General features: G+C 39.1%; 2 protein-coding genes across 5 annotated transcripts; both read left to right on the forward strand.

The window, feature by feature from the left end:
• Positions 1-6789: 6789 nt before the first annotated feature.
• crybg1b (crystallin beta-gamma domain containing 1b) lies at positions 6790-27312 on the forward strand. Of its 4 annotated transcripts, none has more exons than XM_051107795.1 (21): positions 6790-10737; positions 11008-11967; positions 12121-12276; positions 12534-12572; positions 12749-12867; positions 12957-13104; positions 13216-13355; positions 15764-15890; positions 15971-16006; positions 16090-16238; positions 16362-16488; positions 17733-17878; positions 20411-20537; positions 20820-20849; positions 21128-21240; positions 21338-21470; positions 21577-21716; positions 23143-23266; positions 23405-23563; positions 24562-24724; positions 26015-27312. In XM_051107795.1, the coding sequence occupies exons 1-21, from the start codon at positions 6940-6942 to the stop codon at positions 26101-26103; spliced, it is 7023 nt and encodes a 2340-aa protein (XP_050963752.1). In that variant the 5' UTR covers positions 6790-6939; the 3' UTR covers positions 26104-27312. The 4 variants fall into 4 exon arrangements, with proteins under 4 accessions (XP_050963752.1, XP_050963751.1, XP_050963753.1 ...); XM_051107794.1 differs by having other exon boundaries at positions 6790-10467; positions 10738-11967; XM_051107796.1 differs by having other exon boundaries at positions 6790-10467.
• Positions 27313-44733: 17421 nt separating this feature from the next.
• Positions 44734-58593, forward strand: sobpb (sine oculis binding protein homolog (Drosophila) b). The gene is made up of 7 exons (XM_051107393.1): positions 44734-45345; positions 48691-48817; positions 48885-49103; positions 49185-49336; positions 51213-51311; positions 52024-53378; positions 56335-58593. Exons 1-6 carry the CDS (start codon positions 45253-45255, stop codon positions 53368-53370), a joined length of 2037 nt encoding a protein of 678 aa, XP_050963350.1. The 5' UTR covers positions 44734-45252; the 3' UTR covers positions 53371-53378; positions 56335-58593.
• The last annotated feature ends 232 nt before the right edge of the window (positions 58594-58825 follow it).

Below are 58825 nucleotides of genomic sequence, written 5' to 3' on the forward strand. Positions count from 1 at the left end.
ATGAGCATGCATCATAATGAAACAGCATTCAAGAAAGAGCTCGAGTTAAATTGATGTATATTTAATAAGCGTAAACTGAACCACAGCGGATGTGTGCTGAAATGACAGCAGCTCTGAGCATTATTGTTGTTGTGGTCTGTATGTAAATAAGCCTTTTGGGATCTTAGAAACGCGTCTGAAGGGGTTTGTGAATGTCCTCTTGTTCTTTGTGTTGGACTGGGTTCATCTGATCCTCTGAAACTCAATCCAGCGCTGCCTCGCTCCTCACCGCCTCCGTCTCTGCGCGCGTCCCGGAGCTCACTAATAATTGAAGCGCTCTTTAATGATCCCGACTTTCATTGTGACGCTCGTCTGATCGCTTCTATCGATCCAGAGCTTCATTGAGCCGCAGGCCTGGATAATCTTACGAATCTCGCTGGCGGGACGAAAGACGCGCTTCTCTGGGTGTTTCGCTCTCCAACGACCCGGACCGTGAGTTTGTCTCCGTTAAGATTCTGATGAATTTCAGCGTAAGGGCTGTATGAGATTCTACAGAATGACATTTGAGAACACCTTACGAATTCTTTAGAATCTTTTGCCTTTTCTTTGTTATGCATGTTTTTTTTTTTCTTCGTGTTTAATTGCTCCCAGTCCTGCGACTGCACTGAAAATCACTTTGCATCTTTTAAAGTTCTCTCAGGCTCAGACTTACGGACTGTAAAGTTTATTCGACAAAGAGTTTCAAACTTTAAATACTGGCTTTGGGTGCCATTTTTTTTTTTAAAATAATGTATAACCCTTAATTAATAATGTACTCCTTCAAAAAAAAAGTGTGGTCTTAAAGGGATAGTTTACAATAAACATGAAACTTTTATCGTTTACTCACAAACCTGTATGAGTTTCTCTCTTCTGACACTCTGATAATATGATACTCTGAAGAATGTTGGTAACCAAACAGTTGATGGTAGCTATTGACTGCCATAGTTTTTTTTTCCTACTATGGAAGTCAATGGCTGCCGTCAACTGTTTAGCAGAATTTTCATTTTTGGGGAAACTATCCCTTTAATCTTCAATTACAGTTTTAGTACCAGTTTAGCATGGTTATATTTATTAACAACTATGAGGCTGAGGCTGAATAATGGCAGATCTGAGATTATTAGCAAGTGTATTTGTGTTGTATTTCTGAATGCAATTTTCATTACAAACTATACAATAACCGTAATATGAGTGAAAAGTTGAATTGAAAAATGACTGAAGTTGAGAATGTTTTCGGGTTTGGTTTGTCTGTCTTTTGCTTTAATGACAGCAGCACTTGTATAATCTGAGTCACTCATTTACATGCATCTGTAGTCAGTGACCTAGAAATAATGCGGAATATTAGACATTTATCGTCCATTTTGCATCATAATCTTCCTTTGTTTACATTTTTCAAGATGTGTAGCTTGCTCAAATATTTCAAGTTCAGTGCAATGAACCAGTGATGGGAGAAAAGAACATTTTCAAAGCTTTGAATCAAGTGAACCAATTGCTTCTCAAAACGATTCACTGTTTCAAAGTAACAAAAACCGCATTAAAAACAGCTTTCGTGAACCAATTATTGAAAGGATAATATATTAAATGCAACTAACAATCAAATAACATTAAATATTAAGTGTCTGCATGTGTACTTTTATTAATTTTATAAATAAATGTATAAAACTGATCTGAGATCAGGTAAAAACCAGGTCAAATGGTTTTTGAAACCAGCATTTTTTTTAAACAGTTGTGACTTAACGAAGCCTCGTTTGCTGAAATCATGTTTGATACGTGCTCCAAATCGCTTATTCGAAACAAATGATTCACAAAGATTTCGAAGCTTCATGAATCAGTGTTTCAAAAGCGTCAGTCACTACAGTCAGTGTTGGGTGAGTTACTCTAAAAAGAGTAATTGTTTACTAGCTACTAATTACATCTTCAACAGTGTAATCAGGTTACTGTACTAATTACTTGCTCTAAAAAGTCCTGCATCACTTATTACTCATTTCTTTCTAAATCCAATATCAACCATGACCAGTTAATACAAGGATAAACATTTGCGCTTTTAATTCTTTCACATAAATAATATTAAGTTCATAAATTATTCTTGGACCAACTAAAGTAAAAACGTTCCTTATTTAAAACAAAAAGTACCTTAAATAATCATTATTATAATATCAAGAGCAATAATGATTTAGCTTCATTCAAGTTTTTTTTTTTTTTTTTTCAATTTTATGCAATTTTGAGTAAATACATGAGAAACAATAAACAGTCTATGTACAAAAAAAACATAAATGCTGTGTCAGATGCAGCTTCTGTTCTACATTTGCAGTGTAACAATTGCTTTTGTTAATGTAACAGTCTATATTATTGTGACTGATAAAAAAAGAAAACCTGTTTAAATTTAACGTATTGACATAAAAACAACACAGTTGCATAAAAACTGCTTTTACAAAGGTAAAAATGCTGCTGGAAGTTATTTCCAAATTCTGCCCTTTAATTTCTGCCCCAGTGTGTTACAGATCAAAGTCTGATGTGTTTGTAGGCTGAGAGTCCACAGGAGCGCAGCCCAGGGGTGTTGAGTCGCATCGGGAGCTGGCTGTCGTGGGGTTGGGGCAGCCCGGCGTCGAGCGGAGATGATCCCACCTCCCAAACGCAGCCAGAGGAGGCGTCTGACGAGGACCACGGAGAAACCGGACAACCTGCTGGAGCAGATGAGACAGACACTAGTCCTGCACTAGGTGAGAGCGATCCAGCAGAGACAAGCCCTTCCCTCACCTGGAATGCCAAACATCTGACACTCGGCCGCGGAGGGGGGGACGGGACGGGCGGGAGGCCGAAAGGTCACGTGAAGCGCCAGGTCGAGCGCACCAGAGAAACCTGCAGAAAAAACAGACGCAGTCGGTCATTTGAGAGGAGAAAGGCACCTGAACTCTTTGACCAAATGGGCCGGAGGAGATCTGGGAGAAGGAGGCGGAGCTCTCACGGAGATGGGGGCGGGGCTCCAGCTACATCCCCGACCAATCCACAACCTGAAAGCCCTGCAACAACCAGTTTGACGAGCGGCCCGCGGACGGCATGGGCTGACTCAGCGTTTGAGGAGGCGGCAAACAGCCTTCCAGAAGCCTCAGGAGCACAAGCGCCAGACTCAGGTAGCTGTGAGGATGTCGTCCGAGCGGAATGGGTGGAAGCACGCCTGAGCGAAGACACTGATTCGCCGAGCTCGCCGGAATCGCTCTTCCATGCGGCGCTGGTTTATTCAGAAATGGATGAAGAACGGGTGGTGAGACTGACGGAGAGCGCCGAATCCAAACGCAGGAGCATCAAAGTGTCTCACAGCGAGGTGGTCTTCGCTAAAAAGGTGTTTGTCGGCTCAGAGGACCAAAATGAAGATCAGAATGTGACTTTTAAAGACGCTACGGACACCAAACGGCCGAGATCTGATGATAGAGCGAGGTAAATTGACCTGTTTGACCTGTTTATGGCTGTGCTTACAGGAATAACAAACAAGATTCTTGAATTTGATTTGATGTGTGAGCCTTTAAAAGCAAAAGTCTCTGTTTGAGCTTGAATGTGCTTCGTCTAAACGTGGGAAATCTCTGTTAAAGATTATCAGGACAAAACATCATGCGTCACGTTGTGAAATATGCTCTCTCACTAGGTCATTATCAGGTAGTTGTCATTCCCCTTGGCTGTAAAGTCATACATTAAAAAACCTGTTGGTTAATGCTTCTGACCTGGTTCCAGGAGCTCAATGCATTGAAAAGAGACATTTTCATAACAATTAAGTGTTTACATAGTTAAGTGCCAGTTTTTATAGATGTCAGCCTTGTGTTTTTCTACTGTAAAATGCGGCTCTTAAAGGAAAAGTTCAACTAAAAATAAGCTTTCTGTTCCATTCAGTAAAAGTGATCAGTGATATTTAATGCAGGTCTTAAAAAGTCTCAGCTTGCCTGAATCGAGGCCTTAAAAGTTCTTAAAACAAAGCGGAAAGTCTTCAATTCATAAAGCCAAGGCCAAAAATGTTGCACGCAGTGCAAATGTTAGTATTTTTGTCTTGTTAGATATTTGTACTGTAAAACTTCTTTAAACTAAGATGCATTTACTTGAGATGCAAAGTTTAGAAATTAGGTCTTGTTTCTGAGAAACTGAAGTAAATGAGTTTATGCTTAAAAAAAGAAAAAATATCAGTCAGTGGGAATGAGCACTTGTTTTCCCTTTGAATTAAGTTGATTTTTCTGAGCTTGTGTGCAGACATTTGTCCTTTATCATAAATTCACCCTATTTTGATTCAAAAAAACAAATGAATTAATAAATAAACAAGACTTTGTGTCATTTTTGCACCTAACTTGATTTAAAAATGTAGAAATTTGCACTCAAAAACAAGATGAAAATACAAAAATAACTTTTTTTCTGCAGTGTGATCAGTAGGTACAGTAAGAGTGTTTCCATATACTAGTTGAGCTAATTTTGTGTGTAATATTAATTAAAAAGAAATAGAGACCTGTTGGAAGTTGTATCGTCAAACTTTGTGTTGCTAATACAACTCATTATGTTTTCTCAAGACATAGAGAGAAGTCTTAAAGAGAAGACAGAAGTCTTAAATTTTCTTTCATAAAATGTGCAGAAACCCTGTAATGTCAAGCTCCAAAAAGAACAAGAAAAAGCATAACTATGTGTCTTGCACTCTATTCCTGTCGTATGATATTTCTGGGTAAGGAAACAGGTTAAAATCGTGCCATTTGCGATAATCTATGTTATTTACTTCGCTTTCCCCTCTGTCGCAGCTCTCAAATCTCATCCCCACACAGAGACATATTACTTAAGAAGATTGCGCAAGAGTCATAACTTTTATGGTGCTTTTTTATGCTTTTCTTGCTTTTTGGAGCTTAACGGTCATCTCTCATTCACTCCATTTACTCTCAGAGTAGGGGAAAGAGCAGCAAGGGCAAGTCATGAGGGTGAATTATCTTGTAAATTGTTGTGCAGCTTTTGAAATGCTTACAGCGTGTGTTAGTCACCTTTTGTAAAAATGCAAGTGAAGAAGGGAAAATCAGGTTCTTAATTGATTTGTGGCTTGCTTCAAGCTGAAAAAAGTACAGAAGAAAAGAAACCAAGAAGAGTTGGCGAGAGAGATATGAGGAAAGAAACACAAATGAGTCAACAGCTAATGAAGGGAGTGGGTGCTAATTTGAAGTGTGAACTTGATATTTAAAACGGTTATTTATTGCTTTATTGCTGTTGACCTTTATTTGCTGTTTTACAGATTTCCAGAGGACAGAGTGGATGGCACCGGTGTAAAGTCCAAGGGCCGAATCGCAGACAAGATCAGTCTGTTTGAGAGAGGAGGCGCCAGCGCAGTTAGCAGCTCCACAAACCTGCGTCGCCTGGATATTTCTCCAGCTCGACCTGTGGCCAGTCGTCTCAAAGATCTCACGGAATCTGCTGGAACACGGTCCAGTTCTGCACCTCCATCGGTTAAAGAGAGGGCGCTGAATTTCAGGAGGGGAGAAGAGAAGTTGCCCTTGCCGTCTGGTCATACGTTGAACGAAGGACTACCAAAAACAGCTGAAATATCTTCTTCTGGACGTTTTGAAAAAACTACAGCACAGACAGATACGAGCGGAGAGCCAAAGGCTAGATCCAAACCTCATTTAAACATAGATCAGACAGACTCCAAATCCCACAATGCAACACAAAGCACACCTGCATTGTCAGAGAGCACAAGTGACTCAAACATTGGGAATAAAGAGGCGGATTCTCTCCCGCTGGTTTCATCACCTACTGACGAGACCCCGCAGGTGAAATCTCCAAACCGGACAGGCTCACGATCTAAAAAACGCAAAGGCAAAGATCCGCTCAGCCCCACCAAACAAGAAATGGGTCAGGAGGTCACGGACAAGAAGGACAGACCTCTTGTAGATGTTGTACAGACCACAGAGCAGTATTTGAAAAGCACTTCTGATAAAGAAAGGCCCATCTCTGATGGGGTGGTCGTAAGCAAAAAACCTAAAGTCCCTCCAAAGTTGGAGAAAGCAGCAGAAATTATGCAAACCACAAAGAAAAAATTAGATTCAAATAAGTCTCCACAAACGGAAATGAAAAGCAAGGAGAGAGAGAATAGCAAGTCTTTTGAAACACAGACAGTGGCCGCTGCTTCTGATACGCATCCTCCTACATCCAGAAAGATCAGCTCCCAAACTGAGCACAGCTCAATTCAAGAGAAGATAGAACGGACAGACATCGACTTCAGAACGGAAGAGAAACAGAAACACAGCAACAAAAAGCAGCCTGTTCAAGAGCGCTCCGAAGGAGAGCAGGGAGAGGGGCAGAGGAACAGAGACGTGATTGTAAACACATTGTTTGGAGAGTCAGGGAAACCAGATCCATCTGTGACAAAAGAAGAGAAACCACCGTCCCTAGAGGCCGTGAAGGAGGCCAACTCTAAAGACTCCTTTGAGACAGCCAAGAGCAGGAAAGATGCCATCCGAAACAGAGCAAGCGAGACGGATACGCTGGTCTTACCTGAGAAAGACACTACTCCGTTTGTGCCTAAAGTGGAAAACACCCCTGAAAATGACCCAAAATCGGCACAAAGACCATCAAAGTCAAACCAAAAGAGTCCAGGAAAAGACTGTTTGACTGAGATTACCAATCGGAAACAGAAAAACGACCATGTTACAGAAACAACTGAGGCACGCAAACATAATAATGAAGTCAATGCATCAAAGCCAACCGAACAGAAAGTAGGAGGAATTTCAACAAAGAAAAAACAAGGTAAATCAAAGGACATCTCAGTTGTGCGACAGGAAGACACAACAATTATGGCAACCAGTGATGGTAAAGAAACTCAGACTACAGAGAAAAACTCTTTCACTAAAGAAAATGCCCCTTCTACAAGTAGGACACCAGCAATAGCAGACCCTGCACTTGTCAAAGACCAAAATGAACCAAATGGATGCCATAATTTCACCTCAGATTCCACCTACAGAGGGAGGTGGTGTCAAAAAAGATGCGCCGCCCCCACAGAGCCAGCCAGAGAATGGAGAAGAACAGAAAACACAGATAGTATCTTGTAAAAGTGATTTACAACAGCCCAGCATTGATACTAAAAAGGAAGTCACCAGCACAGAAATGACATCCATAGTAAATGGTGATATACAGTCTGTAGAGACAGAAGATCAGTTTTATGATTGTCTCACAGAATCTGGAGAAAATACCTTGCCTGAAATACCATCCAATAATGAAAGTCTATCTCTGAGCTCAGTGAAAGAGAAGCCCACTTCCTTGTCATCCAAAGCCACTGAAGCGTCCACCGAGCAGGTCAGTGAAAATTTTACCGCTAAACCAGCTTCAACAGATGATACGGCCTTCGGTTTACCAGCCTCAAGTGATGTCAAGAACACAGCTCTGTCAAACTCAGCTAATAAAAAAACAGCTAATGAAAAGACACCTGAAAAACCAACAGCTATTGAAAAGACCACATCTCCACAAGCCTCAAGCATTGAGGAAACCTCCACTTTGCCTGCTTCTACTAATGAAAAGACTACACCTCTACCAGAAACAACCACTGAGATAATCTCTGCAACTCCACAAGACTCAAATGATGAAAAAACTACATCTCCATTAGACTCAACCAATGAGATGACCACACCTCCACCAGTGTCAACTAATGAAAAGAACACAACTCCATCAGAGTCAGCTAACAAAAGGACGACTACGGAAAAGACCACTCTTCCACCAGCCTCACCCAGTGTAATAACCACTCATGAAAAACCAACAAATATTGAAATGAACACAACTCCACGAGCCTCAACCAATGAGACAACGTCCACTTTGCCTGCTTCAACTAAAGAAAAGACAACTCTACCAGCCTCAACCACTGAGACAATCCCTGTTTCATTAGGGTCTAATGATGACAACAACAAACCTCCACCAGCTTCAACAAATGAAAAGACCACAACTCCACAAGCCTCAAACAATGAGACAACGTCCACTTCGCCTGCTTCAACTAAAGGAAAGACAACTAAAGGAAAGGAAAGGAAAGGACGTGACATGAGGCCAACTCTACCAGCCTCAACCCCTGAGACAATCTCTGCTTCACTAGGCTCCAGAGATGACAGCAACAAACCTCCACCAGCCTCAACTGATGAAGAAACTACATCTCCATTAGACTCAACAAATGAAAAGACCACAACTCTACAAGCCTCAAACAATGAGACAACGTCCACTTTGCCTGCTTCAACTAAAGGAAAGGAAAGGAAAGGACGTGACCTTAGGCCAGCTCTACCGGCCTCAACCACTGAGACAATCTCTGCTTCACTAGGGTCCAGAGATGACAAAAACAAAACTCCACCAGCCTCAACTGATGACGAAACTACATCTCCATTAGACTCAACAAATGAAAAGACCACAACTCTACCAGCCTCAACCACTGAGACAATCTCTGCTTCACTAGGCCCCAGAGATGACCAAAACAAATCTCCACCAACCTCAACTAATGAAAAGAACACAACTCCACCAGAGTCAGCTAATACAAGGACAGCTATCGAAAGAACCACAACTCCACTAGCCTCAACCAATGAGACAACCCCCATTTTGCCTGCTTCAACTAAAGAAAAGACTACACCTCTACCAGCCTCAACCACTGAGACAGTCTCTGCTTCACTAGGCTCCAGAGATGACAAAAACAAACCTCCACCAGCTTCAACTAATGAGGTAATCTGCAGTTTACCAGTCTCAACTAATGCAAAGACAACACCTCCTTCAGACTCAGCTGATAAAAAGACAACTGAGCAAAAGGATGCGTATCTGCTGGCATCAACTGATGAAAATATTGCACATTCACCAGCCTCAACTAATGAGACAATCTCTGCATTGCTTGGCCCAGCTAGTGAAAAGACCACACCTTCAACAGCATCAGCCAATGAAAAGGCCATGCCTCTACCAGCATTAACCATTGAGACAACCTCCACTGAGTCTAACTCTACTTCATTAGGCTCAGGTGATGACAAGACCACACCTCCATCAGTCGTAACTAATAAAATTCCACCAGCTTCTACTGATGAAAAGACTACATCTTCATTAGACTCAGCTAGTCGAAAGACAAAGAATGAAGTGATTATTCCTCCACCAGCCCCGAACAATGAGAAAACTAATGAAACGACTACAACTCCATCAGCTTCAACTAAAGAAAAGACCACACCTGCAAAATCCCCAGCTAAAGAAAATGCTGCACCTCCACTATCTTCAACCAGTCCACTAGTCTCCAATGATATCACTAGTAAAAATGAGAGGACCACACCTCTACCAGTGCCATCCTCCATTCCCATAACCTCTAGCAATGGAGAGAGTATAACTCCACTTTCTTCATCCAAAGAAAAGACTCTATCACCACAGGACTATGAGAGTGGGAAGACCACTTCTTCACCAGAACCAATTAATAAAAAACCATTAGTTTCTGAAGTGTCAGCAAAAGCAAAGATTGCTGCTAGTAAATCAACGGATCCATCCACAAGAAAAAAGGAATTCATCCTCAAACCCCTTAATCTTCCACAGATCCCCATTGCACCCGGCAGCTCCTTCCAGAGTAGGGACTCTCCATCTAGCTGGCTTGATGTGGATCACCAACGTCCTAAAAAGAAGAAGCTGTTAATTCCAGAACCTAACCTCAGCTCCTCTGTGAGTGAGACCAACCTCCTGAACGTGTCGGGAGAATTTGACCCAGATGACTTTATAACAAATGTGAAAAGGCTGGCAATGCCGTTCAATCTTCCCCAACGCAAACACAACAAACATCGCTTGCAAGCACCTCCGTTTGCCATGCCTGCCATCAAAGAAGACCGCTTTGAGAAACCCTTCGATCCAGAGGAATTCCAGTATGGCTTGAGGCGAAGGAGGGAATTCATTTTTGATCTGGCTCCAAATGCAATCTCCAAGAGTCAAGACACGGAAGTTAAGGAGGTGGACATCAAACCTAAGAGAGAGAGCATCCTCACAAGGTCCTTGATCTTCCAGAGAGCAAGGAAGGAATCTGAAAAGGAAGAAAAAGAGGAGGGATCGGATGAAAATACAACAGAACCACCGAAGGCAAAGTCTCGTTTGGAGAGGTGCTCTATTGTCAGCATGCTACGCAGCCCCAGCAAAGGGAGACGAATGGAGTTTTTAAGCCCCACCGAGAGTCCTTCAGATGGACCGTTATCACCCAGTGACGGTTCTGGGTCAACAGCACCTGCACTATCCCAACTAGCGCCAACTACAAAACCTCCCAAACTGATCTCGGTAGAGGAAACCCTAGCCAAGAATGACAGCCATAGTGCCCAGTCTGGTTCTCAGGTTATTCTGAAACCTAGCAGGGACATTGGGCCTGCCATGACACCTGACCTCAAAACAACTTCAAAAGACACCACAATCGCTATGTTTACAGACACTAACACTCCTTTTCTTCCCAGTGGTACCCAGACTAGTTCCCAGGTTGTACTGAAACCTACGAAAGATGATGAACCTACCCTGGTGCCTGACTTGAAAACAACTTCATTAGACCCTTCAGTCACCATGTTGACAGACAAAAATGCTGCTCTAAAACCTACTTATACCCAGTCTAGTTCACAAAATGTTTTAAAACTCATAAAGGATGATGGACCTGCCATGACACCTGATCTCAGAGCAACTTCAAGAGACCCAACAGTCACTTTGTTAACAGACACTAACGCTCCTCTAGATGGTTCCCAGACTAGTTCCAAGGTTGTACCAAAACCTACGAAAGATGATGAACCTACCCTGGTGCCTGACTTGAAAACAACTTCATTAGACCCTTCAGTCACCATGTTGACAGACAAAAATGCTGCTCTAAAACCTACTTATACCCAGTCTAGTTCACAAAATGTTTTAAAACCCATAAAGGATGATGGACCTGCCATGACACCTGATCTCAGAGCAACTTCAAGAGACCCAACAGTCACTTTGTTAACAGAAACTAACGCTCCTCTAGATGGTTCCCAGACTAGTTCCAAGGTTGTACCAAAACCTACGAAAGATGATGAACCTACCCAGGCACCTGACTTGAAAGCAACTTCAGCAGACCCTTCGGTCACCTTGCTAACAGACACTAATACTTCTTCACCTAGTTCTGGTTCCCAGGTTGTTTTAAAACCTATCAAGGATGATGGACCTCCCATGACGCCTGATCTCAAAGCAACTTCAATGGACACCACAGTCACTTTGTTAACAGACACTAACGCTCCCTCTCCTCCAAATGGTTCCCGGACTAGTTCCAAGGTTGTACCGAAACCTACGAAAGATGATAGACTTTCCCAGGCACCTGACTTAAAAGCAACTTCAGCAGATCCTCCAGTCACCGTGTTAACAGACACTAATGCTCCTCCACCAGCTAGTTCTGGTTCCCAGAATGTTCTAAAACCCATTGAGACTGGGACAACTGATCTCAAAGCAAATTCAAGAGACCCCACAGTCACTCTTTTAACAGACACTAACACTCCTTCTCCTGCCAATGGTTCCCAGACTTTCCAGGTTGTACTAAAAGATGATGGACCTACACTGACACCTGTCTTGAAAACAACTTCATTAGACCCTCCAGTCACCATGCTAACAGACAGTGCTCCTCCACCGCCAAGTTCTGGTTCCCAGAATGTTGTAAAACCCATCAAGGATGATGGACCTGCCATCACACCTGATCCCAAAACAAATTCAAGAGACCCCACAGTCACTATGTTTACAGACACTAAACCACCGCCACTTCTCAACGATACCCAGACTGATTCTGGTGTTGTTCTGCAACCTGATGGTCCGACCCTGAAACCAACTACAGTAGACCCCGTTGTCACTAAAATAACCGATGCTAATGCTCCTCCATCACTTCCTTCATTTGATGGCATTAAGTTGCCTAGCTTCCTGGAGAAGTTTCTTCCAAAGGAACCCGAAAACACTCAACTACCAAAGAAGATCGACCCACTGGTCAGCCATGCCTCATTCACATACCAAGCTAGTGCAAAGTGATGTTTCACAATACTGTTGTTCACAACCAAAATATGTCACACATTTGAACATAAAATGAACCCTGTTGCACATAAGTGTCTAAATCATGTGTGTGTCCATTTGTGTGTATAGGTGGCTAGAGAAAGTGCCTCAGTACCTGGTCTAGTGGATCTGAATAAGGCTGTTGACGCAGCTGCTGGAAAGATCCCAGAAGTCACGATTCCACCGGCACCTGTAGTTCCAGCGGCTCAAATCCCTCAAGCTAAACCTCAGAGAGAACTGCCAAACGTAAGAGTCAATCACCAATGTGTATTTTCTTTGTAAATCGCTCTGCATGCCTGCTTGTTATGCATTCATGTCCTTATTTGTACATGACAGTGTGACAGATTTGACATTTGAACATGTTCAAAGCGCAAAATCTTTGGGTTATCATCGGATCATGTTTTTGACTGTCAGCCTGTTTGGTTAAATATTACGAAACACTCGCAAACCCATTACCGCATTACTGTCTTAACCACAGCAAGCCGTGGTGTTTTGTCTTTCAGATTCCAGCTGCTCGTGGAATCCACCGGCGTCCCGCAAAGGTTTGCCAGAGTTTCAAACTCCGAACAGAGAATTTCAGATATTAAAACCTGCTCTGTTTGCGTAGCATGAGCCAAGCTTTTTAAATTGTTTTTATGCTTTGAATGTTTGAGCAAAGCACATTGGCTGTAACGTCTTGTACCACTTGGGCCCTAATTTGAAATTTTCTGTCGGTCAGATTGTGATATTTGAGCACCCTCAGTTCAGCGGTCAGTCCTTTGAGTTCTACAGGGATCAGCCTGATGCAACACACATGCAACTGTCCAGTGTCGTATCTATTAAAGTGGTCAGAGGATGGTAAGTGGCGTCTATGGAGAACAAAATACTTGCATGAATACATGCATGATGATGGGCCTTTCAGTTGATTAGACTGAACTGCATTTTAGCTGGATACTATATGAGAAACCAGGATTCCAGGGACGATGCATTGCTCTGGAAGAGGAACGAGTTACCGATCTGCCCAATGAGTGGGCAGAAGAGGGTGAAGAAACATCAGCCCCTGTGGTCATTGGCTCAGTTCGACTGGCTGTCAGAGTAAGTGACCTCGAGGATCTTCTTCAAAGAATTGTTTTGCATACAATAGCCGCTTTCTGAAGGTCAAAAGAGACGGGAGTGACCGCTGTGATTTCCTGAATGCGTCTGCAGGACTACACTCCTCCCCGGATAGAGCTGTTCACCGAGCCCACTGGCATGGGCAGAAGCTTTGAGTATGTGGATGACACAGAGGAAGTTGGCAGTTACAGCCGTCCTCAGAACACCGGCTCCATCAAAGTCCACAGTGGTTTGTAAGTTGGCAAACACGCCCTGCTCAGACCTGTGTGTGTGTGTGTGTGTGTGTGTGTGTGTGTGTGTGTTTGCATGCTGTTGTTGGGTGTGTGTGGTCAAAGTGAAGCTCCACACATGCACATCTTCACTGAGCACTTACAAAAAATGTGCTATGATTCATTTTCTGTTTTGGATAACTGGGCAACTGTTTGTGCTGCTTGGTAAAGCCAAAAGAACACCTTGGCAACCGCAAAGAAATGTACTAAAATCAATCGGAACACCTTAGCAACCACGTAGCAACATGTTAAAAATCAATCAAAACAGAAACATTCTAAGCATACACAACCTAAAGTATACTTCAGCTGTCCATGTGCTGTGACAGTCCACACACATTTTTCTCATCAGATGTGTCTGTGGGCGTCCACGCACATTGTCCTCATGCAGCCCAATTTTTGTGTCTGTGCGGATGGTGCACGTACAACAACACTTTAAGGTCCAGGTATGCTAGGTTTTCTGTGTTACGCTTTGTCTTGCACACAGCTTTCAAAGTATACTCGAACGGCGGATGAGTATGAGCAGGCGAGTTTGACACGTGCAGCGCCACCTAATGGACTCGTTCTGTCTTGCATCTGTGCTTTTGTGCGCAGACACAGAAATTGGGCTGTTCATGGACACTTCCGATGACCAAAGTAATATCATTGTGACCAAAGACTCATACTGTTTTAAGCGAAACTTCTTAAGCGATTTTAACAAAACCGTTGCTGAAAGAGCCGCCATGTTTTGTTCATTTTTGTAAAGCTGCTTCACAGAGGGGCCCTGAAGGTTGCCATGTCCACTTATTATAAGCAGTGATTATTAAGAATCGCTGGGATTGTTGTTTGGGCTCGGCTCATAAAGCAATCCATTTTATGGAGATCATAAAAGTGGCTTATTTCCAAGGTAATGCATTAAGATTTAAGTTCAGTTATGTTCAAGTAATATCTGGCAAGATATCTGTCAAGACGTACTTCCTTCCCTGTAATTTCTAGCATCACAACTCATTGTGATACACATTTAAATATATCATTAATTATTTTTGTTCAGTTCAGTTCTGTACACACTGTGTAAAATTTCTATAAATGCAGTTGCCGCTACCTGAGTATTTCAGGAGTCAATTAGGTCGTAGAATACAGTTGTCACTCCCTTAAATTACAGAAGTGTGTGCGTACAGAACAGAATTAAGCACTGTAGGTAAATCGCCAACCAAATTTAGATGCAGCATGTGCTGTGAAGGCGCTTTGAGAACATAATGACTGGATTCCTGGTGATTCATGAGTGTGTTATGCTTTATGAGAGCGTTTGAGTCACAGCATTAGTCACGCTGAACCATATAAACAATATCAGAGCCACATGAACCAGCACTCGGTCTATAGCACAAAAACTCATTCTGATGCTTTCAGTAATGTCAGAAAAGGGGAAATAACATGCTAATAATGATGAAAGTGGGAGACGCAGACTCTTCAGTCACACAAAGAGAGTCAGTACTTGTCTTCATGTTAAACACTGGATCTGTTGTTTCTGTTTGTTAATGTTTTGCTTGAAAAGTGTCCAAATACTTTATAGGCCCACTGTATGAGAAAAGTCTGCTGTCTGTACGCATGATAAACAGAGAGAACAGAACAGGACAGTGAGAATGACAAAGACAGAAAAAATCAGGAAAAGAGCAGAATGACGGATGAAAGTTACGGCTGGAATGTGAGCAGAAATAGAAAGAGAAAATCACAGATTGTTGAGGAGGGTGGAGGTGAATCATTTACAGTAGCAGCAAACAATAATATTTAAAGTATATCATATTCACGTTTATTTTGACTCAAAATACAGTTTTGTGTTTGTGTCTGTGAAGCAGATAAAAACTGCTGAACATGACAAAACTCATTTCACATGCAAAGGGGGCTTTACAAAGATCAAAAGACATTTTGTTTTAGTTTTCATGAACTTTATGATCATGTAAATGAAGAAGAACATTCATATTTTAATATGTCTCAAAGTGTAAAATGGTCATGAAAAACTAAATTCGAAACTTTTTATGTTTTCATACATTTTATGATTATGTGAGTGTAGAAGTAAGCATTAACATTGAAAATGGCCATGGAAAAAGTACATTTGATGTGTTTTATAAAATATTATATACTAAAAAAATTTCTATGTAAGTGGAAAAACAAACATTAATCTTTTGAACATTGCTTTAACGTTGCCTGATCATTATTAGCTGCATGTGATTTGGTGAATGAGTCAGTGAGGTGTTAACTAGTACCGCCAAACACTAATGAAGTCACTTGGAGTGTGACTGGCTTGACTAATAACCGAGTGATTGATTCATGAGATGATTGATCTGTTATCATCCTGGTCATGTGACTGATGATTGACAGCTGTGGTGTCTGTGGTGCAGGTGGCTGGTTTATAGTGATCCGGGTTTCCAGGGTCTGCTGGCGGTTCTGGAGGCCGGAGAGTATCCGTTTCCGCAGGACTGGGGATTCCCGGTGCCCATGGTCGGCTCTCTGAGGCCTCTGCGTATGGTACGGCTCACACGATAATTTTATTCACCCGTCTACAGTGGTGACGCAGTGTGTCACCAGAAATCTGCTTGTTTTTCCAGGGCGCTATGAAAGTGGAGAATCCGAACGCAGTCAAGGTTTGTGAGCTTCAGTCCCTTCTGTTACATTCATCACTAGTGTTACAGCAGTAGAGACTCTTGATCTTTCGTGTCTCTCTCAGGCCGTGTTGTATGAGAAGGCCGGTCTGCAGGGCCGGTGTGTGGAGGTTCAGGGAGACGTGTTCTCCTTCACCACGACAGAAACCGACCCGAGTGATTCGGACAATCACGGACTGAACTGTGTGGAATCACTCAAGATCCTCGGGGGCCTGTGAGTCCTGAACTCTGCACTGCATATCTTTAATTTGGCTTCTTCAGTCAGTGTTTCTTGATTTAAGAACGTTAAGATATTCGATTGATTGAACTGTGGTTATGTGTGTCGGTCTGCTGTCAGGTGGGTTGGATACGATCGCGAGGGTTTCGACGGGCAGCAGTTTGTTCTGGAGGAAGGAGAGTATCTGGACTGGACAGACTGGGGCGGGACGGGCGAAAAACTGCTCTCTCTGCGGCCCGTCTTCATGGTGAGTCTCATCTCTACTAGCTGTCGGTAACCACGCTTCACTAGCTGTCCATCAGCTGCGCTTTAGCTGTTGGAGCATTTGCACGGGAAATCCTCTTGGCAAAAAGTATCTTTTAATTCAGGGATTCCCGAAACACATTTTATTTAATTAAGTACACTGTAAATGATCGATGATTAGAGAATGTTTTAGAGTTTTGATGTTTTAAAATTTGACGTTTAATCCGTTATGTTACTTAATATTTCTTTGTAGTAATTTACTAGTAATTTGAGTAAAAAGTGTAAATAAATCCTCCACAAACCTCTTTAGATTTTAAGTTAATATTTCAGTATTTAAAAAATAAGCCCATTTACATTATATAACATTTATAAAGGTTTACAATTTGTAAACATTTTAATAAAAAACGTCATTTTTATTTTAAGAAAAAATGTCATCGTTTAAAACCCTAACCCGAATAAAAACAAACACCCAGATAAAGAGCAACAAAAACCTTTAGATAAAACAAAAAAGAAATGCAATAATTTAACAGCACATTCAACCAGATGAACAACAATAAAAAAATATGCAATTTTAATCTAAAAATATGTAATATATTTTTTACATAAAACAAAATATTATAAAATAAAACAATATTTTAATCACGTTAACGGTTCTTTGATAGTCTGACAGTCACATGCAGGTAAACAATATTTATTCCTAAGTGTTTTATTTTGCTATACCTTTTTTTAAACTTAATTTTTTTGTTGCTGTTCGTTAACTCACAAACCCAAATTTGGGAAACTGTTCCTCTTTTTGTGTAAATCGGATGCAGCCGTTCACAGTTATAAACGCTGAGCCGTGCGCTGTTCCACTAGTTTCCGCTCGTCCAGCTGTTTTTGTGCTCATAAACACATCCGGTGTGAACAAAACACACCTCTGATTGACGAAACCAGCCCAATTACACAGAGCTACCTATGAACTGACTAATCATTCAGAAAAACCAGCAAATAGTTGATTTGGAGCATCCGTAGTTGAGATAATGGAGGTTTTTCTTGTCTCTGATCTCCATCAGTCATTATTACTGAAGTCAGTTAACGGCGCAGATCAGACGAACACGAGCCAAACACGTTACGCAACCTCCATCAGCGCATACCTGCGGTGTTTATGAGCTCTGGACGCACAATAGCAGGAAATAGCAGAACCAGAACCAGCGCCAAACGCTTGCCAACTGCTTTCTAATTTAAGCTGTCAAATGCTTTGTTTTTCAGGATTTCTCATCCCCTCACATGAAGATGTTCAGTGAGCCGGACTTCTCCGAGCGCGGCGCCAGCATCGACCTCGTGGAGCCGCTGTATAACGTCGCGGACACACGCTACGGCCTGCACACGCGCTCCATCGAGGTCCTGGCGGGAGTGTGAGTCGTTTTCTTCATTATAGCGCATTCTTGGTGAAAAACTACGTTACCCATAATGCTGTGTGGAAAATTTTTCCAATCAAAAAGTGGCGGTGAGCAAACTGTGTTAAGAGCTTTTTAGCCCCGCCCACTTTAATAAAGCACCCACTTTACTCTCAAATTTAGTATTTGTATATGTGTGCAATATTTTGCAATACATTTGAAATAGTTTCTAGAGATACAGTAAACAACAAAAATACTTCTGGAACTAAAAAGTGGGCGGGCACTAATGCACTCTCTTCAGCCAATCAGGATGTCCATCAGCTCATCCCAAAAATGCACTCAAAGCTGCATGTGATTCGTTAGTTATCTGTTAGTGTTTCCACAGAACTAATGATCGCACCTGTTCAGGTAAATGCACATTGTTTCCCGCCATTAGCAGGTCATGTGACGCACACCCACACAAATACAGGTCGCCTCGGGCTGATCGACGTTCAGAGGAACGGAGGCCGTTCGCCAGAAACTGCAACAACAGAAGAGCATCGATGCAAATAATGTGAAAAGACAGAAAGAGTGTGTGCTGCTGCAGCGCTTTTCACAATCCATGTGGTTCCCTGCAATTTCTGGAATGTGTGTGTGTGTGTGTGTGTGTGTGTGTGTGTGTGTGAAGGGCACCGCCTTTCTATGCAGCACAACGTCTAAACACATTCAGGCCTGTTTCTGTTTTTACGTTGCGCTGCTTCTCACTCACTCACACACACACATACACACACACACACACACACTTATCCGCTGCACAAACTGATGCGCTTTTTTAGTATTTTTGTCTTGTTTTCCAGTACAAATATATAAACATCTTTAAATCAAGATACATGTACCTGAGAAGGAAAATAATGATACATAGGATTGCAAAACAAGAGTCAGAATTGTAAGATAAAAAGTTGCAATTACGTTTTTTATTGTTTTACTTGATGGCGAAAAAAAGTCTGAATTGTGAGAATCAAAATCAGAATGGTGAGGAATTGTGACAAAAAGGGGAACTGTAATAATAGCTGTAATATAATAACCTTTTTTATTTATTTTTTATTCAGTGGTGGGACCAAAAAACAAAACTACGAAATATAAAATGACAAATTGCAAGAAAAAATCTGTGAGCTATGAACTTTAGCTCACAGTTTTAATAAATAAACAAACCTGGATATATTTGGAATTGCCACCAAAAAAAGGGAATTATAAGATTAAATAGCTGTAATAACCTTTTTTATTTTAATGACAAATTGCAAGAAAAAACATAGAATTGCAGGAAAAAAAGTGAGCTATAAACTTCAGCTTGCAAATAAATAAATAAACAAATAAAAAGCCAGAATTGTGAAATATGTATTTGGAATTTTAAAAAAAGTCTACAAGCGTACAAGTTAATTTCTTTTTTATTCTGTGGCAGATTTTATTCTGTGGATTGTGAGATATAAGATCAGAATTGCAAAAAAAAAAAAGTATTGTGAGAGGAAAAGTTGCAAATACGTTTTAACATTTGTTCATTCTGTGGTGGAAACAAGTTTCTGTAGAATCTAAAGTTCTTTTTTCTGACCCCGCTGGCAGATTTAACACTGGTTTATGCAAAAAGTCATTTCATTTTGATGCATTTTGCTTCTCCAGGAAATGTGTCTTGATTTAAGGATGTTTACATGTTTGTACTGGAAAACAAGACAGAAATACAGAGGAAGAGCAGCAGTAAACTTTAGTAAACTAAAGAAAACACATAATGGCTGCATGTCTGTGATTATGTGTGTGTGTGTGTGTGTGTGAGAAGGGCACCGCCTTTCAGTGTCTAAACACATACAGGCTTGTTTTAGGTTGAAGTGCTCGTCACACACACACACACACACTGGTATTCCAATAATTATGGCTTCCTTCCATTGGTGTAATGGTTTTTCTACTGTACAAACTGTATTTTCTAACCCTACACCTAAACACACCCCTCACACTAAAGTACAGGCATTTCTATTTTTTTAAAAACACTTCATTCTGTGTCATTTCTAAGCTTGTTTTCACGTGGAGACCAAAGAAAACATGAATACCAGCACACACTCACTTTTCTAGTGCATATGGATGGATAAGTGTGTGATTATGCATGCGTGTGCCTGCGTGTGCCTGCGTGTGTGTGTGTGTGTGTGTGTGTGTGTGTGATGCATGAAGGCAGGTCTGTATTTGTTCAGGCACATGTGTGGGTGTTTCAGCTCTGTGAGTCTCATTATTTTGGGAGTTGCTGTAGTTTTTCTGTGTTGAATGTCAGTTTGGGCACCATGGAATGTGACACATTAAACACTGACGACTTTTAGGATGTTTCTGCCCAAAACTGCAGCTTCATCCTACTCATGTTGAATCATATGAACATTTTTCTGATGTGAATCTAGCTGCACAGTAGTTTTAAAGGAGTAATAATTTAATTTATAATATAAAGCAGAGAAAGAGACGTTTAGCAGAATGTTCACGCTGCTCTTTTCCATCCAGTGCAGTGGACAGAACTGAATGAGTGTGATTGATTTGTTGTAGGTGGGTGGCGTTCGAGGGTGCGGGTTTCTCCGGTCAGCAGTATGTTCTGGAGAAGGGTCTGTACGGGAGCCCGGAGGACTGGGGCGCGTCACACAGCCGCATCTGCTCCGCCGTCCCCGTCGTTCTGGTGAGAGTCATCACGGATCAAATCAACATGACTGAGAGAAACCGGGTGTTCAGTGAGGCTGATCTGATCATCAGTGATCAATCGATTGATCAGATACTCACCAGTGACTGATGATGTTTGATGAACAGACACACATTTATTTACTGTAGAATAATGTGGACTAATGCATCACAATGACAGCAAAACAGGAATTAACATGTCAATACAGTCAGTTTTGATTTCATGTTGACTGCAATATAATGACCCAAGATCAGTTAATAATGTGTATATTTATTATTTCAGGAAAATCTAGAAAACTCCTGCCACTTCCAGGTTTGTAAAATAAATGATTATATTTATTTATTTATGATTTGTTATTTTGTTCAGATTTTTCTAATTACTAGTCTTTGGTATAATACCATTTATATTATATATATATATATATATATATTAGGAGAATTGTATTAAAAATTAAAATAATTATTTTACAAATTAGAATTACACACACACATATATATATACTGTTAATATATAGAGAGAGAGAGATTATTTTGTTGTCATTATTCTCATTTTCAAAATGAATATGAAGTGTCATTTTGTTGATGTGATAGATCGAGTTGTTCTCTGAGTCTGGATTCGGTGGGACATCTGTCCTGGTACAGGACGCGTTACCCACAATGCCCAGCGGCTTCAGCGTGCGCTCCTGCAGGGTTCATGCTGGCAGGTTCGTTTGATCTGTTCTGTCATCAGTCTGTTTGTCTGTCCATCTGTGTGTTTCTTCTCTCACATGAGTGTGTGTGTGTGTGTGTGTGTGTGTGCAGCTGGCTGGCGTTCAGCGGTGAGTGTTTCTCGGCTCATCAGTGTGTTCTGGAGGAGGGTTTTTATTCTGATCTGAGGACGATGGGTTTCACGCAGCCGGACGTGTCAGTTCTGTCCCTGCAGCCCACAGGATTCGTGAGTCTCCTTCTCTAGTCCAGACTCTGCATGAATCTGCTTCATCATCATCATCAGTGTGTTTGCTGAGAGTCTTAAGTGTACATGTGTGTGAATTGTGTCTCAGGAGCTCTCGGTGCCGTCGGTGGTGCTGTTCGAGCGCTCTGGACTCAGGGGACGGAGGACGGTCCTGACGACGAGTTCGGTGAATCTGCAGATGACGCACAGCTGCTCCAGAGTCTCGTCTGTGCTGGTGCTCGGCGGCATGTGAGGAACACACGCTTCATTTATTCATTCATTCAGTCATTTATTGATCCTGCACATCAGCATGTAGTTCGAGTTTCACTTTAGTTACCCTTTGACTCATTATATTATGTGCTTTTGTCGTTATTATTCGTTTCTAATTTCTTTATATATTCTTACATTTTTAGCTTTCATTTATTTTAATTTTAGTCATTGTATGACTTCTACTTACTTTTTTTAGTTAGTTGACAACGCAGCATTTCTAACTTTATTTTTTAATTTATGTTTTTAATTTGATATGTATATTTTATTTTATTTCAGATTTATTTCTTTTAGTAAAATAATTTTTTGTAGTTTTAGGTTTAGCTATGATTTTATTCATATTTTCAGTTAGGTTTTATTTTTTATATTTTCCGTTTTAATTTTAGGTTAATGTTTTAATAATTTCGTTGTGCATTTTATTTGGTTGTTTGTTTTACATATATCTGTGTAGTTTTTATTAGTTTTAATTTCACTTTTAGCTGTTTTAGTAAGTTAGAGAAATGTTGCCTTGACAGTTAGAAAAAAGAGTTTTTTGTTTTTATTTCGGTTAATGATTCATTTATGGTTTTGGTGTTAGTTTTAATAACCCTGTGACACATAATAATAGAACGGAATAGCATAGGTGAGGTCCCAGTACAGTAGAGCAGATCTCGCTGTGCGACTACAAACTGATTCAGGAGAACGTCGGTGTTGTTCAGCGTCTCCAGTGGATTGTGAGCGTGTGTTTCTCATGGTTCTGTGTTTCTGTGCTCGTGTGCTGCTGGTGTTTGCTGGTCTCCATGAACACAGTGATTCAGTGTTTATATTCGGTGGATCTGCAGGAAACCAGTCTCAGTTCTGAGTCTGTGAGAGTGGAAAAACTTCAGCGGCGCGTCACATTCAACAGACTCGTGTTAAAGCCGCTCACGTTCACTCCAGACACCACAGAAAACACTCAGCAACACTCATCACTGCATATTTAAATCTGCTCTTTTAAAATATTACTTATTGATTTTAGTGTAGCCTATGTAAGATAATGTATAATAGAAATATAACATAGAAAAATAAAAATAATGATACTATATATATAGTGCATAAACACTCACACACATATAAATCAACTGAAATAATGTTTTGCATATGAAAAGTGTTTCAGATGAGCCGTTAGCACGCTGTCTGTGTAGACGTTAGACTCGTTAGACTCCTCAAGACAGATTTTTCCCACAAATAGTGGAGTGTTTCCATGAGTCTGAGCCATGAGAGGATGTAAATTTAGCCTGCGGCGACCACAAACTCCAAACAAACACTGCGGATCATAGAGACGGACATGTGCTCGTGTGCTGGGAGGAGACACACACACACACACACACACTGAACACCATCCTCTCTCTCTCTCTCTTTCTCTGTGTGTGTGTGTGATGATTGACAGGTGGGTTCTGTATGAGGATCATAACTTCAGAGGCTCTCAGTTCTTGTTGAAGCCCGGCGCCATTCCTGATTGGCCCAAACTCTCCTCCTGGCTGCGAATCGGATCGCTTCGGCCCCTCATGCAGGTGAGAGGCTCCGCCCACCGCAGCTCCTGGGGCGAATCACGAGCACTGGGGGCGGGGCTATCGGAGTGTCTGGAGGAGAGATCAATCAATATTTGCAGTGTATTTGAGTCTCACAGCGTTTGTATTTCACTGACGCAGAAACAAGTACATTTCCGTCTGCGGAACAACGAGGCGGGGCTACTGATGTCTGTCGCCGGCTCATTGGAGGACATCAAACTGATGCGGATCCAGGTGAGCGAGGAGACGGGCGGGGCTGAGCAGATTTGGACCTATCAGGACGGGCTCTTACAGTGCAAGGTACAGACATACCACTCAATATTTACTATTTTCTGCTTGTGTACATTATTTATTATCAAATTACAACTAAGTTATAGTGTAAATTATCTTCAAAATATTTCACATAATATAATGCACATTTTATTGTATTATTGTAGTCTAGTGACTTTAAAAAAAAGGCAAAAAAAAATTGAAAGCAAATATATAAAATGTTAAAATAAAATAAACATTATAATGAATGAAATAAAATCTTTTTAAAATTTCATCTAGTTGTCAACATTTCCCATTTTTGTTGAATTTAAGTTGAAGTAAATAAATAAATTAAAAAAAAACCTAATAACTAAAATATAAAATTAAAAAAAATAAAATAAAATAAAAATGTATTTATATGTATAAAGAAATAAAAAAATATAAAATATTATTAATATCAAAAAACAATATAATAAAAAGTAATTTAAGTGTATATAGTAATTATGAAATTACTTATTTCTGCTTTATTTGTCTAATTGTACTGTAATTAAAAGTATTTTGTATGCATGTGTGTGTGTGTGTGTATATATATATATATATATAAAATATTTGTGTACACATTTTTTTAAAACAACAGTATTTATTTTGCTGATTAACAAAATTACTGCAATTTTAACTAATTTTAAAATTAAAGTATAATAATATATTACATGAAAATATAATAAAATATATAAAGAGACTTTATTTGCAGTAAAGATAAAAATCATGTTTTTTTTATTGTGCATTCCAATTAATCTACTGCAGTCGGGTTATTTTGATATAAAGTAAAAATAACAAAAAATAGCTAACTAAAACAATAAAACACAATAAAAACATGATAACATAATAAAAAAAGTATTTTTGACCATTAAAAAAAATCTGTTTTTGCAAATAAACTCTTTATATATTTTTAAGTTGAAATATTAACAAAAGCTAAAAGCACTGGTGTTGTAGTGTGTGCTGTAGGGTGTGATGTCTGACACAGGTGTGTGTGTGTGTGTGTGTGTCAGTGTCTGCTGGACGTGTGTGTGGACGTGAGTTCGGGTGTCCTGATGTCTGGCAGTCGAGCCGTTCTCTCCGCTGAACCCGGAAAACCACAGCAGCTCTGGAACATCACGACAGACGGGATCATCAGGAGCAACGCCAAACCGGACCTCGTGCTGGAGGTCAAAGGTCAGACAAACACTCAGACACAGCTCAGATCAATCAGGATCTTCTGAGGAACGTTTGTTTCCAGAAGCTTTACTTTCACTGTTCCTCAGTGGAGAAATGAGGTTCAATACTCTTGCATTACAAAAAAATAGATTTCAAATTAATAAATACTTCTAAAGGTTCAGTAAACTCTGCATTACAAACATTTAATGATAAAATAAATAAATACACATTGTAAAAAGTGTAAAAAAAAAAAAAAAAAAAAAAAAATGTAAAATAAAAATATACATGTAAAATATATATAAGGCTGTCAAAAGTGTTTTCTCATAGACTTCATTACAAGAATTTTACCGTAAACATGTTTGTTTTTGCAAACCAAGGAATGAGACAGTAATTAGGTTTCGGTAGACTTCAACCCGGAACATTCCTTAAACAGGTTTTAATTTATGACATAAACTCATTAAGCGTTTCCTTAAAGGACTCCTGAGCGACTCCAGTCTGCTGGCAGTGATTCTGCTGAATATAGACACTCATAAATCCACATGACTGATGGTACAGCAACTGTATTTGGCAGCAGAGGTGATTACACAAGAGCGGGTTAACATGAGCCTGCAGCGCCACCTGCTGGATTCACACACAACCTGCTCATATATGTACATCAAACGGGTCAGATTCAGAAAACACTTCAGAAAACCAGCTTCAGGGCTCTTCATTAACACAGGAGACACCAATTAACTCAACAACGACTGAAAACAACCCAACTGCTAGTCATTTAACGTGAAGAAATGCTTGTGTCATATTTCACATGAAATAATTAACATAAGTTATATTTTGCAGAAAGAAAGCATATTTTTATTTTTTATTTATTTATTTAAAATCTATTTACAATGTATTTTATAATAATACTCATGTTACTATCAACTTTTATTATTTTCTTATTTTTTTAAATAATAATAATATATTAATATTATTAGAATTAGTGTTTTTAATATAACTTTATATAAATATAACTATTTTTGATATTATTATTTAAAAAAAATTAAACCCACTCTAGGCTCAGTATAAAAAATAACTTCATAATGATGTATTGATTAAATTATTTAAAAGTGCGTTCATTTAACAGGGTCATTCCAGCATAGTAAAAATAAAAAAAAAAAGCAAACTACACATGTATGTAGAGCCATTATTATTTTTTTTTTTCAATTGTGCCAATTATGTTATTTAAGCACTTGATCCAAACAAAAGTCAAGCTGTAATACAGTGATAAAAATAATGACAGTTTTCTTTTTTATGATCTCTATCTCTCTATAGGAGGTCAGCAGTTTGACAAACACCAGATTATTGTGAATGAATTCCACCCAGACAAACTGAATCAGCGCTGGTCTCTGGAGATCCTCTGAGCTGCGCCACAGGACCCACTGCTCTGCTGCGGAGCTGCGCCGGGGGGACCGGCGTCCTGTGAGGCAGCTGCACCAGAGGGACCGTGGAAATCTCATTCTCATTCTCAGCCAGTGGATGGAATATGACCATAATCAGCTGGACATTGTATTATTTTTATACATGAACTCTCAGATTTATAGGAAGCGCACATACTTGAACAATAATAACTGTTTTCCTTGTGTAAATTGCATTAACGTACCTGTACGGACAATGATCTCAGCTGTATTAAAACGCGAGCTGTGTTTATAAGTAAGTGTTTGTTGTGTTCTAATCACTGAGACGTGTGATCAGCTCTGTGCTGATTGGCCCGTGGGGATTCGCCGGCTGCGGGTTGGCTGTCGGGGGAATCGGGCGTTCATGTCCGCTGGTGTTTTCACGGGCCGATGGAACGCTTCAGACGGACGCTTTCCTCTCACGGTCAGCACAAACCAGACTGTCTGCTGTTAAACGAGTGTGTGCAGCTCATCCACGTGTTTATCTGCATTCACAACAGCCGCATCCAGGAGTTGTGGAGTGTTATGTGTAACTCACAGTTCTTGCCTTTTTCTTATCATTTTGAGAATTGTGAATTGCTTGATAATATAAACTCAAAATTTCAAGAAACAAACTCAAAAATCTGAGAAGAAAAGAGGCAAAATGACCTTTTTTTATTTTTTTATTCCATGGCGAAAAAAAAAACTGAATTGCAAATAGTAAATTCAGAATTGGGAGGGAAAAAGTCAGAATTCCTCGATAAAAAGTCCAAAGTATTGTTTGTTAATTCTGTTGCGGAAATGACAAATACGAACAACAGTTTCAAAATCAATTACTGAAATGTATTATTAGACTACACTGTCAAATGTTCACCTAATCTGACTGAAACAGCTGCCAGTACAAGTAATTACAACTCGTTTATTAAAATTGTGTCTATTTGAATTGTGTATAACTTTAAAAAAAAAAAGAAGCTTAAATTGGTTTTGAGTAATTATTTTGATGAGGTAATGTAGTGAAAAAAGTGTCATAATAGTTGTAATAGTTAATTAAACATTTTTAGATTTAATTAACTATAATAACCCTGCATGGCAAACAAAAAAGTGAAAAATGTAAAACAGGAAAAGAAATATATATAGAGAGAGAGAGTGTATTTGCAAAAACAAATAACTCCATTTTTAGCTATTTTCAAAAAATCCCCTTTTTTCATTGTGCGTTCCAGTTAATCTCAATCAAACTGCAGTTTGGTTATTTTGATATCGAGTAAAAATGATAAACGTAAAAGTAATAACATGATAAAAAAAAACATGATTTCTGAAATGTAAAAAACGGAGTTGTCTGTTTTTGCACATAAACTCTTCATATATGAACTATAATGCATCTGGATGCTGAAATATTGCTGCCGTGACTTATTGATCTGACCATTTTCACAGCGCGCATGCGTTAATTATAATGTAATAATATTACAATGAAGATCTCTTATTTGTTTTATAGTCATAAACAATGGTTTTCTCCTCCCTTTTGAATGTTATAAGTGTTTAGTTTGCTGTCTTTAACTCTGAGTGATTATATGCTCAGCTGAATCATTTAATTGCGTTGTTTTGTGAGTCATCAAGAAGCCCAGTGTATTTTTAGGTCGCCTGTTGAGAGCCGCGGATGTAAAACACCAGAAACATCTTCATTTTTACATCAGTTGTACAGTTTAAAAGGTTTATTTAAAGAGTCAGCGCCATTCATGAATGATCGCTCACACACACATAAAACTCGACCACCTGTGTATATGTGTGTGTGTGTGTGTTTTGAAAGTGCTGATGTGGATGTTGAGCGCGCGGTCAGTCAGCGTCTGCTCCCGTCAGACATCAATGCAGCAGCTTCCGGTCGCTGTGGAAACCATCCGGCCGCCACGTGGGTAAATACCGAGCGGTGCCGCGGTAAAGCCACCGGACAAAGCGCGGAGGATTAGAGGCGACGAGAGCGGCTTCACGGGCTTTAGACCCGTACGTGTGTGTGTTTGTGTACACTGGTGCTGCGAGAACTCACACAACTTGGTTCTGCGTTGAATAAACCAAAGTCGAGAGCAGTGGAACGTAAAAAAAACACATGGTTTCAAAAGATTTAAGTTCTTTTAACTTATACGTGTCGGAGAAAGCACAGTGCAGCCATCTTTAGAATTGTATCTGTTTCTGCGGTAGCTCCATCCACCTTGTTTTTCCCGTGAGAGTGGGCGTGGCCGTTTGTACATTTTATGGGTGTGGCTTCCGGTCTCATCCGCTCCAGCTATTTTTAGCTGTACAAAACAGCTCGTTTTGCTTCTTGATGATATTGCAGATTGGTGCGTCTTAACATATTATTTTAATGTATTATCTTAATTATGAGCACACTGGCTTCTAGTAGTGATGGGAGAAATGAACCTTTTGGAAGCTTTGAATCAATCCAACCAGTTGCTTCGCAAAATAATTCACTGTTTCGAAGCGCTCGAAACACGCTAGTGACGCCTGCTGGTCAAACATGTGTAAATGCAACAAAAACTTAGGCTAAAACATGCATAAAAACAGCTTTTAAAATCCCATTGCAAATGTTATGTCACATTAAATGCAATAAAAATCATAAAATACCATCAAAATATGAAGTATACGTATATGTGGTTTGTAAAATATTTTATATTAAGTTGTTTTGTTTGTTTTATGGAGAGCTTGTATGTAGAGGCCACTTAGAGACTATTAAGTACTTCTCATCCTTTTATTTACTCAAATGTCTTGTTAAAAATGTCTACAAATTGATGAAACTGATCCGAGATCAAGCAGTGCTTCTCGTTTGTAGTGCGAATAGTTTTACCGTTTACTGCACGTTGTTATTCTTCTCGTTATTTTCCTAGTGCGGCTAATGAACCGGAAGTCTCACCCATAAGCTAACTTCTGCATTGATGAATAAGATGGATAGCATCACTATCGTGGACTAATTATCTGGTGAGGTGGATTTACTAATAATATCCAGCTTCCACTAGTATCTGAGCAATCAAGCAGACAATGTTGCTAGAAATTAAGGAAACATTTGGGAAGTGCGCTACACAGAGATGAGTGGCTGGACAAACCGCCTGTAGTAACGCATTCTTTCATCTCTATATGCACCAGACACTTTCCTATAAACACTACATGTACACCGAAAACACTGTGCACCTCTGAGTGTGCTACCTACAGGTGAGTGGGCTGGACAAACCACCTGTAGAAACACTCTTTTCTCTCTATGCACCAGACACTTTCTTATTAACACTTATTAACGTTACAAGGACCTAATAAGGACTTACAAATGTCTACTTGTCAACGCACCACAAATCTTTTTGCACTATTTGCATCTTAACCTTTAAATACCTCTTCTGCACATTATCATGCACAGTTATTATGTAAACTACTTGTATAGTCTTAGGTTATGTGTATGTATAGTCAGTTATTTATAGTATATGTATAGTGACATGTATAGTGTATTTATGTTCATATTTATGTTTATTTATGTAGCACCGTAGCGGAATGACAATAAAGCTTGACTTGACTTGACTTGTGTTTGAGTTTCTGTTCATGCAGGTGTCCATCCTCACAATCGCTTACATCTCGGCATCATGGAGCAGGTGCTGGTCACATGGGCGTGCGGGAGCGGGAATCGCCAGATGTCAAAGGTCAGCGGCTCCATATCAGTCTCAAACACAAACACACACACGACACACCAGTGCCCTTTCATTTATTAACAGCTGTGATGTATTGAACCCAGTGGAGCAAAGCATCAGCACAGCGTTTCCCTGATCTGACATCATGCTCAAACTCTGATCTGAAACCTGTCAATATGTCCATAATCCATAATAACCCTTCCTCCTGTGAATATTTGTTTAGAGCGGTTTTGGCTTGCAAACGGTGCTTGATCTGTGCAGATTTGTCTCCCGATTCAGACCAGACCGCTTTTTCACTGGAGGAAGTGTTATTATGGATTATAGAGACTGATTTGAGTTGTTAACATCTTAATTGGTTTATTAAATGGATTATTGTGATGTTTTTATCAGCTGTTTGGCTCTCATTCTGACGGCACCCATTCACTGCACAGACAGATGGACACATTTCCACAAATCTGATGAAGAAGCAAACTCATCCTAATCTTGGATGACCTGAAGGTGAGCACATTTACATTTTTTGTCTAAACTCTTTTTTTGAAGTACAGTAAAATGGCCGAAGCGAGCACAAAGGGAACAGAAGCTGCTGGTGTTTGGGGTTTCGGGGACTCCTGAGGCCATCGCACACACACAATGAATGACGGAGCTGATTAAACTCTGTGTCCAAGAAAATCAGGACAGAGCAGAAAAAACGTCCTGTTGAGCCTCAGACGCTCAGATTCAACCTGTCATCCCTGTCAGAATCAGATCAGATGAAGAAACGCACTGCATGACTATTGGCTTTGGTTCCGTGTTCACTCCTGATATGCAGGAATATACTTTAACACACGCGGACAGACACGGACGCCGTGATGAAGCACAGAGGCCGTCTGTCCTGTGTAATTGCCGTCAGCTGCTCACAGACACTGACCATATAATGAGCGCTCAGTAATTAAACTCAAATCTTGCATAAGAAACTCAGCGCCAGCATTCACAACAGAACACAGATAAACCGCCGTCTGTTCGGAGCTGATTCACCACAAGTATCCCTGTAGAGAATTACAGAGGTATCAGAATAAAGAAGGTCTCTGTTTTTAGCTTTACTAACACCAGTATTACAACAATCAGTTCTTAAAGTGATGAATGCAGTCTGTCTTTAACGATTAAAGCATTTCTGATATGCTTATTTCATAAAACCCGCCCTCTTCTGCTGACCTCTGAGAATCAGCCAATGAAATGCAGCCTCCATTTTCAATCAGCCAATCGGATAAAAATGCATCTACTTTCTAATTCCTTTTTTATGGAATCCTGTTTCCTGACTTTTTTCTCACATTCTCTTCTTTTTCAGAATTTCAAAACGTTGAAATTGTGAGACAAAAAATCACAATCACCTGTTTTATATTTTTTATTCCATGGCAAAAACAAAAAGTCAAACTCACAATCAGGGTTAACTAAACGCATAAAAAACACTTTTGTTACTTGAAATAAATGTTAACTGAAATGGAATAAAATATAAAAATCATAAAGTCATTTTATTTTAGCTAGTTTCCAAGGCAACATTCGTTCTCGTTTTCATTGATGTACAAAAGTAGCAAAAACTAAACACGGAAATACTAATAAAGTAAAATAATCAAAATGATAAACGCATTACTAAAACATTCACTAAAATTAGCATGAAAATATAAAAATAAGATCTGATTCAAAATACAGAAACAAAATTTCTAATTGCAAAATGATGAGAAATTTTGAACAGATTTGATCTTTTTTTTTTCAGGCCTAATTATTTCTTTATTGAAACAAACATGCTGAATTATCGCTCACAGTATGTTCATTTCAGTTTCACACACCATGCAGCTCGTGAACATGAGATCATATGAGATTCCGCATTATGTTCACTGATCTGTTGTTGAATGTGCATAAAGCAGCTCTTTCACAGAAGAGAAACATGCAGGTTAGATTTCAGACCCAGTGAACGTCAACATCAGCGCAGCTTCATAAAACAATAGAGAACCAATCAGACGGTAAATATTACACCACCACAGGAATATTAACAGTGACTTCAGTCCTGAATGTGAAGTGCACACGGGCATCATGTTGATCCACAGCTGCTGACAAATGTCATTTTCAGGCACGAGAGGAAAAGAAAATCCAAACAATTTACAGAACATTTACACTTAAAATATCAGTGGCTTTATAGTGTACAAATGTCTAAATGATCTTCAATCAAGAAACATTTCATTGAGAAGCAAAATGACTGATATAAAGTCTTGTTTTCTGAAAAATATAAAAATTGAGTTGAGTTTAAGTTTAAAACTACAGAAGCCCGTTACTAAAGCTGATTCCAACTTTTTATCTCACTATTCAGACTTTTTTCTGATGATTTTCTCTCATTTGTGAGAAACAAACACTGAGAACTGAGAAACAGAAATTTCTGAATTGTGATATAAATTACCAGTGCTGTTACCATCTTTATTTTTTATTCAGAAAACAGAAGAAAACAAGTCATTTTTGACCAGGAACACAAGTGTGTTGATTTGATTTGAAAAATCCCCCAAAATTATCAAACATATTTTTGGAGGTTATTAATGCACTTGTATTTTAGCTGAAAGCAACAGATTAAAGTTAAAAACATCTCTTAATGATGGATCTGTTTCAGCTGCTTTTGTTTTTTTTTGACTGGAGCGGTGTGGATTACATTATTGTGATGTTTTTATCAGCTGTTTGGACTCTCGTTCTGACGGCACCCATTCACTGCAGAGGATCCGTTGGTGAGACACTGACACATTTCTACAAATCTGATAAACTCATCTTCATTCTGGATGACCTGAGGGTGAGTAAATTTTCATCTTATGTACATTTTTGTATGAACTGTCACTTTAAGAATGGTTCGATCTCGATGAGCTGGTGATTAATTAGATTCTAGAGTTCTGATTGCTAATTGATTCACAGCACTGGTCTGTGAAGCTTCTTTAGTCGTTCAATCACGAGATGAAGGATTGCGTCTGATTATCTGAGATCAGCCTCATGTAAAACCAGCAAATCTGACCCTGCGGCGTCCTTGAGACGATACGGATCTGAGATTTTGTGCTTCAGTCCGTCTGAGAAATAAGAAATGACACCAATCAGGATCCTTCTCTCACTGAGCACTTCAACTGTGCTTTCCTTGCCTAAAAATCGGAAAAATGCGTCGTTCAAATACTCGTTTAATACTTTTATTCATCGAGGATGCATTAAACTGATAAAAAGTGTCAGTAAAGACATTTACAATATTCCAAAAGAGTTCTATTTTAAATAAATGCTGCTCTTTTGCTCTTTCTACTCATCTGTGAATCCTGAAAAATAAACTGTATGACGGTTTCCACAAAAATATTGTGCAGCACAACTGTTTTCAGCATTGAGCATCAAATCATCATATTAGAATGATTTCTGAAGGATCATGTGACACTGAAGACTGGAGTAATGATGCTGAAAATTCAGCTGCGCATCACAGCAATCAATTACAGTTTAACACATATTCACATAGAAAACAGACATTTCAAACTGTAGTAATATTATACAAATTTTTACAGTTTTTTTGTCAAATAAATGCAACCTTAGTGAGCAGAAGAGACTCTTGCAGAAAGCTGAGATCTGCCATCACTTGAATAAATTACATGTAAAAATATATTCAAAGAGAGAAGTTGCTTTATAACAACATTTCACAATATTGCTCTTTTTACTATTTAAATGCAGCTTGAAATCTTATCAACCCCAAACGTTTAAATAATAGTGTGAACAATTGAGTTCTAAAATATTTCATTGACTAAAATGGGCTCTTTTTTTGTGTGCAATCTGTGAAAACAGATTCACAAGCACTCTTATCCAGCTCACCATGAACAACTGGAAATGTGTTTAGACCGCACGCCGTCCGTTGTTCTGCTCAAAGGAAACACATTTGCTCTTTTCCTGTTGGATCTTGTGGTTCTGATGATGAACTCAGGGCTTTTTAGTGTGAATCTGTTTACGCCGTCGTCGGTCTTACGGTCACAGATCGCTGCAGTGCCGTCCCGCAGAGTGATGTTATATTTCATAACCTGCCATTTATTGAAGGACATGTTTGTACAGACGAAGCTCAGCTGGTTTGTAGATGAGTTTGTGTGTGACAGGAGGAACTGATCAGATCTCTGTCATCACGGATGTCAGCACGGACCCGTTACTATCTCCGATTTACACGTGGAGGAACCAGGAAGACAAAACGGCACGAAGTGACGCCCTTTATCTCTGTATATCACAAATCAGACTCTAATTCACTCTGTTTGGTTCAGATAGTATTAATACGTTATATTTTATGTTATATAAAATTTTAGATTAAGTTATCAAGTTATATTAAATATTACATTTTAAATGACATTGTTACATATTATAATATTATACCAGTCAAAAATGTGAAATAATTACAACAGTACATTTTGAAAGTCAAAGCTATATTCATTTGATCAAAAATACAGTAAAAACAGTGATACTGTAAACATATTACAATTTAAAAGCACTGTTTTAATATATTTTAAAATATCATTTATTTCTATGATGCAAACTGGATTTTTGATCAAATCAGTGCAGTTGTTGTGAGCAGAAGAGACTCCTTTCAAAAACATTTGTAAAAAAAATCACAATTATTCCTAAGGTTTGACCGGTATGAACTTTAAACTTTAAAAACAACCAGTAGAAAACAAATATTTTCTCCATTATTTTTTGAGAAATACTACATTTGAGAGAAAATATGCTTAATTTCATCAGTGAAATTCTTTAAGTGTCATTAAAACGGGAACATTCTGTTTTCCGTTTCCTAAAAACCACCATCCAGAAAAGTGACAGGAAGTGCCCTGTCCTGCAGCAGGAAGTATCATCGAGCCCAGCATTCCATGAGCCACAACAGCTGGTAGTTTCCACTGGTGAGTGTGATGTGACTGTGTGAGTGTGAGACAGATGCATTATGAGAGAACAAAAGGCTCTTTATCTGCGTTCAGTGTGCTAATGTGCTTTTGTGTGGCAGGTAAACACACAGGTGTGACGCACGCTGAGCTGCTGAGTGTGTGTTTGTGTGCGGATAAAAACACACCCGATGAACCCACACAAACACACACGACCCCCAATCAAAGCACTATAAATCACAGCCAATATACAGTCTGTCCTCCCTCATCTTTCTCTGTGTGTTTACGGCCGTTATCGCCAACGACCGCTGCTAAGCAACAGAATCATCAGGAGCGGCTCTGATTACAGACTGACGCTTCATTCACCAATAAACACCTCCGAATAATGAAAACATATCCAGGTCAAAAAAATGAAGAACAATGTTACGTCTACTTTAAGAACATTAAGGTTTTGTTGCGTTTTCATGATAATTAAATGTGTATTACCATTTAACAGTTTAATTAAAAGTGACACAACAAATGTAATGAAGAATACAATATTTAGGGTCAGTAAGAAAAAACAACAACTTTTATTCATCAAGTCTGCATTAAATTCATCAAAAGTGCCAGTAAAAAATATTTAAAATGACCAAAGATTTCTATTTTAAATAAATGCTGTTCTTTTGTACTTTCTACTCATCTGTGAATCCTGAAAAAACGAGTCACAGTCTGCACATACAGTGGGTACGGAAAGTATTCAGACCCCCTTAAATTTTTCACTCTTTGTTATATTGCAGCCATTTGCTAAAATCATTTAAGTTCATTTTTTTTCCTCATGAATGTACACACAGCACCCCATATTGACAGAAAAACACAGAATTGTTGACATTTTTGCAGATTTATTAAAAAAGAAAAACTGAAACATCGCATGGTCCTAAGTATTCAGACCCTTTGCTGTGACACTCATATATTTAACTCAGGCACTGTCCATTTCTTCTGATCATCCTTGAGATGGTTCTACACCTTCATTTGAGTCCAACTGTGTTTGATTATACTGACTGGACTTGATTAGGAAAGCCACACACCTGTCTATATAAGACCTTACAGCTCACAGTGCATGTCAGAGCAAATGAGAATCCTGAGGTCAAAGGAACTGCCTGAAGAGCTCAGAGACAGAATTGTGGCAAGGCACAGATCTGGCCAAGGTTACAAAAAATTTCTGCTGCACTTAAGGTTCCTAAGAGCACAGTGGCCTCCAAAATTCTTAAATGGAAGACGTTCGGGACGACCAGAACCCTTCCTAGAGCTGGCCGTCCGGCCAAACTGAGCTATCGGGGGAGAAGAGCCTTGGTGAGAGAGGTAAAGAAGAACCCAAAGATCACTGTGGCTGAGCTCCAGAGATGCAGTCGGGAGATGGGAGAAAGTTGTAGAAAGTCAACCATCACTGCAGCCCTCCACCAGTTGGGGCCTTATGGCAGAGTGGCCCGACGGAAGCCTCTCCACATGGAGTTTGCTAAAAAACACCCGAAGGACTCCAAGATGGTGAGAAATAAGATTCTCTGGTTTGATGAAACCAAGATAGAGCTTTTTGGCCTTATTTCAAAGCGGTATGTGTGGAGAAAACCAGGCACTGCTCATCACCTGTCCAATACAGTCCCAACAGTGAAGCATGGTGGTGGCAGCATCATGCTGTGGGGGTGTTTTTCAGCTGCAGGGACAGGACGACTGGTTGCAATCGAGGGAAAGATGAATGCGGCCAAGTACAGGGATATCCTGGACTAAAACCTTCTCCAGAGTGCTCAGGACCTCAGACTGGGCCGACGGTTTACCTTCCAACAAGACAATGAACCTAAGCACACAGCTAAAATAACGAAGGAGTGGCTTCACAACAACTCCGTGACTGTTCTTGAATGGCCCAGCCAGAGCCCTGACTTAAACCCAATTGAGCATCTCTGGAGAGACCTAAAAATGGCTGTCCACCAACGTTTACCATCCAACCTGACAGAACTGGAGAGGATCTGCAAGGAGGAATGGCAGAGGATCCCCAAATCCAGGTGTGAAAAACTTGTTGCATCTTTCCCAAAAAGACTCATGGCTGTATTAGATCAAAAGGGTGCCTCTACTAAATATTGAGCAAAGGGTCTGAATACTTAGGACCATGTGATATTTCAGTTTTTCTTTTTTAAAAAATCTGCAAAAATGTCAACAATTCTGTGTTTTTCTGTCAATATGGGGTGCTGTGTGTACATTAATGAGGAAAAAAAATGAACTTAAATGAGTTTAGCAAATGGCTGCAATATAACAAAGAGTGAAACATTTAAGGGGGTCTGAATACTTTCCGTACCCACTGTAAATATTAATGTTTATGTTTAATTAATGTTTAATGATTAATGCAAATCAGCATATTAGAATGATTTCTGATGATCATGTGACACTGAAGACTGGAGTAATGATGCTGAAAATTCAGCTGCGCATCACAGAAATCAATTACATTTAAACATAGATTCACACTGAAAACAACTGTTTTAAATTCTCTCTCTCTCTCTCTCTCTATATATATATGTTTACTGTATTTTTGATCAAATAAATGCAGCCTTGGTGAACAGACAAGACTTCTTTCAAAAATGTTAAATAGTCTTACTGTCACCAAACAATATACATACTTCACAGTTACTAGCTTTACGGCAGATAGCAGACACACAAACCCACTTCCAGTCTGCAACAAAGCCTGTCCTAGTCTCCCAAACACACACACACACATCCCTCCATTCACACACACAATAGCGGCCACTTCGTCAGTGTTCAGCAGATTTCAGGGTGATTTTCAACATCCTGTGGTTTAATCAGCTTGTTTCTACAGTGCAGCACTCAGTTTTTTTCCCAGCATGCAGTTTGGGTTTCATGGCGCAACCCGCAGCCCAGCCTGATTAATTCATGAGGACAATCAATGATTAAATGCCTTTATTAAAAAAAAACCTCCTGCTCTATGAGAAACTAAACAAAAGTCGATTGTGAATGAGTCATCTGTGATGTTATTCTAAAGAAAAAGGTGCTTGTCTGAATAATCCATCTCTTAAACAACTTCCCTCTTCATCTTCGTCGTCAGTCCCTCTCTCACCGTAATAATACCCACCGTAACAGCGAGAATGTGCGACACTTCCGCTGTCATTTGCTTCAAGTTGTTTTTAGCAGCACAAAAACAGTCAGTTCTGCTGATTGATAGTGCAAATTGGTATTTGTTGTCATATTATTTTCATTTCATCTCAACAGCCGCGCCCGCTCTTCCTTCAGCATTGCAAAATCGTGGATAGAAACACTTTCATTGTTTAAATCTCTAAAAAAAAAAACTTGTTTCACATTGGAATACGTCACACATGTGACCCTGGAGCACAAAACCAGTCTTACGTATCACGGGTACATTCGTAGCAATAGCCAACAATACATTGCATGGGTCAAAATGATCGATTTTTCTTTTATGTCAGAAATGATTAGGATATTAAGTAAAGATCATGTTCCATGAAGATTTTTTGTAAATTTCCTACCGTAAATATAACAAAACTTCATTTCTGATTAGTAATATGCATTGTTAAGAACTATGGACAACTTTGAAGGCGATTTTCGTAGTATTTAGATTTTTTTATTTTTTTTACCCTCAGATTCCAGATTTTCAGCCAGATATTGTCCTGTCGTAACAAACCACACATCAATGGAAAGCTGATTTATTCAGATGATGTATAAATCTCAGTTTCCAAAAATGGACCCTTATGACTGTTTTTTGTGGTCCAGGGTCTCACGTTAGGAAAGTTAAATGGGTTTGTTAGTGCAGATTCACATTGACTTTAAATGTTGTGTGTTAAACTACAGTTAGCTTTACAGCTTCGCAAGCAAACGTTTGAGTGTTTCATGTAAATGTAAATTAAACAGCACCTTTGTTTGACTACTAAGTAAATAAGTTTCACTCAGGAATGTCTAGTAAATATCACAATTAATTACAAAGAAACTGAAAGTAACACGTTAAATTACCATTAAACGTTTTACATTTTGAAGTAGAATGATCTAAAGCAGGTCTAGTTTCTTGTAAAATGTGACCCTGGGCCACAAAACCAGTCATCGGGGTCAATTCAATCACCTGAAAGCTGGATGAATAAGCTTTCCATTGTACAATCATTGGCTGAGATAGGACTGTTTCTGGAAATTGGAAACTGTGGACGCAAAAAAATATTGAGAAAATCCCCTTTAGAGTTGTCCAAATGAAGTTGTTAGCAATGCATATTACTAATCCAAAATTAATCAGAAGTTTTGATATGTTTACGGTAGGAAAATATCCTGCGTGGAACATGATCTTTACTTAATATCCTAATGATTTTTGGCATAAAAGAAAAATCGATCATTTTTTGGCTATTGCTACAGATTCACCCGTGACACTTAAGACTGATCATGTGAACCGTGGTCACAAATGTACTCGAAGAATATTTATTTATTCTACTCCTGCAGTCTCCCATCAAACGAGCCAAAGGTGTTTCGTTCAGTTGTACACGGTTTATTCATGTTTACAAACATTAAAACATTTCGATTTGTACAAAATATAAACTATGCAAGAGAAAAACAATATTACAAAGTGTCCATCTCATGCCAATGAATGACTAACAGTTTGATTCATAACTAAAGTGGGCAAACACAGATGAAAATCCACCTGAAACCGGTGTAAACCACCAGGTGACGAAACTCAAGGCCAGTGAAAGAGCCCGTTTAGTTTGGAAGGGCTCGTTCAATCCGGCCGTTCTGCGCTAAGATCGTGCAGTGAATGTCCCGGTGAGCAGATGTGCGTTGGGAACATCTTCCACATCATCATCATCATCATCACTCTACAGGCTCAGCAATGCAAAAAAACGGGAATGGGATGTTTGGTGTTGGGAACGGAAGCCAGGTGCCGTTGAAATGTCATCATCCATCCGTTCGCGCTTCTACTTGAGGGCTAAAGCGTTCTCCCGGGCGCTCTGGTGACATGACCAGACCTCGAGGACATCCGCGCGGGAGTGTTCGTGAAGCTACAGGTGGAGATGCGGCGGTGCAGAAGGAGAGAAGGTGGCGGGACTGGCCTCGGGGGAACACGTGAACGCGCGGCGGTCCTCCTCAACACCAGCGCTGCAGGAGGCCGGTTGCTATGGCGACGGGGACGAGCACGTTGAGCGCGCTGGCCTGCGTCTGGACGCCGGTGCCGGCCGGAGCGGTGGTGGTGTTCGCCGGGCCGACGTACACGTTTGTCGCCATGGTGTCGTTCGCCTTCACGGTCTGGTTCCCCGCCAGCGCGGTGGAGTCGATCGGCGAGATTGTGCTCTGAGATAAAACCTGAGGAGGGAGAAGCGCGATTATCACGTGAGTCACATATGCAAATGGAGGAAGAAGAAGACGACGACGACGACGATGCGTAAAGTTGCGCGATTGTTATGCAAAACGCAACACTTCTGAACGGCATTTGCGTCCTCGGATCTCTCGGCTGGATCCTTTGTTTTTCTGAATCGCCCACATTTGCATGTTACTGTTCATGCTCAAAACACGTGCGCAGGTGCGTTTGCATGAAAACAGCTTAAAATATAGCAATATAGAAGAATTTTAGAAATCTGGAATATATTAAACTGAGAACTTTCTCAGAACCAGTCTTATTTTAATATCACTGATATACCATTATAGTTTTTATTCCTATTTTGAATTTGTTTGTCAATTTTTCATTGGCGTATAGTTTGTATTATTTTAATTTCAGTTTTGGTTACTTCAAATGATGAAATGATGGCAGCACTGAAGTTTACTTGTTTTTCTTTTTCATTTATTTAATTTGAAATGGGTTAAGTGTGTTTTTTAAGGGATCAGCTTTAATAAACTACAATAATCCTGCTCAGGTTATTATTTGGCTAAAGTTCTGCCAAGGTTCTCTCAAAATGATAAACAAACGTTCATGCAGTAACTTTAACAAAATGCTCGTTCAAAAACGTGATTTTATCCATCATTAATGGAATGTTTTTTTTTCCCTAAATGTTCAGTGTTTGTCTTTTTAAATGTTACTGCTTGTTTCAGAACGTCAGAAGTAACGTTCCCAGTAAAATGTAACATTTCCATAATGTTTGTATATAACAGAAATGAAAATGAAATGAAATAAAAAAAAATCTTGGAAATAATCATAAAAAGATTTAAGAGCATGTATTTTCATCAGCTCTCCAAAATTACGCATGGAAATTGTCCATGGTTTCTGCATCCAGGTGCATATAACTGTATGTTACTATATTTTTATCCATAGCTATTTCAACGTCCAGAATGGACTTGCAGGTTTCTCGCGGTGCGGTCCGGTCGGTCCGAGACAAAAGCGAGTCAGAGACGCGTCGGTGTTTCGGGTTCTCACGCAGGGAAAAGGCTCGAGCGCTGCCCGGATCGGGTTTCCGGGACACAGAACGGTCTCACAGAAACTCAAGCCCCTGGACAGACACTGATACACTTTAAATGATTCATTCTCCAAAACCACAAAATGCCCCTTTCTCCTAATGGAAAGTGATGATCCGAGCGCAGACGCGGTGGGGACTTTTGTGCTCTGTAGCATTGAGTTCTTTAGTTTGTATTAAAACGATGCTTTAGTAATATCGTAGTTTGTGCAAAATGATCCCAAACAGGCTCAATTTCGCTTCAGTGTGAACTGTGTTGATTATATTTATCATAATCTCATATATAAAAAAAAAAAGCTAATAATACTATTCAAAAAAAGAAATCTGGCACAGTTTTGTGACCCTGCAACTTAATCCAAATACACTTTCATTTCGTTTTAAAGCAGACGTATTTGATTCTTTTTATTCTCCTGTATCCTAGTTTGGACGCAAGTCGCATTAAATTTCAACATCTACAGTACATCAGCAGAGTCTGAACCTTAAACATAACTTGAAAATGAAATATGTGTGTAATAATTAACATATGAACTCATACCTGAGTGATTAAGCAGAAAGCGCAGAAAATGACTCCGGCGGGGGTAAGCTGAGCCATCCTGATGATGAAGATGAAGGTGATGATGAAGATTGAGGCTGATGGGAGACACGCAGGTGGGCTCAACTAAAGGGAGACGCCGGCTGCTGCTGGAGCTTTTATACCGGGACTGATGAGCTTTTACGTCACGTACGTCACCCCCCATCACCAACCCCCGCGCAATCAGCTCTGATGTTCTTTTGTATGTATTTTTTTTATGTAAAAATGTATTTGTAGATTTCAAGTGTTATCGGTTAAATATCCGGCGGCGATAGTTGGAGTAATAACGAAATGCGATTAATTTTCGATATCTAACACTGTAGGAGAATAAAAACACCGTCAAATAGTTAATAATTGATGTCAAGCTTATTTGTGCGCTGATTGCGCGCCAACTTTGATTCGCGCGACCTCTAGCGGCCGCGTGCGGAATCGTTACTGCATTTCTCTTCGTAAACAGTCCTGTAAGCATAAAACAAATGAATCATTCAAACCAAACACATGGACAAGAGCAGACAAGCCCTGGTGTTACTTTAAGCAAAACTGTAGAATGGCGCAGTGATGTTGCCATTGTAGAACTAAGTGAAGCATTTGAGAAACATTTTCAGTCAGTATATGATGTTTAGGTGGTAATACTATGTGTGTTTGCAAAATGAATAAATGTTTCTGAAACGTTTCAGGAGCATTTTAAGCCCTTTTATACTGTCCAGGCGGCAGTACGGTGGGTTTTTGGACATGTAGCATGGTAATACCACAGTGCTCTTAGAAATACACTGGAGTAAATACCATGGTACACGAGTACAGTAATCCTTCAAGATAAATTTCACAGTCATACGTGAACGGACACACAAATGAGGAATCATCGCCCTCCAGTGGCCTGGATAAGCACTTCATCTGCTGACAGCTCCAATAGTTGATGTTTTTAGCTTAACAGGAAAACACTTGCAAACTCGTTGACAAAAACAAACGCAATGGACTTGTGTTCCATGCAGCAAGTGTTTGTTGTGTTTCAGAGCATCAGTGAGTCCTGAATGTCCATGGAAAGACTCTCCGCAGGTGCTGGAGCTCAGACGGGCTCAGTTTCTGCTGCTCCACCAGATGTGTGTGTGTGTGTGTAGTTGTTTTTGCCTGCCTGCGGTCCCCACAATGTTAAAAAATGATTAATAATAGTAAATGATGTTTATCTGAAAGTGTAACGATGCAAACATGTTTTCTGTGAGGGGTAGGTTTAGGGTTGGGGTTGGGTTAGGGGATAGACAATATCGTTTGGTCAGTATAAAATATATAGAAGTCTATGGAAAGTCCCCACAATTCACAAAAACAAACATGTGTGTGTGTGTGTGTATGTGTGTGGGTGGGTGAGAGAGAGAGAGGTTTGAGGACGCGGACAGGCCGTTGTGTCTTTGCCAGAGGGGATCAGGTGACACCCGCAGGGCACGAAATCCGAACCGGGGCCCTGAACCGGGGCTCTCCGTTTACACGAGCGCGCTTATTCTTCGAAACACTGAGCAGAGAGTCCGTGTGTGTTTGACAGAGAGAAAGAGACTGTTTGTACTGATTGAAAAAGAGATTTTACTTACTACTCACATTATGCTAACAAAAACAGCCATGCGATTAGCAGGTACAATAGTGAAATCATGTTATATCTCGGCAGTGCACAGTGTAAATCACTTTGGATTAAAGTTCCCAGCAAACACGGGGACGTTTCTACAGCTTTTATGGGAATGTTGCTACACAGCATTTTAGAAAACGTTTTATAAACCACACCTAAAAAATCAATAATGTAACCAAAATGAATAAATGTTCGTTACTACATTTAAATTCAGTATTTTAGTATGTATTTAAGTACCATGATTGAAACCATGGTACCAGCACAGTGCTTTTTTGAAAATACAATGAAATTGTTTTGTTTTGTTTTTTCACCAGAAATAATGAAAACAAATAAATAAAGCTGGCAAAATACTAAACAATACTTTATACGAAAGCGATTTTGTTTTAACTAGATAAAAACGTTCGTCAAGACAAACTTTAAGTTGGCTTGAGAAATCCTGACTAAAAGTTTTTAAACATTTTTGAAAGTTTTGTGGTTTTCTGTGTGAAATGGATTGAAGTTTAAAGTAGTTTCAAAGCTTCAAGCTTGAATGTTTTGAAGGCAGTACAGTCTGTCAGATAGATAGAGATGCATGGATAGCATGTTACTAGCATGATTGACATGTTACTAGCATGTTGCTAATATAATTAGCATGTTGGTACCATATTGTTAACATCATTAGCATGTTGCTAGCATCTTTCTAACATGTTTCTAACATGATTAACATGTTACTAACGTGTTGCCAGCATTGTTAGCATGTTGTTAGCATCATTAGTATGTTGCCAGCATGTTTCTGGCATGATTAGCATGTTGCTAGCATGTTTTTAACATGGTTAGCATGTCACCAGCATGTTAGCATTTTTTAACATGATTAGCTTGTTGTGCGCATGTTTATAGTATGATTAGCATTTTTTCTAGCATGAATCTAGCACGTTGTTAGCATGTTTCTAGTTGCTAGGCTTGGTTGGATAGATGAGTTTGAATGAGTTTTAATATGCTGTGTTCACACCATATGGTAATTACGGTAATTTCGAGATGACAACATGTGATGTTCTGCTCAGCTGTTCACGTCCTCAAACTCGGAATTATGCTTCTCTAAGGCAACACTATGGACGCCTAAACAGAGCCTTCCTTTGTCACGTGGTACAAGTGGTAGTTCTCAGAAGACTCCCAGTTCACAAGTTGTAATTACGAGTTCTACGAGGACGTTAACGCTTTTTACAAGTTGGAATCTCATAATTACGGTAATTCCGATATGGCGGGAACGCGCCTTTAGATTAGAAATACAGTACATAGAAGGGAAGCTTGATTGAGTCTCAAGGGATTCTGGGAGTTTTGACAGGAGTTTGAATAGTGTTGCTCATTTGAACATTCCGTCAATGTAAGTCTATGGGATTTTTCCCAGCTTTAATAGTCAGTTTTAGTCCGATCATAAGTTTGAATAGCGTTTCTCAAGCCAACTTAACCCATCAAATATATGTAGTACCGGGCCAATTGCGTGACGCCACTTGTCACATGATCTAAAAAATGGCGCCGGCGAGCAACTGCTTAGTTTAGAATAAAACAGATTTTCTGGAAGGCTAATAGATTTGACATCTTCATCTTATGCGAGGCTGCGCCATTTTAATAATATTTCTCAAATGTGCTGTTCATTTATAAGAAGTGATATGTTTACTTCAGTAAAACCAGTTCATTCAGAGGCCGCGTATTTTAGGTCACGTGACAAAACAATTCCTACTAACAGTAAAAATCTTGACAAGATACTGCGGTGCTGTGAGGGAAGCTGCGGTTCCGCTGGTCGTGACCTGAAGCCTCGCTCCTTGCATTCCTGCCGAAACGGATCCGGGGGAGCCGGTGGGAGGAGGAGGAGGAGGCGGTGGGCGCCGGGTGTTGAGTTTCACCTCCTCCTCCTCCTCCTCCTCCTCCCCTGATCTCCGCTGCGCTCCTCTCATTGTTCCCGCACCGCGTCAGATTCGCGTGACAGCCGCGACTGACAGCGTCCGTTCCGCGCGCCGCTCCGCGAGTCATGCCCGAGATGGAAACGGGGCGACCGCCGGAGAACAAGCGCAGCAGAAAACCCGCTCATCCCGTCAAGAGAGACGTGAGCGACGAGATGAAGGTAAGAAACGGAAACTTGTGTTTCTCTCAGAACTGCGCTCCACTTGCTAGTCAGATGCCTAAACCGGACAACATTTGGGCTCTGCTTTTGTAAAAACACCACTGATCTGAGTGAGTTTGCGCCGTTTTGCTGTTGCTTTACCCGGGGAAGCGTGTCAAAACTTATTTTGTGGAGCTGGTTGACTGAGGAAGTCTTGCTGGTTAAGCTAGTTGAGAAGCTTGATGGGAACGCAAGGTACACTAGCATCCCGTGCTGGAGACTAGTGAGCAGTATAGTGAGCTTTTGCTGGTGTTTTTCAGCAGGTATTTGATGCCCAGAGAAGCTGTCGAGACGAGGAACTCATGAGATCATGCCAAAATGCTGTGAACACTGAATCAGTGTTTTATGTATCCGAATTCGTTTAATATTTAATAATAATAAAAAAATAAAAATAAAATGTCTGTTCAATTATTATATATACAGTTATTAATAAAAAAAAAAAAAAATATATATATATATATATATATATGTAATAAAATATAGAAAAATATTTACTATATAAAAGTCATAAATAAAATATTTAATATGAAAAATTAAGTTCTTGATATTAAAATATTACTGTAAATATTAAAAAACCTAAGATATTCTGTATTGTTTACTTTGTGTAATTCGTTTTTAAGATAAAATATTAATATAAAAAGTTCTGAATAAAATATGAAAAATATGTAAATACTTAAAAAATAAAATATCTAATATACATTAAAAATTATGTTTAATTTAAATATACATATTTAATTTTTAAATATTTAAAAATAAACTATTTAATATAAAACAGTTTCTTATAAATATGAAACATAAAATATAGTTAACAAAATATTTTGACAAATAATAAATAATATAAACTTAATGACATTGAATAAAAAGTTACATTTAAAAATATGAAAAATAACATATATTTAATGAAAATGTGAAAAATAAAGTATTTTTAATATGAAGATATTTAAAAAAAAAAAAAAAAATAAAGAAAAGATGTCATATAAAAACATTAAAAAATAAAGTATTTGATGTCAATTTAATATGACCGAATCACTCGGTTGCATTAGGTTGCACTAACCAAAGTCAGTATTAAAGGGCAGATCATGTACAGTGAGAACCTTCTGATAACAGCTGCACATTTTTCACTGTAGTTCACATCATACGATGCCCACAGTGCCGTCTAAAAAGTTGAATCACAGCCACGGACTCCGCTGAGCTGATTTTGCACCGGTAACAGAGATATTGTCTGACACGAGCCGCTCTCGAGTGTCGTTCCGAAGCGCTTGGGCTCCAGATGTGAGCGCAGCTCCTCACGCGTCCGCCGACGGACAGCTGACACGATGACCTTATTCAATCTCTGACTTTTCCTCCAGACCTCTTTCGCAACCGCGTTTGATACGCGACACGGATACGTGACACGGCGTGTTTATAAGCGCCGCTCGATGGGCTTTCTGCGAGTCTTTCCATCTCTTTCTGTGGGAGCCGCTCCGGATCGGCCCGAGCGATATCCACTGGGGGTGTAGAGTTACAACTTAACTAATTTTAATCCAAACACATGAAACCCAAGCCCGGCCTGATGCAAGCGGCCCCGGGCCCGAGGAAGGGGTCGCGGCGGGTTTGTTGCCTTTGGCCGGCGCGGTTCGGGACGGGCCCGTCACTCTCGCCGAACAGATGTTTGTCTGAACTGCCAAGAAGAAACAAAAACAACATTGTGGGATGGAAGCGGAGGAAGGGAGAAGCCCGTCTGCCGCTAACGAGAACGCAGAGAGAGAGAGAGAGAGGCGCTGATGTAATTAGTCTCGGGGCCGCTGGAGAGGAGGGGGAATTCTGGGAAGGCTGTGACTCTGCAGCGGTGTTGGGTGTCCTGTGATTTTTACCCGCGGATCGAGTGACGCCTCTAATCTCAGACGGAAAGCTCTCGGCCCGGGAGATTGTGTGTCGTGAGATCACGAGCTCCCGTTTTTGCAGGAAATTCGCTGCTTTTTTGATGGGTGAGGATCGGTTTTCCCAGCAGCGCCTGCTCTCGAATCAAACACACACATATGATGATGATGATGATGATGATGGTGATGGTGATGATGACAGATGAGCGTTTGTCTCATCATAACATCGGTTTCTCCTAGTAGTGCTTCTCCGGTTCTTATTTTACATTGGATATCAAGTGGCGACACAACAGTGCCAAAATATTTATCTTACAAAAGTCATTTACATACGACACTGCATGCACACATTTACATACTGTATATAGATAGATATATTAGAAAGATAAATATTTATTGTATAATATTTAATAAAAGGGTAATTAATTATTAATCAAAGGAAATATTTCACGTTTAAACATTAAAATAATAAAAAAAGATTGATCATGTCTTAATAAAAAAAAAAAAATCATAAAATGTTTAATTAAATCTAATAAACTATTTAAAAAATACATGTATTCAATATACATTTAATATAAAAAATACGAACATTAAACATTTAATATAAAATTATATAAAATGGAAAAAAATCATATTTTTTATTAATATTATTTTTTAAATTCACATTATAAAGTTGTTTTTATTTATCTTTTTTTTTTTTTATCATTTTTTATATATATATTTATATATTATATAGTAGTTATTTTATTACATGACCTTAGACATTTTGCCTTAGTAATTAGCAGAAATAGATATATATATATATATATATATATATATATATATATATATTTTTTTTTTTTTATTTATTTTTTTTTTTTCAAGTGATGACGGTTATGGTTTTACATTTTTTTTGTTTTAGATAACTAATGTAAAAACAAAAACATTGCAAATATTTTATATAATATGAAAAATGAAATATATTTAATATACAATATTTAATTAAATCTAATGTAAACTTCAAAAAATTGCATTTATTAAAAAATATAATTGTAATAAAAATATGAAAAATTAAACATTTAATATAAACTGAATTTAAAAATATTTTTAATTAATGTTATATTTTAAAACGATATCACATAAAGTTGTAGTGTTTTTATTTATCATTTTCTTTTCTTTTTAGTTGTGGTTATTTTATTACATGAACTTAGACTTTTTGCCTTAGCAACTAGCTGAAATAATTCCATTTAAGACTGTATATATTTTTGTTAAAATGTGTGGGATTTTTTTTCAAGGGACAAAGCTTTTTCACGGTTTTAATTTTATAGTTTTAGTTAACTAATCTTTTATATTATTTTTTTGAAAAGTGTTACATTTAAATTAAATCTATTGTATTTTTCATGTTTATTTTCAACAGAAGTCTGCTGTGATCTCAGGTCACTAAACACACGTGTGTCTGTTTGTATTGCAGAGCTTTGCTGAAAACACCATGAATGAGTTGTTGGGTTGGTACGGCTATGATAAAGTGGATCTGCAGGACTCAGACGCCGCTGACGGACGGAACCGTGTCAGACGCAACCATATATCAGTTCTTAAAGGTACGTGCGCACATTCACAGCTGCTGTTCGCATCGCTTCCTCCATGTGACTGTGATTTATCCTCCAGAGAACTCGGTGCCAAAGCCACACGCTGTAGAGAAGAAGCCGCCGCCATCAACATCATCATCATCATCTTCCTCAGAGCCCGTCAGAAATGGCGAGAAGGAGCCGGCGTCCGTCCCTCTGTCTCCGTCTCCGTCTCCGTCGTACTCTTCCTCGGCGTCGCCGCGTGTGAAGGAGCAGCACGGCATGAACGTCATCGTGCCGCTCATCAAACCCTCTGCCGGTGTGCAGCACAAAACACACAAATAAACTCATGAAATAATGTGCATTCAGTGTGATATTGATTGTGACCGATTGTGTTCAGTGGAGGACGTCCAGAACGTGCCGATCGTGTGCGTCTGGTGTCAGAAGGAGGGCATGAAGCGTTATTCTCTGCTCATGGGCTCCGAGCTCAAGAGTTTCTGCAGTGAGAAGTGTTTCGCCGCGTGTCGACGCGCATACTTCAAACGAAACAAGGTAAAAACACGTCAGCACTACTGACATATCGGTCATATATCGATATATACGGTCGATATATACTGATATACTGCCATTTTTCAAAATCTGCTCACAGACTTTGGTGAATTTTGAGTAAATATTGTGTAACAATAATAAAATATAATTAATACATTAAAAATAGAATTTTAAAAAATATATTTAGCCATAAATTAATTGTATAGTGTCTACAAAGTTTAATTAATTAATTGTAGTAAATTAATACAAATTAGATTTTTAGTGTCAGAATATGACAAAGTTTGAAAAGCATAATCAAATTTCCATAATTTATCAATTTAAAAAAAATCTAAATAAGGCAATGTTTATTTTAAATACACATAAAATATTAAATTATTTATTTCAAAATTACATTGTTATGATTTAATTAAGAAGTACTGATATATTGGTCAGACTGATTCACTGGCCGACATTAGGACATTTTTGACAGTATTGTGTAGAAATAATAATAATGATATATAATTATTGCATACAATTAAAAAGAAATAAATAAAATGAGAAATGATTAAATTTTTTTAAAAAAAATTAATTTGAATTTTTAGCCATAAATAAATTGTACAGTGTAGTCCAAAAGTTGAAGATAATTTTAATTAATTAATACAAATGACATTTTTAGTGTCATAATTTTAGAGAAAGTTTGAATTGAAAAAAGGTTGCCGATTATTTTCATGTTAAAAATTCAAACATTTATCAAACCCTTCTCATGTTTACGGTTTACCGGATGTCGACTGACATGCGGGTAATTTTTTTTTTAGCAAGTGTTTTATTACTACTATTTATTTTTTTAAATGTTTTAAAATAAAAGCAATCAAAATAAAGGAGACTGTTTTATTTTTAAATATTTTACAGTTGTTATTTTACCTGCATTGTCTAATTGCACTGAAGCGTGATTAGAGAATGTTTTCAGACTATATATGAGCGTTATTTTGGCCATCAGCCACTCTGACCTCCAGATACCGGCATCGACCGTCAGTAAACCCGTATCAGTTGAGCGCTCGAATCTCACATCTCAAACTGTAGAAACACCGTCCTGCACTGACAGATCAGCCTCTGCACACACACACACACACATGTATGAAGGCATCGCTTTACAGGCTGCTGTGTTTGTGCTTAACGAGCACCACATTCCCACAACAGAGAGAAGAAACACACAGGATCATTTATCAGTCCAGAGTCACACACACACTGATGAGTTTCAGCCTGTCTCTGAGACAGAGAGAGAGAGAGAGAGAGGATTCATCTTACAGCGCATACTTTACACACAGGACGCTCCGGTTACACACACACAGCAGGAGAGAGTTCATCATCTTCGTTCAGTCTGGTTCACTCTCTCACACACACACTCTCTCTGGTTGCTCACAGAATAACGTCTCTGGATTCTTCAGCCGCACTTGAAGGTGTCCGTGTCTCTCAGGCGATATATACGATATCAAAGCAAGCCCGTTTGCTCTACAGAACGATTGCGTTTCACTAAAAGATGTTGCTAAAACAATAGATGTAGTGTTGAGAATGAAAACAAGGCGTTTTGTGTCACACACACTGACTAACGTGACTTTCTTCATCACGAGTGAAATGTCGCTGTGTTTGAATCAGCTGCTGTTTTTGAGATACTATTATAGTTTTTATTACAGTTTATTATTGTTAATATTAATGATGCCTTTATATTCTAATAATCTTCATTTTAATATTTTTTTATTTTCATCTTTTATCTTTTTAAAATATTTTATCACATATTTTATGTAAAAGTTTTTTCCATATAGTTTTAATTAAGTAACATGTTTTTATTTCAAACCAACAAAGCACTTCAGGTTTGTATTTGTGTGTATTTGTGTTCCTTAAGGCTCGAGATGAGGATCCTCATGGTGACCAGTCTCCGCCCCCTGGCCAGACGCTGGACACGCCCTCAAGACTTCTGATGAAGATGAACAACAACACGCGTGTAAATAAACACACTCACATGATGCAGCACAAGCTCAAGCGTCCATTAGCGGCACCGCATGTAGAAACAGTTACTGCAAAAAAAAATATTAAGGATTACATTCATTAAAAAAAAAAAAGGTATATATATAATTGTATTAATAATATTAATACTATTTATTCATATTATCAATTAAATAAATGAAGTAAATTATGAAATAAATCCAAAAAAATATTAAATATCCAGTTACGTGTTCTAGTTTTGTCATTATCTGAGATGACTGACCATAGACAAAAAATAAGGAAAAAGAAAACTAATAGCTTTACATAATAATAGTAATAATAACAATAACGATAATAATAGTAATATATCATTATATTATGTAACTTCTCCATGTAAAATAATATACTATTAAAAGCATACAGTAATATATTACTTTGAATTAATATTAATGTAATAATAAAATGTTATTGCTCATTAAAATTAAAAAAGTATACATACAGTATTTATGTATGAAGTGTACATATTTATGTATATCATTGTTTATACATGATTGTACATATAAAAGTATTTTGTACAAGTAATTAAAAATATAAGATTTATAAAAATACATCAATTATACATATGTCATGTGCAAAATTATTAATGTTTATAAAAAGTGTTGTGCAATTAATAAAAAAACAAATGTAACATCATTTTTAACATCACCCGTGTATTCTCTGTCTGTCTGCAGGTGTGTGATTGGTGTAAACACGTGCGTCACACTAAAGAATATCTGGACTTTGGTTCGGGTGAGGAGCGGCTGCAGTTCTGCAGCACCAAATGTCTAAACCAGTACAAGATGGACGTGTTTTACCGCGAAGCTCGTGCCGCCCTCTCCGGCCCCGGCTCCGCCCACAAAGACGAGGAGACTCGTCCCAAAACGGCTGTCGCGGAAACCCAGAAACTCCTCACCCCGGAGGCCTGGGACAGACCAGCGTCAACCCTCTCGGTCCAAACGCCGCCGCCCCCGACACAGCAGCGAACGCCCGTCTCAGCGTCCCAGCCGAAGATTCAGACGAGCGTGTCGCCCTCTTCTCCCGCCGGCCCGTCTCACATTACTCCGGAACAGCCACGCCCACCTCAGATGCCCCTCCCTTTTGTGCGGCCGCCCCTCCACGCCCAGGGCCTCCGAAGCCCCGCCCCTCATCCTCCCCGTAACCCGCCCCGCCCCCTCAGCCCCGTCCAGAGGGCTTCCTTTGCCCCGCCGCCTCTTCTCCAGCCCTTCCCCACCCCCTACATGCCCTTCCACCCCGCCTACCCGCCCCATTTACCCCCGCCCTGGCCGCAGCCCATGATGTTATCGCCCTATCCGGTGTTCGTGCCAATCCCGGTGCCGATTCCCATTCCCATCCCTATTCCCCCTCAAACAGGCCACAAAGGAGTCATTCGAAGCCTGCAGGAGCAGGAGGACGAGCGTACGCTCGATCCGGGGCACTCGGAGGAGACCAACCAAAAAGTAAAGACCGAACGATGCGTTTCCCCTCTCGCGTCCGAGCGGCAGGTGATTCAGTGTCTCCGCAAACAGCCGGTGAAAGAGGAAACTCACACGCCCACATCTCCAATGCACAAAGCACTTTACGCATCAGTCGTCACGCCCAGAATCGTCACTCCCGCCTCTTTGTACTCACTGGCTCGTTCGACCGCCATACAAGCCGCCTCGTTTTCATTGGACGGCTCTGGCTCCGCCCAGATTCCGTCTCCTGTCTCCGATTGTGAAGATGTGAAAGAGAACAGCTACTTGGGTGGGCGGGACGACGGCTCGACCAATTGCTGGTCGGCGGAGCAGACGGACTGCCGGAGCGACCAATCGAAAGAGAGCAGGGGGGAGGAGGAAGCGCCACAGGATGTAGAGCACACCTACGCGCGGTCGGTGCCGCCCAAACTGCGCGAGAAAAACACACTGATGGCCACACAGATGCATTTACACACTCAAACACAATCCTGGGAGAAAAACACGGATCTGGGATCCGAGCCGAGGGACGATTCAGAGCCGCCCGTCAAGAGACGATGCTTGAGAATCAGAGACCAGAACAAATGAGGGCAGGGGTAACACACACACACACACACACACACTCATCAACATCATTCATGTACAAATAGTCAGTTTTTGCCAATAGCATTGTGTTTGTTTTAGGTTTGGGCTTATAATTAATTAAAAAAAAATATTTTTTTATAAAAAATAAAATGATTAATCTTTTTTATAATATGTATTTGTTATATAATTATGCATATTTACAATATATACTAATTAAATGTAATTAATGATACATTTCCTAATAATATTTTTGTAATGATAAAAAATAATAAAACATGAATATTTATAATATATATGAATTAATTAGTCATAGTTATTCATATTTATTTTAAAAATAAAAATAATTTTTTGTAATTTAAAATTACATAAAAAATTATTGTAATGTGCTATTATAATGATTATAATGTGCTAATTATAAGTGTGTTTAATACATATTAATACCTAAATTTGTGTTAATTAAAAATAATTTGTATAAAAGTAAAATAATTACATTTCTAATACAATATATATATTTATAATATGCATTAAATATAAATATACAATATCTATTGTACATGCCTATAAGTATGCAGATATTTTCAGTATTTACAAATCATTCAGCACCATGTTATTACCACAGACTACTAGTGTTTTTCATGTTACAAAACACAGCACAGTACATGCATTACCATCTCTCTGCTAACACAAACAAGCACACACTGTTACATGAGATGCTATGATTTATTCTACGCTGTTTGTCGGTCTTATTTCTCTGGCTGGAGTGAGTGTGTGTTTGTGGGTTTTCCCTTCGAACGGCGCCGGACAGAAACTCAATCCGTGTCGTAGCTCTAAGGTTGCATTAGCAGTGAAAAGAGCAGAATGAATCTTCTGCAGAAACCAGAGATGCTCACGAGAAACACACACAATCCTGCCTGTGAGAGGAACACGTGTGAGTGAGAGAGTGAGTCTGTGTGTGTTCATGTGTGAGAGACTGTGTGTGCATATTCTGGTTTGTCTACACTTGTGGGGACCAAGTGTCCTCACTTCTACTGTGAAATACTTTATCAATCCACTAGTGAGACATTTGACTGGTCGTCACTTGTTCACAAAGTTTGTAAATCAGGCAAAAGATGTAGCTGATGTAAATCTAGTGTTCTGATGGGTGAGTTCAGGGGTCAGGGTTGGGTTAGCTGATAGAAAATATCATTAACCACATAGAAAATCAATGGGAGTCTATGCAGTATTCTCACTAAGATGCCAAACAAACATGAGTGTGTGTGTGTGTGTGTGTGTGTGTGTAGTTGCTGCTCCAGATGTTTCTGGATGTTTTTCTGCATCTCATGTTTCAGTGAAAATGAGCAGGTTTTATAGGGTTTTTTGTAATGGAACAAAACTTTGCAAACGGTTTAAGAGCCTCAAACTACACGTCATTTATGTCTTTCGGATTTTCTTTTTTACTATTATTTTTTACGAGATATAACCATGTAAATGTTCGGGTCATTTTGACCCATGTGTGTATGGAGCACCATTAGTGTCAAAAATACTTTGTTAAATTATGTATGAAGTTATATTAGTGTGTGAAATATATTTGGCCTTTTCCCAATATCTCACACACTTCTGGACTGAATTTTGTTGATGAACATGAATATGCACGGCTATTAATGAACCATTGCAGCATGAAAAATAATCACTTTTTCATCTGAAAGTGAAGTTTATGCAAGTAAAATATATGTGGCTTTAATAAATTTTGACTAATTTTGACGGATCGCGGGTTATTAATTCAAAGGAATTTAAATTCCATTCATTCCACTTGGGTTCATGCTGGTAATTCTCAGATTAGATGTTTATATAAATTTCATACAAAGATATACAGTATTCAAATAATATTTTTTAATAATATTGAAAGTAATACTTTTTTTTTTTGAAGAAGAAGAAGAAGAATTTCTAAAAAAAAAAATTGAATGCGTAAAAAGGAGGAATGCAGCAGGAATAACAGCGTAACATACAAAACTGGCGTTTTTTCACATTCACTCATTAATGGTCAGTTGCTGATCAGATAAGATGGTTCGAGTTGAATAAAGTTGAGTTGAGTTATGACTGTTTTTTTTATAAAGTAACGATTCTTCTGGAAAGCATTATGCGGGTTAATGAAACGGAGGAGTTCAGCTTGGTTTTCCCACAGCAATATGTTTATCGATGGAAAGTTTCTCTGTTTTTAGTGGCTCTTGTCCAACGCTAATAGAGGAAACAATGAGCTGGATTTAAAGTGATCTGGGATCAGATTTCTCCTCCTTCAGGTTTCCTGGCGTATGATTGTGTTTGAGATCGTGCGAGTCTGTTTCTCCTCGTTGCTCGTGTGTCTGAATCTCAGTGTTGATTCTGCCGGGTTTTATTGCTGAAAGTCGATCCGTTCGCTCAGGGATTCACTGATGTTTGAAACTCGAGCTCTCGGGCCTCACATCCTGTTACTCTTTCTGCTCCTCGACTCCGTTTCTTCTGCTTTCTCAAGATTTTATTGGGTCCGTGTAGCAAAGCTATAGTGTTTCTGCTCGTTTTCTTCTTCATCATTATTTTTGTGCTTTAAAACAGATCCAGCACAGATCATAAATCAGAGAGACGCGCTGTTTGTGCAGCTTTTTACTGTATAAGTAGGTTTTATATAGTGTGTGTAATAGGTTTTATAAATATGTATCATTATACACGTTTACGAAAAGATTTTTAAATGTGTATAATTATCTCTGTTTAGTTATGTTTAATTCATTTACGTTTATGCATTCGACAGATGCTTTCATCGAAAGTGACTTGCATTTGATCAGTGCATGCGTTTCCTGGGATTTGAACCCACGACGCTGGCGCTGGTCAAGATCTGTCTATAGAGGACACTATACAATATCAGCTCAACATGCTTTTTTTTTGCTGCAACTGCTAGCGTGTCCTAAAGTGTCTTTTATAGCATTTCCCACATTTTCTCTGTTGGTGTGTTTGCAGTGATGGAACGATCGAGTCGAGTGTTTCGGGGGGGCGATGCGGTGTGTGGACGTGCAGAGGACGCCTCAGTGAAGCCCATCCAGACGTCCAGCAGCAGCATCTGCCCCAGAGCATCATGGGAGTCACCGCTCGAACGCGTGTGATCCAGTTAGACCACATATGTGTGTTTTCCTGCCGAGCTCCTACAAAGCCAGGCATTGTTCCACACTGCCAGTGTGTGTGTGTGTGTGTGTGTGTTCAGCTGTGGTTTAGGATTACCTGACACACTGGCGCTTTGGCTACAGGGCATTTTTAGACTTCGCCGAAAGAGTGCCAAGAGCACAAACACACTCGCACACGTATGTCAGTACATTGAGCTCTGCGGCTCCTCAAACATTTGGAAACTGTACATTCAGGAATATGAGTGTTGAACGATTAGAATCGGATCAGATCTCTTCAGTTATTGGCCAACTGATGGATGTTTGAAGTCATTGCCAACAGATTCGATTCAGATCACATATCACTGTGAACGAGAAACGGCAGAAATACACGTCCAGACGTTCAAACGCGCTTCACCCAGTTCACGTGTCTCATGATCTCAACAACTAGGAGTTCATTTTGGAGCAAACAGTGATAGAAATGTGCTCATGATACATGTTTGGTAGCGTCCCCAAATACTAGTCAGTTTTTGCTTCCAGATGAATTCTTTCCATTCATTTTTCCCATCGGGATTTTAAAAAGTGTCCGTAAAACCGCCGTAAGTCATGAATTAAACCAACCGGCTACAAGGAGAATCGCAGCATTACACACGTGTAGTTTTAGGCAAATAAGCATTTGAAAATCAGACAAAAAGACGGGAAAGAACTACAATCCCGTGAGGCATTGTGGATAACAATCGATTTAAAAACAGTGGTTTAGAATATAACTTCATTTTAAGTTATGGATTATATTTATAAAAACTATATATTTTAGGTTTACTGCAAAGTATGTGTTTCATTGAGTGGGTGGGGCTAATGAGTTCTTTTGGTGACTTTCTGATTGGTGGAATTTTGCATTGCATCATGGGTAATGTAGTTTTCCCACCATGGATTCCACTTTTTAACATAATTATTTTAAAAACAACTTGAAATAATGTAGATGTTTAGTTAAAACAACCTCTGAGTTGACAGCAGATCTGCTTTAACGGTTTATAAGTTATCGTTAAAATTCAGTTTCCCTATGGAGAAAGTGAATGGAGTCGGCATGATATGGAATGTCATCTGTTTTCAAAATGCATGTTATAGATTTAATAGTAAGCAAATCATCTGTGCATATGTTTTATTGTAAACATGTTTAAACTATGTTTTTAAAGTGCCACGCCCACATCTCAACATCCAATCAACAAATGATGCTTGGAGCCAAGCCCCGCCCTACATTTGATCCCCCTGATAATCTGTTACACCAGTTACCTTTCATCAGGACTTTAAAGATTGAGTCAGTGTCCAAACCTTTGATTGGTAGCGTTTACCATGGTACTGAAATATTCCTGACATGGTACTTTAAAAATAGTGTTAAAATATTACCATGGTACTTTTGAAAATGCACATTGAAAATACTCAGATGTACTTAAAATACATAGGTGTTACTGTGGTAGTATCTTAAAAATCGATCTTAATACCACGGTACCCTTGTGCCATTTGCAGCGCTGATGGAGAAAAAACCGTGGTCGGTTCGTTTCTGAGAACTTCTAAGATTCCTGCATTGAACTGTAGAGTTATATTTTGTCATTATTTGAAATACAATTTGGATTTTTCGATCTTGAGAAATCTCTTCACTGGAGTCCAGATGTTTTCTCAAGCCATTTGTCTTGAAATTTGCCAAATCAATATAGAAGAGCTAAATGTCAGTTACTAAAGTATAATTGTACCCTGTTGCCATAAACAAGACAAAAACACGCATTTATGAAATGAGTAACACGTGTGTGTCAGTTTTATAATTGACCAAAGCCATCAGATGGTTTCGTTTCTGTCCAGCAGAGGGCGCCATTGATATTTAAACACATATTGATGAGCTGTGTTGATATAGATGATTAATATTAATTCATATGATTAACCGATGTCAGACTCTCTAAATGCACACCATTTCACACCGGTGCCAATCGATACAACTAACAATGCGTTTCACAGAAGGCCAATATCGAAAAACACTTTTCTTTCAAATTGTTTTTTGTTTGTTTGTCATGGTTTAATTATTACGACGGCGTTTTAGTGCCACCTTAAAAAATAAATAAATGTAAGATTACGAGATTAAACTCGTAATATTTCGAGAATAAACTCGTAATATTTCGAGAATAAACTCGAAACTACGAGAATAAAGTCGAAATGTTACGAGAAAAAAGTCGAAATGTTACGAGAATAAAGTCGAAATGTTACGAGAAAAAAGTCGAAATATTTCGACTTTATTCTCGGAATTTGCCTCTTTTGTGCAGTCTGAAATGGCGACCAGTGGTCGACTCCACGGATATAGGTGGTTA

The sequence above is a fragment of the Labeo rohita genome, chromosome 4 (genome assembly GCF_022985175.1).
Source record: "Labeo rohita strain BAU-BD-2019 chromosome 4, IGBB_LRoh.1.0, whole genome shotgun sequence".
Taxonomy (NCBI): Eukaryota; Metazoa; Chordata; class Actinopteri; order Cypriniformes; family Cyprinidae; genus Labeo; species Labeo rohita.

Excerpts from the sequence above, each read along its gene's own strand:
- crybg1b (XM_051107793.1), top strand. The coding sequence starts at position 6,940 with ATGAACCAAATGGATGCCATAATTTCACCTCAGATTCCACCTACAGAG. Across the intron at positions 20,850-21,127 it reads AAAACTCCTGCCACTTCCAG|ATCGAGTTGTTCTCTGAGTC; the intron begins GTTTGTAAAATA and ends TTGATGTGATAG. Across the intron at positions 23,564-24,561 it reads ACGGGCTCTTACAGTGCAAG|TGTCTGCTGGACGTGTGTGT; the intron begins GTACAGACATAC and ends TGTGTGTGTCAG.
- sobpb (XM_051107393.1), top strand. The coding sequence starts at position 45,253 with ATGCCCGAGATGGAAACGGGGCGACCGCCGGAGAACAAGCGCAGCAGA. Across the intron at positions 45,346-48,690 it reads ACGTGAGCGACGAGATGAAG|AGCTTTGCTGAAAACACCAT; the intron begins GTAAGAAACGGA and ends TTTGTATTGCAG. Across the intron at positions 49,337-51,212 it reads CATACTTCAAACGAAACAAG|GCTCGAGATGAGGATCCTCA; the intron begins GTAAAAACACGT and ends GTGTTCCTTAAG.